The sequence below is a fragment of the Macrotis lagotis genome, chromosome 1 (assembly GCF_037893015.1).
Source record: "Macrotis lagotis isolate mMagLag1 chromosome 1, bilby.v1.9.chrom.fasta, whole genome shotgun sequence".
In the NCBI taxonomy this organism is placed as follows: Eukaryota; Metazoa; Chordata; class Mammalia; order Peramelemorphia; family Peramelidae; genus Macrotis; species Macrotis lagotis.
The window spans coordinates 219,743,437-219,815,525 of record NC_133658.1 but is presented as its reverse complement, the minus strand read 5'-3'; the positions used below and the strand labels follow the sequence as shown (position 1 = coordinate 219,815,525).

The 72,089-nt window shown below is 36.3% G+C and overlaps 1 protein-coding gene across 4 annotated transcripts; it reads left to right on the top strand.

The window, feature by feature from the left end:
- The first annotated feature begins 11,746 nt into the window (after positions 1-11,746).
- On the top strand, positions 11,747-70,159 carry CAPN14 (calpain 14). 4 transcript variants are annotated; one of them, XR_012473420.1, is made up of 21 exons: positions 11,747-11,873; positions 24,298-24,604; positions 26,352-26,421; positions 28,829-28,947; positions 29,122-29,258; positions 34,656-34,830; positions 35,991-36,056; positions 36,804-36,889; positions 38,438-38,512; positions 43,242-43,405; positions 44,880-45,043; positions 51,324-51,532; positions 52,247-52,283; positions 53,630-53,686; positions 55,687-55,744; positions 57,430-57,494; positions 58,897-58,965; positions 60,787-60,865; positions 64,294-64,410; positions 66,421-66,585; positions 69,353-70,159. XR_012473420.1 is itself a non-coding variant. In XM_074209661.1 (20 exons), exons 2-20 carry the CDS (start codon positions 24,365-24,367, stop codon positions 66,429-66,431), a joined length of 1,998 nt encoding a protein of 665 aa, XP_074065762.1. In that variant the 5' UTR covers positions 11,747-11,873; positions 24,298-24,364; the 3' UTR covers positions 66,432-70,159. The 4 variants fall into 4 exon arrangements, 2 of the variants coding, with proteins under 2 accessions (XP_074065762.1, XP_074065761.1); XR_012473419.1 differs by having other exon boundaries at positions 66,421-67,236; XM_074209661.1 differs by having other exon boundaries at positions 66,421-70,159.
- The last annotated feature ends 1,930 nt before the right edge of the window (positions 70,160-72,089 follow it).

The window sequence follows — 72,089 nt, the reverse complement described above, 5'->3', positions numbered from 1 at the left end:
GGGAGAAGAAGATTACACATAAAATGAAATTCATTTGTATTGTTCTGTATTTATCTTTTATCCATTGTATTTTTACTTCTCTATAAACATGTTATAGTCTGCCAATAAAATATAAGCTTCTGATGAGCAGATTGTCTTAGTTTCACATGAGTGTAGCAGGAAGTGATTGAGGGAGCCCTTGATTTTTTGGACTGGAATATCTCTTAGGGAGGTAGAGTGCACATACAGTAACATGAGGGTATTTCAGTTCAGTAAATCGGGAATCTCCTTGATCATCCCTGCTATTATTACATTTCCAGTGTCTTCTACAGTGATGGGGAAAGAAAGGGATATGGAGTACATTTCCAACTTGGGGCATCCAAAAATGGGGCAATTACTACAAAAATCTCTACCTGAAAAGGCTCCAATGCAAGGTAAGACACCCCTCCCCCCGATTTTTTAAATTAAAAGTGAGCTTTATTCATTTTGACACTAACTTGTCTAGGGGATTAGAGATGGATAAAGGTCAAATGATTCAAAAGGTCTTTTGCTTCTGAGCCATTTGTTCATTTTTTAATATCAGAGAAGAATGACCTAGAGTCCTTATTTATTAATATTTTTAATCCCTGCTGCCCATGATCATGGCATAAAAGCATCCAATATTCCAGAAATATATTCCTACTTCAAAAAGAGTTTCATCACATGATGATTTTTTTATAGGTAAACATCCCAAAAGGATACATGCCCTTCTCTTGATAACAAATGGCACCATAAGGAAGATCAATCTGTCATTCAATTAAACAACATACATTAAATACTTAATGGGTCTATTGGGGCCTAGGAATGAGGAGCTTATATAATACTAAGAATAATGATACCTTTCATTTATATAATACTTTTAACTTTTGCTAAGTGCTTTACATATTATTTCATTTTATCTTTACAACAACCCTGTGAGGCAGGTTCTATTATTATATGCATTTTATAGATGCAGAAACAGGATAAAAGAGGTTAAGTGACTTATCCAGGTCATACAGGTAGTAAGCATCTGAAGTAGGATTTGAATACAACTCCAGGTTTAGCATTATCCATTTTATTAGCTATAGAACTATTTGAAGATATTGTTTGGTTGCCATTCTGCTATTCTCATCTTTCTTTTGTTTTTCTTGTATGTTAAAAAAAAATCTTCAGTGACTTTCTATGCATGATTTTCTTTTCTTTTGGGAGTTATTTCCCCCTGTTCTATACTAGTCCTCTCATCTCTTTACTCCAAATAAAATTCTTGTGAATTTTAAATTCTATCTTTGTAAATTCTATTTTTTCTTTGTAAATCCTCATAGTCAAGTTAAACAAATTAAATATTGGCATGTTCAAAAATGTATGCCTTATTGTGCCTCGTGGATTCAACTCTTTTAGAAGGAAGTTAGTATGCTTTTTCTTCAGCTCTCTGAAATTGTTTGCTCTTTATTTTGTTCTGTATTCATCTTTTATCCATTGTATTTTTACTTCTTTATAAACATGCTATAGTCTGCCAATAAAATATAAATTTCTGATGAGCAGATTGTCTTAGTTTCACATGAGTATAGCAGGAAGTGATTGAGGGAACCCTTGATTTTTTGAACTGGAGTATCTCTCTTAGGGAGGTAGAGTGTACATACAGTAGCATGAGGGTATTTCAGTTTAGTAAATCAGGAATTTCCTTGATCATCCCTGCTATCAGTGTCTTCTACAGTTCCTGGAACATATTAGGCACCTCAACAATGTATGTTAATTAAGTGATTTGCCTTAATTATAATTTCACACTTCAACAAGTGAAGGAAGAAACAAATGAAGAAAACTACTTTGGATTTGATTCTCATACATGCCAAAAAGAGAAATTATTTGGTGAGGTGGAAAAAAAATGAGAACTCTCTGGAAAAAGTGATCCCATCACTTTAGAATTTTAAATAGAGAAGAAAACTAAGTATTATTTGACATGTATTAGATTCTGAGAGCAGATTTCAAAAGAGTCTGAGAAAGGATTGATAGCAACCTATGGTATAGAGAAAATAAATTAGAAGACATGAGAAGCCTTTATGAATAAAACTCTGAATATATAAAAGGAAATATTTCTAAATGAAGAAAAAAAGGAGTTTTCCAGAGAGACAAATGTAGATGCACAAGGACTCAATGAACAATTTATATTTTTAAAATATGTTTATAGAAGATGAAAGCAAGGACAATTAACAATGGATGAAAATAAAACCTGACATGTTCTGTAAGAATTATGAGTATCAAAGTTCAAAATGAACTAAGACTAGATAAAAATATGAAGGATCACCCAAAAGATTAATTTTATTTAATTAAAATAATTTTATGAATTTTTAAAAATCATTTTCCATTTACAGAATATCTGTCCTATCTCTTCCAAAGTACTACACCATAGAATAAAAATTTTTCAGCAAAAGTGACCATATTAATAAAATCTGAAAATATATGCTGTTTCATTAATTCTTATATCTTTATATGTTAGATCCAATCATCACTATTATAAATTATAGCCTTCAATTTTGGTTTTGCTATCATTGTTGACTCTATTTTATTATTGTTGAATCATTTCATTTATATCTGATACTTGTGACTTCATCTGAGATTTTCTTGGCAAAGATACTAGAGTATTTGCAATTTTCTTCCACAGTTCTTTTACAGATGAGGAAACTGAGACATACAGGTTTAAATGACTTGCCCAGAGTCCTATAGTTGGCAAGTATTTGAGATCAGATTTGAATTCAAGGTGGAATCTTCCTGATTTCAAACCCAGTGCTCTATCCATTATGCCACCTAGCTGCCCTGATTCTATTTATTTTAATCATTGTGTATATGATTTTCCTGGTTGTGCTTACTTTATTTTGCATCATGTCATATAAATCTTCCTCACATTCATGATTTTGTATTGTTCAGTAATACCCCAATTTGCATAGCCATTCCCTATTCAATGATAATGTATTTTGTTTTGAGATCTTGCTATCTCAAGAAATGCTATTGTAAATCTTTTAACATAAATTAGACTTTTCCTTCTGATTTTATTTTAACTTTCTGGAGTCTACAAGGGGGATATCTGAGACAAAGGGTTATTAACAGTTTTATTACTTTTAACTAAATACCAGATTTGCTTTCAAGAATGTTAAGCAAATTCGTAGCTTTGCCTATATATTAGCATTTCAGTCTTTCTATAGTTCCTTCCTCAATGACAATTCCTACTTCTTGTCCCTTTTGTTAAGTAGCTCAGTGTAAGTAGCTTTGAGTAACTTATAGTTTTTTCTTTGATTTCCATTTCTTTTACTATTGAGTGATTAGTTGTAATCTTTTATATGGTTTTCAAATTGAGGAGTTTAAACATATATATATACACACACACACACACACACACACACACACACACATATATATGGGAAAAAGGAAAACCAAAGATTTGATAAGAAAATCACTTTGGGTGTCAGAAAATCAGAAGAGTTACATAGCTCTTATTTTGTTTTTCATTAGATTGTTATGGAGAACTCAACAGGTGGAACAAAACTGGACAATTCAGAGTTGAAACCCAAGGTAAGTAGGAAAATGGTAAGAGAGGACCTAGCTACCATCTGTGAGTTCAGGCTATTGGGATCACATAGGAATTATGAGAAAAATAGTAAACTGCTCATAACCTAATCTAGGCTGCTGACTCAATGGCATCAGTATTGAATGTACATTCAAAAGTAATCAGTGATAGAAAAACAGGTGCTATGGATACCAAAATTTTCCTAAAAGTGGTTTTTTTTTTTGGATAGCAAAACAAAAGCAGGTAACCATCATTTGGGGAAAAGATAAACAAACTGTGCCATAGAGATCTAAGAGAATATGCTAGAGACATTAAAAAAAACTAATTTAGAGATTCAAGGGAAGGTAGGAATGAAAGCACAGCAAAGTTAATAGAACTAGGAGAACAATATATACAACTACAATAATATAAATGAAAATAATACTAAATGAAAGGTGAACTTTGTTTGGTTATGATGACTGATCTTGATCCAGGAAATAAGATTAAGAAATACAATTACTATCCCAGGCTGCAGATGAAACATGTTACTGGGTTGTTTTTCCCGTATTGTCTTTACTGAATAGTTATTTTTTGTTACAAGGGAGAATTCAATGTATGTCTATCTGTGGGAGGAGTATAAAAATCAGGAAATGACTGATAAAAAAAAACAAACTTGTGGTTGACTTAAAAACAACAAGATGAAGAGGTCATGCTAGGCTTTTCTAAATGAATTTACTTTTTAGGCAGGGCCATTGGGCATGTTGGTCAAGTCAAGACAAGCTAAATAAAATACTTTTTAAGCACCTATATCAACCCAGCATTATGCTAAGTTGTTGGGGGAACAAAGAAAGGCAAGTGATGGTCCTTGTCCTCAAGGATCTCATAATCTAATGGCGGAGGCAACCAGTAAATAATTATGCTAAAACAAGATAGAAACAGGATGGAAATAATCAACAGAAGCAAACATTAGCATGAAGGAAGTCAGAAGAGACTTTTTAGTGAGGTGGGACTTTTAACTGAGACTTGAAGGAAACCAGAAAAGCCAGGAAGCAGAGATTAAGGAAAAAAACATTTCAAGAGTGGGGAATAGTTTATGAAATTTCCAGAGAGAGGAGATGAGTGCCTTGTGCTGGAAGGCCAGTTTATTTAGATGTTGCTTTCATTTTAGCAATTCTTTGAACAAAATTTTTCTTTCTTTTTTCTTTTTTAGATTTTTCAAGGCAATGGGGTTAAGGGCTTGCCCAAGGTCACACGTGCTAGGTAATTACTAAGTGTATGAGGCCGGATTTGAACCCAGTTATTCCTGACTCCAAGGCCGGTGCTCCATCCACTATGCCACCTAGCTGCCCCAAGACAAAATTTTTCATGCTGTCCTTGTAGAGAAGATAGAGAAATGGGACTAGAGGATGTGCAGTTTGATAGATTTGGAATTGTTTGAATGACCAAATGCAAATAAAGAGTAGCTATAAATTGACTGATGCCAACTAGGGATTTGTTGCATGTTTATTTGTTTAAAAGCAAGAAACACACATTTGGGATGGATAGCTAACAATTTGATCAATCAACCAAACAATAAACATCTTTTAAACACTTTCTATATTCCAGGAACTCTGTTGGATATACTAAGACAAAAATGAAACAGCCTTTGTGGGGAAGAGTAAGTATATTTAAGTATATATATATAATATGCATGTATATATATATATATATATATATATATAATACATATTCATATATGTGTGTCTGTGGGGTGTGTGTGTGTGTGTGTGTGTGTGTGTGTGTGTGTGTGTGTGTGTAAAATGTGGTACAATGAATAGAATGCTGGGCCCAGAATCAGAAAACCCTGAGTTCAAATCCAGCCTTAGGCACTTCCCAGCTGTATGATTTTGAGCAAGTCATATAACCTTTTTCAACTTTTGTTTCCTCAAATATAAAATGGGAATTATAATGCTACTTACCTCTCAGAATTGTTATGAGCATTAAATGAGATAATATTTGCAAAGTACTTAACATAGTTCTAGGCATGGTAAGTTTGTAATAAGTCCATCCTTCCTTCCTTCTTTCCTTCCTTCTTACATTCCTTCCTTCTTTCCTTCCTTCTTTCCTTCATTCCTTTCTTCCTTCCTTCCTTCTTTCCTTCCCTCCTTCCCCTTCCCTCCTTCCCCTTCCCTCCTTTCTTCCTTCCCTCCTTCCCTCCATCCCTCCTTCCTTCCCTCCTCCTTCCTTCCTTCCTTCCTTCCTTCCTTCCTTCCATCCCTCCCTCTTTCCCTCTTTCCCTCCTTCCTTCCTTTGTTCCTTCCTTCCTTCTTCTTTCCTTCCCATGTAAATGAGTATGCAAATATTTGTATGAAATATATATATATATATATATTTATATGAGTATCTAGATCTAGCTAGAGAGAGAATTGGAAGATGGAGTGTCTTCATTTGGGACCTTTGAGTATCAATGGATTTCTAAGTTCAGTCTTTATTCTGGATGAAAAAATTCTAACAGCTTAAACAATTTATCTGCAACTTATAGTTTTTGGGAATTGTCCAGAGCATTGAAAGATTAAATGGATAGTCCCAAATCACATAGCCAACATGTATCAGAAGCAAGACCTGAAACCAGAGGTTCCTGATTCCCCTAGACCTGCTCCTTCTCCACTACATCATGTTGTCTCTATAAAGAAAGAGATAAAGAAAAATACAATATTTCATGCTGACCTCTCATACCTGTAATTCTCTTTCCCTCATCTCTAATCAGAGATGGGCTGGATCAACTTTTTAACTTGATCTGATTGTCAAAGTTTCAATGTAAGAATTTATGCTAAAAAAAGTAAACACTACAAATCATCATGGCTTGATTTATTGTTTAGTTGATTGTCTAGACTTAAGAAAGCGATGAAGAAAATAATAATAATGCAAATTAAACTTAAAAGTTGGTTTATATTTTTTGTAGGAGAAGAGAAGAATTGATTGCTAAATATTTTCTAGCACTTTCCTACCACCACCTCTTGGAATACCTTACTGCTTTCAAAATTCAGTTTATGTACCATGGATGCAGTCTATCCACTTCCCCCAGATGCTAGTGTCCTTCCTTTTCAATACTTTGTAGTCTATCTGTCTTTATATATTTATGTCATCTTCTTCATAATGTGAGAAAAGGGACTTGTTTCATTTTACTTTTATTTTAACTCTTCATTTTTCCACTTACAAATTTTAACATTCACTTAAAAAAATGATTTCCAAATTTTCTTCCTCTATGCTTTCTCATCTTAAAAAAGATGAGAATTTTAAATAGATTATATAGGTGCAATGCAGTCATGTAAAACATATTTCCAAATTTGTCCTTGTTGTGAAAGAAGAAATAGAGCAAAAAGAAAAAAAAACACACAAAATAATAAAGGTAAAAATAGTGTGCTGTGGTCTACATTCAGATCCCATCAGTTTTTCACTCAATATGGATAACATTTCCCATCATTAGTCCTTTGGAATTGTCTTGAATCTTTTTATTGCTGAGAAGAGCTAAATTATTGATAGTTGATCATTGCATAATGTTATTGTTACTGTGTATAATGTTCTTCTAGTTTTACTCACTTCACTTTGCATCAGTTCATGTAAGCCTTTCTAGGTTTTTCTGAAATTCTTCTGCTCATCATTTCTTTTTTTTCACTTTCATATTCATTTTATTTTTTCACATTTCTACAATAGGAATATTGTAAAAGTAAACATAATCCCCTCCCCCCCGAAAGAGAAACTTCAAGAAATATAAAGTGAGAGGACACAAAGTATGCTTCAGTCTGTATTCAGATACCATCAGCTCTGTCTTTGGGATGAATATTCTCCTTTATAATAAGTCCATCAGAATTGTTCCTTCAATATTTTCCCATAGTAGCTATTGCTAGCTGTATTTACCTCCATCCTATCCCCCCATTTATTCTATTCTCTTTTTCCTTTCACCCTATCCCTCCTAAAAATTGTATTTCATCTAACTACTCTCTCCCACTCTTCTATCACACACACCCTCCTTCCCCTTCCCCCTGTCCCTTTTCTCCCATCCCTTTTCTCTCCTATTTTCCTTTAGGGTAAGATAGATTTCTATGCCAATTAATTCCCCCTAATACCTAGTTATTCCCTCTCTGAGCCACTTCTGATAAGACTCACTCACTCCCCCCCCCACCTTCCCTTTCTTCCACTCCACTTCAAAAGCTTTTTATTGTCTTTTTATGTAAAATAACTTATCCCATTCTGCCTCTCCTTTTCCTCTCCATTCCTTTTTCTCCCATTAACTCCATCTTTATAATATATTATACCTCTCTCCCATGCCTTGTCTATATATGCTTCTTCTAAGTGCCCTAATAAATAAAAAGGTTCATATGAGTTATCAATATCATCTTCCCATGCAGGAATATGAGCACTTCAGTATCACTAAATCCTTCATCATTTTCCCTTTCTGTCCACCCATCCTAGGCTTCATCTGAGTTCTTTATTTGAAGATCAAACTTTCTGTTTGACTCTGGTCATTTCAGCAACAGTGTTTGAAAATTCTCTATTTCATTGAATTTCCATCTTTTTACCTGAAAGAAGATGTTCAGTTTTGCTGGGTAATTGATTCTCAGTTATAATTCAAGCTCCTTTGCCTTCTGGAATATCATATCCCAAGCCCTTTGAGCCCTTAAATATAGATGCTGCTAAAGCCTGTGTAATCTTGCCTACATGTAACTCCATGATATTTGAATTGTTTCTTTCTGGCTGTTTATAATATTTTCTCCTTGGCTTGGGAGTTCTGGAATTTGGCTTTTTATTTTCAGAGTTTTTATTTAGGGATTTCTTTTAGGAAGTGATAGGTAAATTCCCTCAATTTCTATTTTAGCCTCAATTTCTAGGATATCAGGGCAATTTTCCTGGAATTTTTATTAAAAAATGAAGTCTAGGTATTTTTCCTTGTCATGACTTTCAGGTAGCCCAATAATTTTTAAATTATCTCATCTGGATCTGTTTTTTCAGGTCAAGTTGTTTTTTTTCTAGTTTTTCATTCTTTTGGTTTTGTTTTATTCTTTCTAGATTTCTCACAAAATCATCCACTTCCCTTACCTATTCTACATTTGAAGGAATTATTTTCTTCAGAGAAATTTTGTATTTCATTTTCCATTTGACCAATTTTTCTTTTTAAGGTTTTCTTCTCCTCATTGGCCTTTTGGACTGCTTTTTTTCCATTTGACTCAAACTGGCTTTTACGATAATCTTTTCTTCACTATTTTTTGTATCTCCTTCACCAAACTGCTGAATGGGTTTTCATGATTTTTCCCTCATTGCTCCCATTTCTTTTTTACCTCCCTTACTTCAAAATCTTGTTAGAGCTCTTCTGTAGGCTGAGACCCATTCATAATTTTTGATTTTGTTATCTTCTGAGTCTGTATTTTGATTCTCCATAGGACCAAAATAATTGTCTATGTTTGGATTTTTTTTCTTCTCTAAGTTGCTCATTTCCACAGCCCACGACTTGTTTTAACTCTTTGATGAGACTGTTTCCAGGGTGGAAGATGCACTGTCTCAAGCTTTTGAAGGTTTTTGTAAGTTGTTTTCAGGGATACCCCCAGGGAATTCAATTCCTCCAAGCTCATATGAGAGGACTGCTTTCCTGGTCTGTGCTCTGGGCTGTGGATAACCAGAACACTCCCTTCTGCCCTGGAACCGTGAGAAGGGTCCCTGATTTAGTATGACAGTAAAGTTCCTTTTTCCTGAGACTGGGGCCCAGACTGCAACCTGGATCTGATTATGTCAAAGCAATAGAATCTTCCTTCAGGGTTAGCAAAGAGACTTTTACAGTCTCCCCTGCCCCCCTTACCATCCTGGAACTGAGCACTGTGGAAGCAGCTGCTGGGTGACTCTCCCAGACCTGTTCTTAGTTCCTTGGCTGGGTCTGCACTGCAATGGACTTCATGCTCACTCTGTTGTGGCAGGATTTTCCTGCTGACCTTCCAAGTTGTCTTTTGTAATCCCTGTGAGGTCTGATGACCATCTACCATAGACCCAGAGACCCCAGGGACCCAGATACCTTGTGGGTTATTCCTGGAAAGCTAGAGCTTGTTTACTCTGGCAGGGCCAGGCTACGCTGTGACTCTTTCTAACCCTGATGTAACAAACTTTTCCTGCAGATCTTGAGCCAGAAAATTGTTTCACTCAGTCTTTCTGAGTGAATCTTTCTGGAATTTGGCAAGGGTTGTTATTTAAAGCAATTTGGAGTGGTCTGGATTTCCCCCGCCATCTTGAGTTTCATTTTTGTCTTTTATTCTCAATCCTTATTTAACACAGTCCCAGTAATATTATATATATATATATATATATATACATATATATATATATACACACATATATGATATTATATACATTATTTATTACATATATTATATAATATATATTATGCATATTATAGTATATTATACTATAGTATTATATATTTATATACAGTAGTCACTCAAAAACTACTTGGATTTATTTGCTTAATTGACATATCATTTTGATTCAGTTTCCTACTAAAATTATTATTCTTGTTTTTAAAGCTAAATTTGATTCTGTGAACAATGATGAGGATTTTTTGAGAAACTTGATATAGACAGTTTTCACCTCATTTCATTAAGTCAACAGGGACCATTTGCTGTTTCCTCTCTACTTCTCACAACCCCTTGATTATCATTCACAATTCTCTTTTTTACTCCAATTTATAGTAAAGACATGGTCCTTTACCTTTTTAAACATGTAGTTTTGATTTTGTCCCTTCCTAGTTTTTCCAAAATATCATGCCTCCCTCCACCACCACCCCAATAATTCTTTCCTTTCTCTTTAGTCTCAGTCTCTCCCTAACTATGGGTATTTTCCTGGCTGAAAATGCCCAAGTTTCTCTCACTTTTAAAAAAAAAAGACTCATTATTATGTCATCAAATATCATCATACCTTTCCTTATATGCTTAGCCAAACATCTGGTAAAATTTTACTGTTTCCATTCTCTTTCCTCTCAGTCCTCAGCCCTTTACAATCCAGCTTTAAACCCAAATGAAACTACTATAATTAAAGTTTTCAGAGATCTCTTATTTGCCAAATCTGATAGTTTTCTATCAATATTTATGTCTTAAGCTAACACTTAGCACTATGCTTGTAACATAGTATCCCTTAATAAATGTTGATCAATTGACCTCTCTCTGTAGTCTTTGACACTTTTTGACCATGTTCTCTTCCAGGAATCTCTTGTCTGAGATTTCCTGCCTGCATTCTCTTTTGGTTATCCTACCTATCTAATTACTCTTTCTTAGTCTCTATTGCTTGATCACCATTCAGATCATTCCCAATCAATGTGGGTGTACTCCCAAACTTTGTCATGAACTCTGTTCCCTTTACTATCTTTCTTTAACTTAATTCAACTCAAATCCAATCTTTTACTAGAAGCATTTTCTGACTTCCTCTTGTTTTATAATAATATTTTATTTTCCCTCCAATTATATGTAAATGTATTTTTGCACATTTTTTAAAATTTGAGTTCCAAATTCCATCCCTCCCTTCTCCAGGTTCTGCTTACTTCACTTTGTGTCAGTTAATATAAACCTTTTCAGGCTTTTCTGAAATCATCCTGCTTCTCGTTTCTTAGAGCACAATAATATTCCATTACATTTATATAGTACAACTTGCTCAGCCATGTTTCACTTAAATCCATTTCGTTTGCAAGTCAATTTATCAAGTTCCTGATGTCATTGGCCCTCTTCTAGAATGAAGGACAAAAATCAAACATAAATTCTTTAAAAAAAACAAAACCAAAAACATTTGAAGCTCTTCAGAATCTGGTTCCAACCTACCTTTCTTGTTTTCTTATACATCATACACCTTTATGGTCCAGTCAAACTGACTTTCTTATTTTTTCCTCATACATAGAATTCCATTTGCTATTTCCATGACTCTGCTGTCTATTATTTCTATGATGCCCTGCCTTTTTTTTTTTGCCCCTTAGAAGACTTGCATCCTTCCCCAGGAAGTCAAAGAAAGACCCATTTTGGAGTGAAGTGATAGAATGACTCAACCTGTCTCAACCATCCTGACTGTTATTCATGAGATACGTCATACTTGCATGATGTATTAAGAAAATGTTTTCCTCGATGCCAGCAGCAAAGCCTCATCTTTGTCACTCCCTTCCACAGAATTGGATGGGTGGAGCCAAAGAACTCAGTTTGTTCACCCACTCAGGAGGTTGATACTTATGGACTCAAAGCCAGATGCACATTGGTAAGTAAGGACACACATATATCTGGAGTCCACAGGAACCAGTGACTTTAAACAGCACCTGGATTAGAGCCTGTGTCTGCAGAAGGTAAGCCTACTGAGTTCAAATATGATTAAGAGAATAACTTAGGTTTAACTGGGTTCCCTACCTATAAATGGGGATAAGAGAGGACAGAAGTTCTGGATTTATGTTGCCTGATCTTGGAAGGTAGAAATGAAGAGCTCTGTTGAAATTCAGTGGCATTGTTTGTATATGATACATTTGCTAGGATTCAGTCCCATTGTGTATTCTCAACCTTGTCAATGAGAGAAGGTGTCATCCAAAGGAATGAACACTGAACCTTGAAAGAGGAGATGAAAGCTCAAGTGTGATCTTTAATAATTATGTGACCTCAGGCAAAGTCTTTCTGGGCATCGGTTTTCTCATCTGTGAAATGGGAGTAATAATAATTGTATTGCCTATCTCATAGGAATACTAAAAAGACATACCAATGTGGTGCAATTGAAAGAATATTGGTTCTGGTGTCAGAGGATCTGAGTTCAAATGCTACCTCTGATATTTCCTAACTGTTAACTTAAACATATCATTTAATCTCCAAGAGCCTCAGTTTCCTCAGCAGTAATATGAAGGAGTTGAACTAGATGGTCCTTTTGCAAAAGTACTATTAAATGTGAAACATTATTACTTCATAAGGGCAGAGAGAAGCCAGGAAAAGTATCACAAGTGACACTCTTGAGGGTGGCCTCAGGAGGCTAAGTTTTTGAATTTTGATCTTGGACATTGATGGGTTATTGAGCTAGAATTGACTCCCTCTGTGAAAAACTGCTTCAGAGTTCATGGCAAGGGAGAAGGAACAGATGAGGTTTCTTGCAAAAGACTTGCTCTTGTACATGAGGAATATAAATGGCATATGATGCTGGCAAGTGACCTATTACTTAAAAATCAGTAGGACTTACTTAATCATTCTAAATTTATACATTGAGCTATTCAAGGTATAGGGATTGTAGAAAAGAGGAAAGGACACCACTTCTGGAGTTGGACTTTGGTTTAAACTTGGAACTACTATCTATCACCCATGTGTCATTGGACGAGAAATTTAACCTTTTTTACTTTAGCTTCCTCATCTCTAAAATACAGAATTTGGAGTAGATGACCTCCCTCCAGCTTAGCATAGTACATGACGCATGCTAAACCTTTAATTAATGCTTTATTGTCATCATCTTCAATCATCACTATCACTGTCATCATCCTCATTCCAAAACATCTCTGATTCTCTCAACAAAGATGAGGTCTAGGCAAACTAGAATAGAAATTATCTTGTCTGCCTCTATCATGAATGCATTTTATATTAGTCCCATTGTCTCGCAGTTGAATTTGTCATTGTTTTCTGTGGTACACTGGTTGAATTATGATTATCAGGGTTTAATACTATTTGGAAGTAAGTTAAGATTTTAGTCAGATCAGAATTATTGCTTGGTTTGATGTTTATGACTATGGTCTAGAAGTTGGAATGGTTCAGTCATTAGTCATCTAGATGGTGTGGATATAGTAATTTATACTCAAAGTGAGGCTAGACCTGCATTCAAATCTTGGTTCAGAGATTTAATTAGATATCTGACCTGAGCAAGTCACCCAACCTCTGTCTGCCTTAAATGGCCCATATCTCAGGGTGTTGGACTAAAGGAAATATCATAACTTTAAGTGTTATATAAATTAAAACTATCATTAGGATTATTCCTGAATGATTAGAGTATTTCACTTAGGCTTGAAATTGTTACACTTTTCATCTTTAAAAGTCATTTTTTATTACCCACTCAGAGCTATAACTAGAATAACTAGTTTCTCCCACCTAGAAGTATAAGTAGAATACTTTTTTTTAAACTTGGGGTAAAATCAGATGCTTTGTGGGAGGGAATGAAGATTGGCCACAGGTATAGTCTGACCAGAAGAAGGGACAATCCAGCTCTAGTCTCTTCAGGGATGATGCAAACAATTGATCTAGAGATAGGATCCCGAAGGTAGCAAATGCACTATGCATTGATGGGAACTGGTGGTATATCAGGAGTGCAAAGTTGATAGCCACTGGGAAAAGGAAGCATATGCTCCTAAGGAGAAACCTTAGATGCACCCAGAATATAGAGTCCTGTATTTCTTATAAGAGTTGCGACCCTACCTTTTATTGCTTATCCCTTGGAAGTTCAACTGAGGTGATTTTTGACATGCAGGAAAAAGGTACTTTACAATTTAAAAAAATAAAAACTTAAAGGGATTGAATTAGGAAAATGTCATCTAATAGAGGAAGAATGGAATGGGAGTTATTAGACCTGGAGTGTGTTTTCATAATTACCATTAATCTGCTCAATAATTTTAGGGTAAGGTTAAGCTGCCCTGAACCTCAATTTCCTCATTTACCTGTCAGGGACTGTCCTGGAGTTCTGGAGATACAAACAATTCTTGCCTTTGAGGAGTTCATAAACTAAGGAGTGAGACAAAATGCCAACAGCTATGGACAAGCAAACTCCCTTCAGGTTAAGTAAGAAATAATCCATAGGGGGCAGCTAGGTGGCGTAGTGGATTAAGCACCGGCCCAGAGTCAGGAGTACCTGGGTTCAAATCTGGTCTCAGACATTTAATAATTACCTAGCTATGTGGCCTTGGGCAAGCCATTTAACTCCGTTTGCCTTGCAAAAACCTAAAAAAAAAAAAAAAAAAGAAAGAATCCATAGGTCAAAGACACTAGAATTAAGAGGAACTTGAAAAAGCTTCCTGTAAAAGATGGGAACTTAGTTGACTAATGATGGAAGTGAGGGAAATCAGGAGGTGGAGATAAGGAAGGAGAGTGTTTCATATGTGAGAAACAGTCAGGAGAAATGCCTGGAGCCAAGTGATGGAGTGTTGTATAAGTTTTGAATATACCTGTGCCTGTGCATAACAGCAAATTGGGACATGTATAGAATATTTAATTTTTATCTTTGTTACTGTGGTGCCTAATGTCTTGGCAGAAAGGTGACAATGGATAGAGTACTTAGCCTAAAATCAGGATGGCTTACTATTCTGAATTGAAAGCTGGTTTTAAATACTTATTAACTTTGGGACCCTGGACAAGTCACTTAACTTTCTCATCTGTAAAAGGAGCAAATCCTATTTCTACCTCCACATCATGCCTTGTACCTGTCTCCTCCTCTCTGCCCATGGTGAACCATCTTTGTAGTTTAGATCCTCATCTCCTTTGACCCAGACTATGAGTCTCCTCATTAGTCTTCCTACCTGAATGAAGGTTCTTCCCATTTCAATTCATCCTCCATCCAACTACCAAAATGGTAGCTTAACCATGTTCCTCCCCTACTCAATAAAACTCTAGTCACTGCCTATTGTATCTAGTATCAAATCTAAACTCCTCTCTTGTTAAATATAAAGCCCCTCCTGCCTTGAACTCAATCTGACCTAATTCTATAGACTATAATTCTATAGACTATAATTCTATAGACTATAGACTATACATCACTGTCTTTCATACAACACACACACACACACACACACACATACACACATACCTTGTGCATTTTTCTTTTTTAAAAGATTTTATTTATTTTGAGTTTTACAATTTTCCCCCTAATCTTACTTCTCTCCCCTCACCCTCACCCCACAGAAGGCAATTTGTCAGCCTTTACATTGTTTCCATGGTATACACTGACCCAAATTGAATGTGATGAGAGAGAAATCATATCCTTAAGGAAGAAACATAAAGTATAAGAGATAGCAAGATCAGACAATAAGATATAAGTTCTTGTGCATTTTTTCTGACTTCTCAAGTCTAAGCTTCTCTGATAATCTCAGCCTCTCTGACTGGAGTCATAACCTGGAAAACCAAAGAAAACTTTGAATCCCATTTATCAAATATGCCATCTCACTTTGGATTAAAGTGATAGGATGACTCACTCCATTTCAGTCATTTAGGGAGCAAGTCATGCTTGCATGTTGTGTTAAGAAGAAGTCTGGTTTTATGTAATGCCATCGACAAAGCCTTGTGTTTGCATGACCCTCCCTTCCAGAAAAGAATTATCCAGTGCCAAAGTAATCAAGTTTGTCTACTCACTCAAGAGGTTGAAAGACCCTCCTTACCTTTGCCTATTAGGATCCTTAATCTTCTTCAAGATGCACTCTCATATCCTCCTTCAAAACAAATCTCTCTCCAAACTGAAGTGGCTGTCTTTATGAGATTTTCCCCTGATCTATCCCAGTTTGCTTCCCTACCAAAATGGTCTTATTTCTACTTTATATATGTGTATATTGCTTCTCTCATTTGGATGCAAACTCCTTGAGAGAGAAAGCGTCACTTCTATATTTTCATTCCCTAACACTTAGGCTATAGGAATCAACTTGGGATTTGTGCATTTTAAAATATATATGAATGTATTTGTATACATATATTATTTTAGTATAATTGGTTTCCTTTGTAATCCTATGTATTTTATTTTATACATCTAAAATGTTATTCTGATAAGGGATTTGCCAGACTACCAGAGGAATTCATAATAGCAACAACAAAATAATAATAATTCCTAACCTGGCAAATATTTAGCAAATCCTAAATTCTCCCTAAATGCGTATTGATTGGTTAAATAAGCAACTAATTACAGTACATTTACTATGTGCTAGGCATTGTGAGTGAAGAAGTCTAGTCCCTTCCCTCAAAGAACTCATGTTGAGGAAGAGTGTTGACACAGAAAATGATGACTCAAAATGAAACTGTATGTAATAATGAATGTATGAGTGAATGTTCAGAGGAGGGGGAGCTCAGTACTGCTAGATTCATCTGGGGCTGTTTTATGGACTCATTTATAGACTTTATAGACTGGGGATATTTTATAGGTTTTGGAGAGAGAAGGAACCTCAGAGATTATCTAATTCAACCTTCCTCATTTTATGGAAGAAGAAACTGAGGCACAGAGAAGTGATTAGCTCAAAGATACACTGCTGGAAAGTGGCAATGCCAAAATGTCAACTCAGGAGTGGTGAGACTAGATGATAGGTTTGCAAATCAGTGCAGTCAAAATTAATTGATATCAATTTTACTGATATTGATTTTGCATATCATCACTTGCCTTCTTGTTTAATATAGGTAACAGTTCCCAAACATATTTAGAAGAATGTTGATTCCATTATTGAGTTGTCTGGTACCTGGATACAAGGCTGTATCTGTATTTATAATCAGAGAAGGTTCTAGAACTGATATTAGGTGGTGGGGGTCACATCAAGGCAACTCAGCTCAGATCGTATAGTCAATGAAGAAGGAAATAACCAAGGCCATTTGGAGGCCTGTGATCTGATGTTCCTCTTCTTTCTCAGTGGAGCGAAAACAAAATGCCTCTCAAAGCCTAGTGATTAACAATGGCCCTGGTTGTTTGGTTTTCTCTATGATGGAGTGAAGGGGAAAATCTCTAAGACCAACTCATTTTGGTTGGCTATAAAACCTAGCATTAAATTGCCACCTTGAGGGCATATTTGTGCCCTCATATTCTATTTCTCTGTCCATGATGGACAGGATGGCTTTAGATTTAAACCTCAATGATGGGATTCTGAGACAGTAAAAATGTCTCTAAATCTGACTGTAAAATAGGAATGCTGTCTACCTCAAAGTGTTGTATTGAATAAGTCTTCTGTCCCTGGCTAAACTTCAGAGGTTGGGCAGAGGAAATGTTTAGGGTTGCATCAAAGAAGAGTCTCTCTCTCTGGGAACCTATTTGAGGGCAAACTGTTGCCCTATTTGGTACCTTCCCAGAGTTTGCCCTGACAATTTGGGGAAGTCTACCAGGCATCCTGAATATTTGTGTCATCTCTTCTGGGGATTTTTTAAAAATTATCTTTGCCTTGAAAAATTTCTTCATAATTGGCTCCTTTCAAACTCCACTGTGGCTCTTTCTATGGGACAACAGTAGCAATAACCACAAAAATGAAATAAATATTGTTATAAGTACTTCAAGGTGCTCATGCAAACACATGTATGTATATATAATTCAGATATATGCACATATCTAATAGCGATATAATGCACATACACACAGAAACTCATTTTAATTTTACAATAACCCTAGGAGGTAGGTAATATTATTATCCCCAGTATATATCACAGATAACAACCCTGAGGCTAAGAGATTAAGTGACTTGCTCAGAGTCACACACCTAGCAGAGGCTAAGGCATGATTTAACCTTTTTGACATTTTTTTTATCTGATTTACTAACTGTCATTTTGATTGAATGACCCATATACTTTCATGATGCAAAACTACAACCTACGAGTTTAAATTTCAAAAATCTTACCTCATCAAATCCCAGGGAGGGTGAGGTTCTTGTGGAAGTCAGCAAAATATCCTCATTCTTAGATCAATTTTTTTCAACAGTCTAGCTCAGGTGAAACTGCTGATATTAAAACATATTCAAAATATTAGTTCCTGAAGTCCTTTTACAGGAGTCCCCAGAAAGTTTAGGAAGAATTAGGAAGAAATTTTCTTTCACTAGCCCTGAGAGCTTTTGGGGTGGGAGGAAACTTGAGTTTGAAGGATTAGCAAAGTGAGAGGGAAAAAATATCAAAAGGATGGTACCAGTTGCTTCAAAGTAACACCTCCCAAATTTAACCAGTGGGGAAATAAGGAGAATAAGCTTGTAAATAAATACTATTTTTTTTCTGGCTATCTTTATCTCTCTGTCTCTCTGTCTCTATGTATCTACCTACTTATCTATCTATCTATCTATCTATCTATCTATCTATCTATCTTTCCATCTAGCTATATTTTCTATTGGAAATTCAGGCCATGAAGTTCTGTTCAGTAAGACAGAGTTGAGTAAAGTTATCTCCACTTGGGGCAAAATATCAGCTACTAGTATAATATTATTGGAATATAAAGAGTCATAAAGCTTAGAGAACTGACAGTGAGGTCAGAGCAACAGTATTCAAGTTCTGCCTCAGAAATTTATTAGCTATGAGATCTGAGCATGTGTTTGAGATAACCCTCCAAGAGAATAAGTTGCAAATGATTTCCCAAACTACATTGAGGAGGAAATCTCCATATAGGAAGACTCCACCAATGCAATTAGAGTTCAAAATCATTATTGTTATATGTTTGGCCACAAAATATGTTTGCTGCCATTACAGAGAAAGAAAGATTCCACAGAGATAGGAAGATCCTCCAGATTCTCTTGTTTGAGGATGACCCTGATCTGATGACATCACACTCTGGGACATTTCTGGCCCCATGGATGAGGTCTATAATCACTAAAAAGAGTATTGATTGACCATCTAAAAAGGAAAAGTAAAATGAATGAATAATGTCTATTGCCCTAGACCACGATATGCAGTTGGATGAAAAAGCTATAGTGCCTTAATAAAGGTGGCATAGAGGTCATCTAGGACTCTCAAAGGTTATGGTGGTGGGGCCCACATTATGGTATGTCCAGTTATGATGCAAAGGTTTAGAGGGCAGACATGGCAATAGACAGTCTATCTGTTGTCCAAGAATCAGCCTAACCAAGTTTATTGCAGAGTAGTGAATTTTTCAGCTATAGCAACATGTTAAGACCATCTGCTAACTTAGGGAGATGATGTACTTGCATCAATGGGAGGAGTATTCAAACAAGCATTTGTTAAGTGTCCAGTTGGCAACCTTGTTGTTGTTCCTTTATTCTGAAAGAAGACCAATGACATTGGAAGGATAATGTTTTGATTTGAAAGTGAATTATATTTAAGTCATCAGCCTCAATCTCTCCTCCAGAGCCATCTGGGTCCAGTGGCAAGACATAGGTCAAAATGACTAGAGATGGACCCGGATGCAATGGGAGACTTTGACCTTTTTAAGCGAAGATCTTTCCCAGGTCTCAATTTGTATGATGTAACATCCATTCAATAGTTAAAGGCTAGGTAAGAACTGAGTCAAAAGGTAGTCTAATTTGCCTTCATAAAAAAAAATCAGTCTGGGAGGGAAGACCCTCAAGTCAGAACAGAAATAATTGCTATTTGCACTCACTGAGCCATCAAAACCCAAACAAAGACAATGAGAGGCTTGCCTAGAACTTATTATTGGCCAATCAGTGAACCAGAATGAACCAGACCTTTAACAAAATCTGTTTTTTAGAGTTATATTTCAAGACATTATTAATGAAAACTACATGAGGCAAGAGTTAATTGTACTAGTTTTTAACCTGGAGATGATTCAGAGAAGATAAGTCAGTAATAATGAATGGTCTGGGAACGTTTAGCCTGAAGAAGCAGTGACATGATAGATTGAATAGCTATCTTCAAGAAACTGAAGGGCTGTCATGGATGAGGGATCAAACTAGTTCTGTTTGACCCCATGATCCCATCTGTTGACCCCATAGGACATTACTAGGGGTCCTGCATGGAAGCCAGAAAGAGACTAGTTTAGAAAAACTTTCTAAAATTAAAGCAGGTCTGAAATTGAATCAGCTGTTTTTAGTGGGATTCCTCTGTGAACCCTAAAACTATAAACTTTTAAAAGTAGGGTTAAAATAAAATGGCAGAAAGAATAGGTTAGACATGAAGTTTTATTCTCTGGGATTTATCATTAACCTATAAGAGCTCATTTGTCCAAGATGATCACCCCAAATTGAGAGGGAGGAATATTTATCCAAGAACAAAGGATAGAGGAAATCATTAACCTCCTTGGTGATCTGACAATGAAGGTTGTTAATTAAGTTGTTCAATTGTTCCTCAAAACCTATCATTCTTTAAAAATAGCTCTTCCTGAACTTAAAGCATCATGAGGACAGAACCAGTTTTCCAGCATCCTGATCATTGTCTTCCAGAATTCATAATTAACATAGGGGGTGAATACCCACAGGTCTTGACTTCTCACCTAATGGCAAAGATGACAGAGATGGAAAGGCTGAGTACTGGTAAAAGAAATCAGCCTTTGTATCAGGAATATAGTTGTAAAGACTTCTTCTTCTTCTTCTTCTTCTTCTTCTTATTATTATTATTGTTATTATTATTTTACTTTGATACCTCCTTGGAGATTTTCAGGCAAAATTGGGGAGACATTTGTTAATCATGTCATCTTGGTGGTTCAGGATGGACTGAATGACCCCTGAGGTTCTTTCCATGTCTGTGAATTCTGTGCAAAGGATATCCTTGTATTGAAGAATTTCATAGAGAGAATGTTCACACCCCGGTGGTGACTCAGAACCATGGAAGGAGGAGGTGAATCTGTATTTAATGTTGAACCCCAAAGACTTTGCATATTTGGTCACCACACTGAGCCTCAGAAATTTTTGTTCATGCTTTTAAGGCACAAGGAAAGACACTTTGTATTTTTGGTGTATGACTTTTAAAACAATAGAGAAAGAGAGAGAGAGAGAGAGGGAGAGAGAGAGAGAGAGAGAGAGAGAGAGAGAGAGAGAGAGAGACTGACAGAAAGACAGAGAGGAAGAGATGAAGAGGAGGATGGAGAGAGTAAGAGAGGAAAGAAGGGGAGGCAAAGACAGATAGAGGTAAAAGAAGGAGAAACAGAGACAGAGTCAGTGAGGGAGAGATGAAGAGGGGAAGAGAAGAGAGAGAGAGAGAGAGAGAGAGAGAGAGAGAGAGAGAGAGAGAGAGAGAGAGAGAGGCAGAGAGGCTGAAAGTGATGAGTGAAAGTGAGAGACAGAGGGAGAAAGACAGAGGGAGAGAAGAACAGAGAGATAAAAGGGCTACAAAGAGAGGAAGAGAAAAAGAAGGAGAGGGAGGTAGAAAGAGAGAAAGAGAATGTGACAGAGAGAGAGAGAGAACAGGTAGAAGAAGGGAGGAAGGGTGAAAAAATGGAACCAATTTGGAACAAGTTCAATTAAAGCACCCATAGTAAGAACAGAAACTTGGGGAAATTTAAAAATCCTACAGGAAACAATACATTTATTATCTAGATTATGTGTTTTCCCAATATTGGTGGGAGGGGTACGGGAAGGATATGGGTTACACAGGTTCTTCCCTTCCTGAGTAATCTGGGACTTTCCAGAGCACGAGGGGATTAGTCTAACCTATGCTTTAGGAGAGAGATATTGAGGAACAAGAGAAAAATGGCAAGCATTATTTGAGTCATTTCATTTCAATTCAATTCATAAAACCAGACAGCTTTAACTAGAAGAAATCTCTGAAATTATCCAGTGCAAAAACTATCTTACAGATCAGGAAACTGAGGACTGGGGAATTGACTTCTGCAAGGTAACTCCAGTAATCCAACTCAGAATATGGCATTCTTTGCAGCGCCCCAGACTGTTCCCTCATCACTTTGCAAAGGTTTTATTTTTTTGGTTTATTAGGTTTCCCTATTAGGGAGACGTCATGGGGTAGTGACTGAAGAATTAATCCTGAAGTCAGAAAGACTTTTGTTTTAATTAACTTCAAACACTGTGGGACCATAGGCAAGTCACAACCTATCTGACTAGTAAAACATCAGGTTACTCATCTCTAAAAAAAAAGAATACTTCACAGGGACGTATGATAGTATATAGATCAAATGCTTGGCAAATCTTAAAGCACCACATAGATGGGAGAAGTAATCTGATTATTAACTATTATATCAAAGGCAGATCTGTTATACTTAGGTAGATGGATTATTATGTTTATGAAGAAGTATCCAATATAGACTATCTAGACAAATTACAATTGAATGCCAAAATTTCACCTAGCAATAAGTATGATCAGAAGTCAGAAAGAAGTTAAGCATGAATCAATATAACCAGGAGGGCAGCTCTGTGGTGCAATAGATACCTGGAGTCAGGAAGAGCTCTCTTCCTGAGTTCAAATCTGGTCTCAGATACTTACTGTGTGACCCTGGGCAAGTCATGTAATCCTGTTTACTTATCTTTAAAATGAACTGGAGAAGAAAATGGTAAACTACTCCAAGTAGTTTGCCACAAAAAGATCCCAAAGGGGGCTACAAAGAGTCAGATATAACTTAAAAATGACTCAAAAACATCAAAATAGGAAAAGTTTCTTGAAGGAGGTGGGATTTGTTATGAACCTAAGAGAATAGGTTAGGCACGGCAGCTGGTCAATTTGATTTTAAGTAATAGAAAGGTGGAAGGTGAGAGGAATAGGGAAGTCCTGAGAACCTTTCTCCCACTGCAATCACAATCTCCTATGTACTCCACTCTTTTTTATCTTCATTGGGGTGAAAGGATATGAAAAACAGGATGCTAGACTTAGGAGTTAGAAAGATGTAGGTTAAAATTCTCTCTCGCTCACTATTAATGCCGAGCAAATCCCTTCACACTCTCTGGGCTTCAGGTTTCTCTTCTGGAAATGAGTAAACTGGCCTTGATGACCTCCAATTTCCCTTCTTTTAATTCTCTGATTCTATGAATGATTCCACTTAAAAAAATAAACAACTATTGGGAGACAGCATAGCTACAATTAGCTGGGCTGAGTGTATGTAACTTAGTCAATCATAATAAATTAAAAGTTGGGGATGGCTACTGGCTTGAATGATTTTTTCCAGTTAATCATCCCAAATATAGTAATTGATGCCAGTGTGGTCATATTTGAACTCTATATTTATAAAAGAAAAAGAAATCAATTACATTGAAATCCATAATCAAATTATTTTTGAACCTATACTAAGAACTACTGTACTTAACAATCTTTACGGTCCCTTCTATATTCAGTGAAGCCAGATATGTAATATTTTAATACCAATGATCAATGAAAATATAACTGCAAATTATTTTACCTATACAAAGTTATCTTGGATGTTCTAAAAGATTTAGTGCAGTTTGAAGCTATCATAGTTTAGATAGCTTCAAACTGCACTAAGACTATTGGTATATAACATATACTTAGTATCATTAAAGGGGTATCAGACGTTTGATATGCAAGAAGCTAATAGGTCAGTTAGGGAAGGTGTGGGAGCTCCTCAGTCCAGTCAAACTGCCTTCATATAGACACCAGCTCCCATCTATGATCCTGTATGTAAGAGGGCCTAGCTTGGCAATCCTTTGACACTCCTCAACCCTTTAGCTTGAGAGCTTTCTCTGTTCTTACTGACTTGATCTATGATTATATTGGCCATCTGATAGAAACTTCATTAGGTCTAATAAAATCAAAGATCCTATCATTCCATCAAGATGTGAAATCAAGACTTTTTGACTGATAAGATGTGAAGTCGGTCAGTCAGTTCCTTTTAAAATAGCTTTTCTGTCCTCAAACCATCATTCTCTATTTCTCCTTCATATCAATTATAAAAAAGTTATTTGTGAGAGTAAGGATCTGAATCTGTGATTTCATCAGAATAGGGAACTTCTAGTATGGTAGCTTGTGAAACTAGTGCTGGTTGAGAGACTAGTTAACTTAGAGTCTTAGGTTAAATGACTTACCTATGGCCTCACAATCAGAATTTGTAAGAGGCTAGACTTTAATCCAGGTCTTCTTGAACAAAGACATGTCTTCAATTTACTCTCTCAGAATAAAAAATTGTAATTGTGGAAAAAAAACCCAAACTGACCTTTTTACAATTCATTTCAGGTACTTTGAGAACAGACAACAAATTTCCTTCTGGATTATCACTGGTTAGAAACAACCCTCGCCAGCCATGTCTTTCTGTTTGTTCCTGAAGGGGAAAAGTCTGAACCACAATAATGACCTTTTCAGGAGAGATTCTTTTGGAAGATCCCATCAGCAGACATGTCAAGACTATCAGACCTTGCTTGAAACATGCCTGAAGAACAATCGCCTCTTTGAGGATAACAACTTTCCAGCTGACCTGAGCTCCATAGGCAGGGGGTCCCTGCTGCAGAAGCTGCCCCCAAACCTTCAGTGGAAGAGACCCACTGTAAGTGATTGGCTAGCTCTGGAAGAAGGCTGTATCTTTTCAAATGGAACTGCATCTATGCAGGACTAGTCTTTGGAGAAGCTTAGGGAATTTCCCTTTCCAGTGTTCAATAGAGACAGCATTAGAAATGAAAAAAAAAAAAAAACAACTTGCTTTGGTGCCAGATAACTTGGGGCCAAGTTCTGTTTCAGGAAAGTCATTTAATTTTTTGGAGCTTCAGTTTCCTCATTAATAACTAGGGAGATAATATGCATGTTACTTCACATGGCTTGGAAAAATAGATTCATTAATCTTAACATTCTATAAGTTACAATAGCAACTGGCATCTGGGATCACTTTAAATTTTAATAATTAACAATTTATATAATTTATTAAGTTTGTTATTTAAATAATAGTTAGCAATTATATAATGGATACTATCTCATTTCACCCTCATGACAATGCTGTGATTTATTATCCTCATTTTATAGATGAGGAAACTGAAGGTGAGAAAGTTTAAATGACTTGTCTAGGGTTGTATAGCTACTAAGTCCCAAAGGTAGGGTTTGAACTCAGGTATTCCTAAATCCAAATCCAATAAAAGCCATTACACCAAATTTCCTCTTCTTTAACAAATGTGTTATATTTATTATTGGAGCATGCTATCTCTAATATTCCCCTTTCACAGATAAGAGGACTGAGGTTGAAAAAGGTTAATTAACTTGCCTGTGGTCATGTAGATAGTAAATGTCACAGACTAGTGACCAAATTTCTGCTTGAAGACATCCAATGGAAGGAAGCCTACTCCTTTCTGGGGTAACCCTACCACCTGGCTGTAGCTCTATCCATCAGAAATTTTTTTCCCCATATTTCCACCTGACATATGTATCTTGGCAACTTTTATTCATTGTTTCCGGGGGACCAAGCAGAACAAGTCTAATAATATCCTCTTATCTCACAGTCCTTCAAATTCTTGAAAATCATTTGGTCCTTAAAATTTGTTTTTAAAAGAAAGAAAATAGTTTGATCCACGAATAAGAATTGAATATCACCTTGATGCCTTCCCATCTCAGAATCACAGAATTTGAGGTCATTTAGTCCAATCCTTGCACAAAAGGCTCACCTCATAATCCAGCACTTGCTGAAAAAGTCAGGGAGGAAGGGGCAGTTAGGTGGTACAGTGAACAAAGCACTGGCCCTGGAATCAGAAGGACCTGAGTTCAAATTTGACCTCAGACATTTGATACTTATTAGCAGTGTGACCTTGGGCAAGTCACTTAATCCCATTGCCTTGCAAAAAGTAAAGCAAAACTTAAAAAACTCCAAAAAACAAAAAGTCAAGGAGGAGGAAGAAGACTATAGATCATTCAGAACAAGGAGAAATAACCCATATGGTTCAGAAATGCTTCTATTGTCAAAATTTCCAAGGAAATGAATCTCCAGAGTCAATAATCTTCCCTTTCATCAGTATGAGAAAATTATAGCATCACAGAATGTTAGAACTAGAACTGATTTTAGAGTTCTTTCATTTTACAGAAGAGAAAACTGAGGCTAGAAAAGAAGGGTATCAGGTCTGCTCTGGTAATAAGTGGCAAAGGAAGGATTGAACCCAAATCATCTGACTCCCAGTACCGAGGGCTTTCCATAACAGTATTTTGCTTCCAGAGCTCCTGAGTCAAAAACCTCTTGTCAGGCTTCTCACTTCTACTGGTTATAAGAAGTTAAAATGGGACTTCTGCCATGTGTCCTTTTCTGTCTATTCTCCCAGGAGCTATATGATAATCCTGTATTCTATTCAGCCAAAGCAGGAAGGCTGGGCCTGTGCCAGGGGGTCCTAGGTGAGTCTGTTCCTCTTCCCCTTCCCACCAATCCTAATCTCTCCATCCTTTTCTTCCCAATGAACCAACAAGAAGTATTGGGAAATTTGGGAGCTAGGCAGAAGCAAGGGAGGTTAAGGAGAAGATGGGAGGTTAAGGAGAAGATTTGTTTGCCTCCTCCTGCCCCACCTAAATGTCTGCACACCTTACCAGTCAAGTCTCTCTCTTCATCCATTGCTCTTGAGTCCTCATTCCCTTAGACATCCCTTATACACTCCCGAACTACAGCAGCAGGACTGCCCAACCTGCATCTCTGACTCTGATCTGTCCTTCAGCTTCAGTCCTGCTGGATATTGCCATCTGGATGGTCTTCAAACTCAACATGCTGAAATATATATACATATATATATATATATATATATATATATATATATATCATATAAATCCATTTTTGCCTGTCATGATACTCTCTAAGCTCCCAAGACTTGAGATTTGGGGATCACTTAAGATTTTTCTCCCACTCTTCCCCTCCCAAACTCGTCAGTTGCCAAGTCCTTTCAATTCTTCTGCAATATTTTTATATCAATTTTATTGTATTATATATTTTTTCATTGTATACATTTATTTACACAGCAATTTCCTTTAAAGTCTGCAAAATCCTCTCCTTATCAGAATACAAAGAAGTAGGTAGGACAAACATTGTTATCCCCTTTTTAAAAAAAAGGAAGAAATTGAGACTCAGAGAAATTACGTGACATGTATGTTTAGATTTTTTTTGAAGGCAACTAGGTTTAAGTGACTTGCTCAGGATCACATATTCAAATTTGAACTCAGATCCTCCTGACTTCAGGGCTAGTGCTCCATCCACTACACCCCCTTCACTGCCCTAAATGAGTTCCTTTAAATGAATTTTAGATCTCATTATCTGTATAACAACAGACCTTTACAAAGCACTCTTGAATTTGCAAACATTAACTGATTTGAGTTTTATAAACATTTTAAGAGGGTTATTACAAGTACCTGCAGACATCTCAGAGACAGTAGGTGACCTGCTTATGATCACAGAGCTGCTACCTATCAGAAATGGGATCTGAACATGTATTCCTGTCTTCATAACTGGAACTGCATCCTCTTCATTGGGCTGCCATGAAATTCTAGGGTGCTTTTTTGTGTGATTTCCTTAATGTGGTGAACTCCAAGTAAGAAAACTACCTCTACCCACACAGTCTGGCACCTGTACTGCAATTTATAATCTGTTTATATTTTGCTTTTACATGACAAACATTCATGGATCACTCCCACTCAGTTTCTGGTCTCTTGTAGGAGACCACAAAAGAATTCCAACTATATCATTTAATTTGAACTTCACATTAACCCTCTGAGTGGAAAACAATTAAAACAACCTCAACTCCCCTCAATTCCCTTCTGATGTTCTATAGCAGGTATTGTCTAAATCATTTGTGCTGTTATATTTAATTAAGTATATATTTTATTTAGAGAGTCAACAGAGGGGAAGTGAATGAGCTGACCTCAGAACTAGCAAGACTTTGGTCTCATTCTGAATGACCCAGGAAACCTAGGGTGCAGCTAGGTGGCATAGTGGATAGAATGCCTGCCCTGGAGGCAGGAGATCTGAGTTCAAATTCGACCTCAGACACTTAATTGCCTAGCTGTGTTACCATTGCTGCAAATAAATTTAAAAAAAAGAAAAAAGAAAATTCAGTACCTGGGACTATAAATTGGAGAATAGGTACTTCCCTGCATTTGTAGAAGGAGCTTCCTCACTTGTTGTCCCTTAAATTAATGAAATCATTTCTTCAGTTAAAAAACAAAAAGCAAACCCCCAAAATGTAGCATGCACTGTTTTAGAATATCAGTATAATTTTCCTGTTTGCAAGTTGCTCTTGGAAAGCAAGGCTTTGTCATACAGTTGTCTTGAATCTAGGTGGAGAATAAGAAGGAATATAAAGAAGGAAGAGGAGCTCAAACCCAACCTCAAACCCAGCCACTAACTTATCACTTAATCCCCACCTCCTTCAATTTACTCATTTGTAAAATGGGAGTATAATTGCACCCGTCTCCCAGGATTGAACATGAGGATAACTCATATTTGTAAAATGCTTTGCAAAACTTAAAAGCATTGTATAAATACTAGTTAATATTATTGCTGTTGTTATGGCTAATTACTATTAATGCTGAACTTCAAGTCTGAAAGACAACCTACATCCCAGGATAACTGTGAAGATTAAATGGGATAATAATTGTAAAATACTTAGTACAGCATCCATCTAAAAGCAAGTGGAATATAAATATTTGTAATTATTATTATTATTCTTTTCCCCTATGTTACATTCCTTTGCACAAAACAGACATTGAACAAATATTTGTTAAAGTGAAGAAAAGTAAATTGTATGTTGGTTTGGTTCAGAAAATTGCTGGTTCTTGGCTGCACTGGAAGCCCTCACATTCCATAGGGACATCTTGAACTGGGTAGTGCCTCTCAACCAGAGTTTTACCAAGAAATATGCTGGCATCTTCCTCTTTCAGGTAAGTCTTTTTCCTGAGCTCACCTGTAAGAATGTGACAGGTGGCACTTTCTCCTGCAGAGCTTGCAGTGTACCAACTAGATGGGTCTTGGATGGAAAACTTATTTAATATGAGCAGATGCTCCTTTTATCCCAAAGTCATATTATAATCAAATGTGTCCAACTCTCTTTCTAGTTCTGGCATTTTGGTGAATGGGTTCCTGTAGTAGTTGATGACCGTCTACCTGTGAATGAAGCTGGTCAACTGGTCTTTGTCTCTTCCACCTACAAGAATATGTTCTGGGCAGCTTTACTGGAAAAGGCCTATGCAAAGTAAGAGAATCATTAAAATCCAGAGAGAGAGGGAGAGGGAGAAGAGAGAAGAGAGGAGAGAGGAGAGAGGAGAGGAGAGAGAGAGAGAGAGAGAGAGAGAGAGAGAGAGAGAGAGAGAGAGAGGGAGAGAGAGAGAGAGAGAGAGAGAGAGAGAGAGAGAGAGAGAGAGAGAAGAGAGAGAGAGAGAGAGAGAGAGAGAAGAGAGAGAGAGAGAGAGAGATGAGGAAAAATGATAAAAAAGATGGATGAGCAGTTAGCTAGATCATCCATCATTAGATGGATAGATAGATGGATATTGATAGTATATTTATTAAGCTCCTGCTATCAGGTCCATGACTGTGGACAGGGCATAATTCAAGCCAAGTAAGGCAATAATTGCTTCCACCCTTTGTGACAGTCTTACCAGAGCCATAAAAGAGATTTGGGAAGGGAGGATAAGTGGGATATGGGAGGGACAGAAGAAGGGCACCTGCAAAGGAGGAAGATTTCAGAAAGAATCCAAGGATGAATGAGGAGAAATATGAACAGGGTTCTTCCCAAAATGGTGGTCCTTGGGAGGGAGAGAGCAGTGAGGAATGGGGCACTGCCAGACAGAGGTCTCACAGGGTAAAAGCGTGGCAAAGTAGGGAGGATTCTGGAAGTCTGGTTGTGAGTGAACTCTTCTTCCCTTCTCTGTGTTACTTTGTGTATATCTATTTTTGAGTGTGTCTCTCTTTGTCTCTCTCTCTCTCTCTCTCTCTCTCTCTCTCTCTCTCTCTCTCTCTCTCTCTCTCTTGGGTCAAAAGATGTAGATTAAAATCCTGTTCTTCTCTATGTAGCCTTGGTTAAGTCACTCAGCTTCCTCAAGCCCCTTACCTGTAAAATAAGAAGTTTGAGTTAAGTAATTTCTGAGGTCTCTTCCAGCTTTGGATCTAGGCTTTGTTATGATCTATGATCATATGAACTCTCTCTGTCTTTCTGCCCCCTGCCTGCAATTCTCCAAACTCTGCTTTAGAAGCATGGAGGAAAACTTTATAGGGTGGAAAACTGGGTCAGTGAGCAGAGAAGTGACTTAAACAAGCAATTCATCAGGGTGATGAGACCCTGGATGAGAATTCCTGGATTCTGATTCATAGTTACTAGATTTATTTTAGTCACAGATGGAGGTTATTTATTTTAAAGGTGACCTGTATTTTTTTCAAAATAAATTTACTTTGTTTGATGAAAGACCTCCATATTAAGACAGAAAAGGAAAAAAAGCTCTGCTACAAACATGTATTAAAAAACCAAACCATGCATTTGTCAAGTTCAACATTTATTCCTCAGTTTTGGATTCTGAATTCATCATTTCTTTACTGGAGGTGGTTAACATGCTTCACCATGAGCTTTCTGGAACTGTCATTGATCATTATTTTGACTAATGTTCCTAAATCTTTCAAAGTTGTTTGTCTTTACAATACTATTATTATTATTATTATTATTATTATTATTATTATTGTTATGTAACTGATTGTGCTCACTTCACTCTTTAGCTGTTCAAACAAGTCTTCCCAGGTTTCTCTGAAACTATCTCTTTCATAATTTCTTATAGTCAGGAAGACTCATCTCCATGAGTTCAAATCTGACTTCAGATACTTATCAGCTTTGTGACTCTGGCAAGTCTCTTTGTCTAAGTTACTCATCTGCCAAATGGCAAACCACTCCGATATCTTTGCCAAGAAAACCTTATGAAGAGTCAGACATGATTGAAAATGACTAAACATATAAGTGATATACATGTATTGGCCAAGGGCACATAGCTAATGAGAGTGAAGTGTCTGAGACTGGATTCAAACTCCTATCCTCTTGACTCCAAGGCCAGTGCTCTATCCACTGCACAACCTAGTTGTCCTTGCATCCACGGCCATCTCCAGTCATCCTGATTCATATCTGCCCACTGGACCCAGATGGCACTGGAGGAGAAAGTGAGGCTGGTGACTTAGCACAGCAACCTCTCTCTCAAATCCAATTGACGTATTTGTCATGGCATCACCTCCATGATGTTGTGGTCTTCTTTGAAAATGAAATACAAACATTATATGTGTATGTAATATATGTATGTATCTCTGTATACATATATACAATTATACAAATATGCATCACCTTCCTTTTTTATTTTAATCTGTATGGAATATAGACCTGGAAGTAGTATTACTACTGGGTCAAAGAGTATACACAGTTTAATAACATTTTTGTGATAGTTCCAAATTGTTTTCCAAAATGACTGACTGGAAAAATTCATAGCTCTACCAGCAAGTAGTACATCAGTGTACTTGTTTTTCCAGGGAACCTTTTTTTTTGTCAACTTTGCCATTCTGATGGGTGTGAAATGAAACCTGATTCAGAGCTTCGAAATTTGCATTTCTCTAATTCTTAGTGATTTAGAGCATTTTTTTTTTCATAGGGCTATTGATAGCTTGGATTTCTTCTTCTGAAAATTGACTGATATTATCCTTTGACTATATAAAATTGGGAACTAACTCTTGTTCTTATAAATTTAAATCAGGTTCTTATATGTCTTAGAAATTGGATTTTTTTAATCAGAGAAATTTACCACATTTTTTTTCCCACTAAACAGACTCTACGGGATTTTTAAATTTTATGTATTCAAAATAGTTCATTTAACATTCCTTTTCTATCTTATTATTCTCTCTCTAGCTCTTTATGGTCATGAATTTCCCCTTATCCATAGATCTGACTGGCAATTTCTTTCCTCAAATTTGTTTATGATGTCATTCTGTGTCTAAGTCTAGTTCCTATTTGAAGCTTATATTGACGTAGTGTGAGATGTTGACCTATACCTAGTTTCTGACAGATTGCTTTTCAAGTTTCTCCAAAAGTTTTGTTGAATAGTAAGTACTTTCCTCAGTAGCTGGGATCTTTGGATTTATCAAACAAAAGGCTGCTGTGCTTTTTAATTCTATATAATATGTCACTAATTCGTTGTGTAATTAATTCCTTAGATGGATGTCTTTATTGTTTAACCAATAGCAAATTGATTGATGATTATTGTTTTGTAGTGTAGTGGTAATATTAGGTTTTTCATATTTTTTAAAAACTATTTCTCTTGAGATTCTTGAACTTTAAGCCCTTCACAAAAATATTATTATTTTTCTAGTTTTATAAAGTACTTCTCTGGTAATTTGGTTGATATAGTATCAAATAAATAAATAAATAAATTTAGGTAGCATTGTTATTTTTATGATATTGGCTTGACCTGCCTATGATTATTTCTCCAATTATATAGATCTGTTTATATATAAAGTGTTTAGTAATTATATTCACAGAACTTCTATGTGTCCTGGAAAACAGATTCTGAAGTATTTATATTTTGTCTAGTTGTTTTAATTGAAATTTCTCTTTCTAGATCTTCCTGCAAAATTTTTTGATAACATACAGAACTACTGATGATTTATGTAGGTTTCATTTAAATCTTCCAACTTTGAAGAAGTTGCTAAGTGTTTCAATTAATTTTATAGTGGAGTCAGAAGGACTCTCTAAACAAACCAATATTTCAACTCTAAACTTAATAACTTTTCTTCCTCATTGACTATGTTTATTCCCTGAATTTCTTTTTCTTTTCATCACTCTAGCACTATATTGAAAAAGTGATGGTAGCCATGACCCTCTTTGCTTTATCTTTGTTCTTATTGGAAAGGTCTTTAGCTTTACATTACAGTAATGCTGGCTCTTAGTTTTAAGTATTTAGCAATTATTGTTTTAGGGGGAAAAATTATCCATATGCTTTAGAGTGTTTTTTTAAACAAGAATGGGTATAATTTGTCAAAATCTTTTTCTGCATCTATTGATATAATCGTGTAATTTTTGTTGTTGCTATGGTCAATTATGTTTATAGTTTTTCTGCTATAAAACCATTTCTAGAATAAATCTAGCCCAGTCATAGCATATAATCATTGTGATATGTTTCTGCTGTCTCCTTGCTAATAATTTATTTATAAAATTTTGCCTCTCTATTCATTAGAGATATTGGTCTATATTTTTCTTTCTTTAGTTTGACATTCCTGGGTTTATACATCAAGAGTATATTTAAATCAAAGAATAAATTTGACGAACTCCTTTATTTTTCTATTTTTCCAAGTAATTTAGATAATACTGGAATCACTTGTTCTTTATATGATTGATATGATAGTATTGCTTTTAAATTCAGCTGGTTCTGAATGATTATTTTTCCTTTTGGGGGAGTTCATTTGTTGCTTGTTCAATTTCTTTTTCAAAGATTGAGTTAGGCACTTTATTTCTTGCTCTGTTCATCTGAATATTTCATATTTTTGTAAATATTTATGTTTAATATAGATATTTTTATTATCATATAATTAGGTAAAATAGTTTCTAATGATTTTGTTCACTTTTTCTTTATTGGTTGTTTGCCTCCACCTCCCCCTCCCCCCTCCCCCTCCCCTTTTTTATACTGGAAATTTGGTCCTTTTTTTCTTTTTAAAAATCAAATTAGTTAATAATTTTTACAGCTCACAAAGTATATCTTTTATAGACCACACTGCAATAAAATGGACAGCTAGGTGGCACAGTGGATAGAGCACTGACCTTGAAGTCAGGAAGATAAGAGTTCAAATCCAGAGACTTGATACTTACAAGCTATGTGACTTTGGGCAAGTCATTTAACCCCATTTACTTCTCATCCAGGGCCACCTCCAGTCCTCCTGATCCATCTGGCCACTGGACCCAGGTGGCTCCAGAGGAGAATGGTTGGTGACTCAGGATTGCAGCCTCTCATTGAAATCTAATTCATGTGCCTGTCATGGCATCATCTTCCTGGTGTCAAGGTCTTCTTTGAGAATGAAGGACAATCTCATCATCATTAAATTAAGGGATGGAGTAAAACAAATACAAGTGGAGTGGGTCTCAAGTAGGGGTTTAAGGGGAAAATAAGAAAGGATAAGAAAGGAAAAGAAGCAGATAGTATCAAATCTAAAGTACAGTTGCTGAGCACACTCATTTTCTCTATAATTGTCTATTCTTATTCCCTTCTACATTTCTCCCCTTTCCTCCTGTTTTCCTGTTGAGTGAAATGTTTTCCAATACCCAATTTAAATTAGTGAAATCCAAGTATTATCCATACCAACCACCCCTTCCTTCTTGTTTATGTTATCTACTTGCATAACCTGATCATGTGAAATAGTTTCTCTAACACTTCCTCTACCTTAAAAGGGGGGTTCATTCTCTGAGAATGTTTTCCCCTCAGTTTCTTGGTAAGAGAGAGTCAAACACATATACCTAGAGAATAAAAAATAGATTGTAGAATGTGATCATAAGAAAACAAAGCTAGAAGAACTCTCTGGAGAGCACCCAAATAAGGGCACTTTTTACAAATTATGCTTCCCCATTCTGCTCTTTTGACAGGCTTTCAGGTTCCTATGAAGACCTGCAGATTGGGCATGTTTCTGAAGCCTTCCTGGACTTCACCGGAGGCGTGACGACTACAATTCAGCTAGCAAAGTCACCACCTGACCTCTGGGACATCCTCACCAGTGTAGCTTCGAAGAAATCCCTCATTGGCTGTCAGACCCACTCAGGAGTGAGACTTGGGACTTGGATGTCTTCTGACACTACCCTCCCTAGCAATGTCACTGTTAATACTCTGTTCTCCCCAATCACTTCCCTTCTGTTCTCAGACCTATACCTTGAATCCCATTTCCATGGGATAATGATAATAATAATAATAAACATTTTTAGAGCACTTTAAGGTTTATGCCACACTTTACTAATATGTTCTCACTCTATTCTCACTCAACAACCCTGGGAGGAAGCTGCTAATGAGGTAAAGCGACTTGCCAAAGGTCACATAGCTATTAAGTACCCAACATTTGAACTCAGGTCTTCCTGACTCCAGATCCAGAGCTGCCACCCAACTGCTATATCCCTGGAAAAAAGCTCCTATTCTAAGTTGCATATTAATCCACCCCAACCTACTCTTGTGATGCAGAAGATAAAGCATCAACTCTGGACCCAGGAGGACCAGAGTTCAAATCCAACCTCAGACACTTACTAGCTATGTGACGCTGGCTAAGTCACTTCACCTTGTTTGCCTCAGTTTCTTCATATGTACAATGAAGTGGAGAAGGGAGTGGCAAATAACTTTAGTAGCTTGCAAAGATAACCTACAAAGGGTTATGGAGAATTGGACATGACTGAAAAATGACTCATAACAACAACAAAAACCTCCTAACATTGCAGACTGCTACAAGTTTTGGTGCTCAGGTCCAGCAAATACACATTTATTGAGCATCTCTGATGAATGAGAGAGTATGTGATGGGCAACACCAATACAAACACAGTGTCTGCCTGTAGCGAGCTTATACTCCAGGGATAGGATGGAAGAGAACACTATGTATACATTTGGAATTGAGGCAGCACATCAATGATTTTTTCAGAAGAGAAAATTTCAGGTGAGGAAACTCCAGCTACCAGGGCAACTAGCTGCCCATTCTGCAACTTAGTTTTTAGGGATGTTCAACATTTGAAAATGATGTGATTTTAAAAGTGAATATGACATTTCTTATTTCCTCCCTCCCTCCTTTCCTTCTTTCCTTTATTCCTTACCTCCTTTCTTCCCCTCCTTCCTTTCTTCCCTACTTCCTTCCTTTTTTCATTCCTTCAGGGAAGTTTATCAAGTTTATCAGATCATTCCTAATACATGTCCTGTACTGGATAACTGACGTTTTTTTGGCTTTGCAGAAGGAAAAGGTTATGACTAATGGACTGGTGAATGGTCATGCCTATACTCTCACCGGAATCAGGAAGGTAAAAATTATTTTCTCTTCTTCTGCCCCCCCATGGGTTCAGTCCCCAAATTAGCTCCCCTTTAATAAAAACCTCTTTGCTGAATGAGGGAGATTTTCCCAAACAGGAATGTAAGAGACCTGACAGGCAACTTCCATGACAGACCATTTCCTCCTCTCAGCTATTTTCTTCTGTTCTAAGATAAGAAAATCTTCTGCTCTAGACAGAGAACAACACTGTAGATGAGAAAGATAGCACTATTCTCAGCACCTTCATGATACTCTATGGAGGTAACAATTGCCTAAAGAGCTCTTTCTAAATATACTATATGCTGAGAAGAGCTAAGTAGTTCATATCTGAGCACCAACCCTGGAGTCAGGATTATTTGAGTTCAAATTTGACTTCAGAGACTATATATACTTACTTACATGGTCTTGGCCAAGTCACTTAACTCCAATTGCCTCACTAGTTATAATAATAATAGTAATAGTAATGATAATAGTAATACCTCTCCCATCTCCTCCAATCATCCATCAAAACAGAGTTTTACTGGCAGCAAGTCAATTAATTTTAATCTTCTGGGTACCCATCTCTTGAGGATGAGTTCATCTTTATAACTCTTTCTCCTAATTTGGTTCCTGATCACACCTATTTCCCAAGGCTATAAGTACAAATTAAATGATCTAATATATGTGAAAATGCTTTATAAACTTCCAAGTGCTACATAATTGCAATATTATTAAGTCATTTTTTCCTTATTTTGTACAGGTAACTTGCCATTATACACCTGAATACCTAGTAAGACTGAGAAACCCTTGGGGAAAGGTTGAGTGGAAAGGAGACTGGAGTGACAGGTGAGCTTCATGCAATTACAAAAGAGATTGAGGTACAGGTGGTCATGGAGGGAAAGGCAAAATACCAGATGCTGTCCCTGACAGACAAGAGTCAAAAAATGGCACCTTGGCATGAGCACAAACCATCTAGACTCCAAGAAATGATTCCCTTAGAACTTTAGTGGGCAGAAAAACGATGAGCTGGAGGAACTTGGACTAAGATACATTCTTACAGTATAACTCCTGCTGCTGAGGACTGAGCCCTGGAGTTGGTTTCTGTATGAATGAGAATGACACAATTAGAGGTCAGCGGCTCTCTTTATTGGATCACTTGCAAAAAGCCATATAATTTTACCTGTATATATGGAGACACATATTATATATGTATGGGTACACTTTTGTAATGAGTGTATTAATTGAATTGGACATGTAGACACATATGCATATATACATATGAAGAGGCATGTGTATATATGTGCATAGGCACAAATATTCATTATGTTTGTTGCATAGTTTATCTATAGACACAAACATATGTACATACGTCCATATGTGTATGTATAGTACATGAGTACATGCATGTGGTACAATATAAATATATATGCATATTTATACACATTGTGATAAGCATATTTATTTGTAGGAGAATGTATATGCCCATGTGAGTATATGTGTATATATGCACATGTGTATTGTCCATGTATGTATCTGCCTACAATTTAACTTTCCAATTCTAGAACATTAACCTTTTTATTCTGGATTCCAGAATCCCAGAATCTCAGAGTTGCAAGGGACCTTAGAGACCATCTAGTCCAATCCTTATCTGAAAATTAATTCCTTTAATATATTGGATAGAGTGCCTAGTCTGAAATCAGGAAGATCTGGGTTAATAGCATTGGGACCTTGGGCAAGTCACTTACCTTCTGTCTGCTTTAGTTTGCTCATCTGTAAAATGAGGATAATAATAGCTCTATCCACTGTGCCACCTAGCTGCTTTTGAACAATTACTGTGGACCTTCCCAGAAAGTGACTTAGAACCCCATAGCACCTAATATTCTCATTTTACAGATGACGAAACTGAGCCTTTAAAGAGATCACATCACCGAAGGTCACAAAGGAAATAAATGACAGAACTAAGATAGGAACTCTGATTTTGTGACTATAAGTTCATCTTTCATTATACCATATAGATTCAGTGAACCATTTTCCATTAGTTTTTGTAATTTTTAATTTTTTATTATTTTACTTTTCTAAATACATGTTATGAAAAATTTTTAACACTCATATATCTATGCATATTTCTAAATTACAAAATTTCCTTCCACCCTCCCTTCCCATCCCCCCAGTGATGAATAGTCAGGTTAATATTGTATTTATACACTGGTGTTAAGTATGTTTATAGGTCAGCCATTTTCAGTATAAGGAATTAGGATTAAGGGAAAGAAATACATGAGATATTTTTTTAAAAGTGAATTCAGTGTTCTTCAGATTCTTCCCATAATTTTTTTAATGAGTATATTACTCATAGTAGTTCATTCATCCCCCTTCCCCATTTGTCATCCTCTTTAGGTCAAAAAAATGGAACCTCCTGAGTCCAAAGGAGAAGATTCTGCTTCTGCGGGAGGATGAAGATGGAGAGTTTTGGTAAGAGGACTGAGCATGAAGGATTTCATGTAGCCCAAATCCTGTTTTTTTTTTCTCCTCATTTCTAGGTGCTTCTCTTCTCCTTTCTGTTACTTAATGGACTAACTCACTTTTACTCAATATATTCCTGTCTTCTTAATGGAACTCTGCCTTCTTAATATCTTTAAGTAGTTCCATGGGTGGTTAGGGCTGTGAAAGCAAATGTTAAAATTTAAAAAGCCCTAACAGGACCTATATTCCTTTAGGGTCTCACAATGCTGAATTTAGGTCACAGAGAGCAAGAATAATTAGTTAATGCTTTCTTTCTTCCATTTGGATATAATTCTTCTCTCACAACATGATCAATATGGATCTGTGTTTAGCATGGTTATAAGCATAGAACCTGTATCAGATTGCTTACTGTTAGGGGTGGGGGGAGGGAAGGAAGGGAGGGAGAGAGAAAAAATGTAAAAATCAAAATCTTGCAAAAAATGATTGGTAAAAACTACTGTTGCACATAACTGGAAAAACAAATATTTTTTAATAAGAATAATTAGCTAAAAATAGGAAACTTCAGTTAGCTATTCTTGCTCTTTCCTTTCCAACCATATCATTAATAAGTCACCCATTATTCCTCCATTCCTTCCTTTACCGGTAGCCTTGTTGTATCCTGGGGACCCTGCCCATGTTGAACTAGTACCCCAGGTTTTTTGTCTTAGCAACCTCTAATCCCACAATTGAATATGCTTTTTAAAAGTTGTTTGAAGGGGTTTTTTTCAAGGTCTTTTGTCAAGCTGGTGGAGAGAGGGATGAGAACAATGCTGAGAAGGAGCAAGGAAAGATGTGAGAATAATCATTGGCCCCCAACTTTGCCAAATTTGACAATATGCCAACATATGAATAGGTAGGGTGGTAGATAGGTAGATAGATAGATAGATAGATAGATAGATAGATAGATAGATAGATACTTATTAATATGTATATGTGAAAGTTGTACTGACTTCTTCTGCCCCAACCCAAAGTCCAAAAGCCCTTTTCTTTCCAGACAGGAGTCTGTATAGTTGACCTTGATTAACACTGACAGCAGATGCCTTATGTTCAGAACTGCTCCTATTTCTCTTTTTCACTGTGCACAGTCACAAGAAATCAATTAAAAAGCATTTACCATATGAATGATGTGAGACAAGCACTGGGATAAGCTGTGAGGATACAAAGAAGGTCAAATATATGGTTCCTGTCCTACAGAAACTCACATAATTCTAATAAGGAAGACAATACTGTAGAGGATTTTTTTTTTGTATTTTCCCAATCCTGCCCATGGGGGCAGCAAGTTTGACACCTCTGAATGAAAGACAGAACTGAGGCAAGAAGATTCAAGCAGGTGGTAAATATAACTTGTACTAAGGGCATGGCCAACAAGATTAGTGAAGAAAAGATACAAGTGAAAAATATCTCAGAGGTAAAGTGAACAGCAAATATTTGGTTGATTATGAGAGATCAAGAAGAAGAAGGAACTTTCAAAGAGAATATGCATTGACTGGAACACTGAACCTGGAGTCTTAGACCTTTTACTATATGTGTGATCCTGGGAAAGTCATTTAATCTTTTTTTTTGCCTTAGTTTCCTCAAAAATGAAGTCAAGATAATAATAGTACCTACTTCCTAAGGCTTTTAAGAGAAATATATAATATATGTATTTTGCAAACTTTAAAGCAATATATAAACATGAGCTACTTATATTAACATCCTTATTAAATGAGATTAACAAGGGAGAGATTTAGGGGAACAAAAGATCAAGGATGACCCTGAGAAATACCCATATTAAGGAACTATGAAGATGAACCTTCTAAAAGGGATGATTAGAGAGGTGGGAGAAGAACTAGGAGAGTATCATGTGATAAGATCCTCAATCTAGGACTGAAAGGGATTTTGAAGGCCAGCTAATTAAACACTCTCTATTATTAAGAAAACTAGGGGCGGCTGGTGGCGTAGTAGATAAAGCACCAGCCCTGGAGTCAGGAGTACCTGGGTTCAAATCTGGTCTCAGACACTTAATAATCACCTAGCTGTGTGGCCTTGGGCAAGCCACTTAACCCCATTTGCCTTGCAAAAAAACCCCTAAAAACAAACAAACAAGAAAACTGACAGATGATTGGAGATGGGAGATGCCAGAAATGGGTTGTAACTTGTAGAGGCAGCTATGACCCTGAGACTGCTGCCTGCAGACCCAGTCTTCTCTTCTGTCCTCACAAACAGGGTCAAGGGACTTGTGCAAGGTCAGCTAGGAAGTGTCTGAGGCCAGATATGAACTCAGCAAGATGAGTCTTCCTGATTCCAGAGCCAGTGCTCTGTCTAGTCTTCAGTTATCCTGTCCCCTATCTGGTCGCTGGCCCAAGATGACTCCAGAAGAGAAAATGAGGCTAGTGACTTAGAACGGTACCGCTTCATTTAAATCCAATTCACTTGCATGCCATAGTAACACCTCCCTGATGTCATGGTCTTCTAGATCAAAGGACAAATAATAAGAACAGCTGTGTCCTCATATTCTTTCCAAGGAAGGAGATGGTGCCCAGAAGGAAGGGGGTAGTGACCTACATTGTCAAGTGCTGCTGAGAACTCATAGAAGAAAAGAACTGAATTTTAAAAAAAATCATTGGTATTGGTGATCAGATCACAGAAGGCTTTTGATAGATTTTTCAAGATTTTCATAAGTCCTCAAGCTGATAAGGTTATGAGTATTTTATCATCATCATCATCATCATCATCATCATCATCATCATCATTATTATTATTAGGTAATTAAATGGCTGCAGGACTAGGACTAAAGAATATATGAATTCAATCTTACCTCAGATCCTTGTTAGCTGTGTGACCAGGCAGATCACCTCTCTGTGCCTCAATTTCTTCTTTTATAAAAAATACAGATAAAACTAGCACCAACTTTCCAGAGTTATTGTAAGAATCAAATGAGTCAAGATATGTAAAACACTTTGAAAACCTTAAAGCATTATATAAATGCTAGCTATTACTGTTATTATCATTACTTTTCCTGTCATCTTTTCATATATAGAAAAGTTGTCTCTGCCAATCCATGGGAAGTTGGTGAAAAGCAAATTATGCATCTCTTTATATTCCTCATAGCATTTAGCCTAGGGTATAGTACAGAGGAGATGCTCCATAAATATTCTTTGCCTGATAGATTACAAAATCTTCATCTCCTCTCAAGGTCACCCTACAGGAGAAGGAGAGATATATTGCCTAGGAGCAATGCACATATATTAAACAGCTCATTTAACTCAAAGGGCACTAATTCTTAGCATAATTTACCAAATGTTGAAGTCTCTCTAGATTCTCTTAGATTTTCCCTTGCAAGCCCCAAAGACCTCTGTGGATGGGGAAGTTTAGTGGATGTTACAGTTTGGGGAAAAAAAAAGAATTGTATTATGTGTATAATAGTAGTTAGAGTTTTGGGCTCAGAGTCAGAAAAACCTCATTTGTGGCCTGCCTCTGATACATAAACTGTAAGTATTTACTCTCTTAGTTCCCCAGTCAGTTCTTTAAGACTAAAAGGTATAGAGCAACTGGCAGGCTTCATTGGTAGAAGGATTGTCCTCACTGGGAGTCCCCTAAATAAAAAGTAGATAGGTGACTCAATAAATAAAGTTCTGGACCTGGACTTGGCAATACCTGAGTTGAAATCCAACCTCAGATACTTACTAACCACATGACCACAGGACAAGTCACTTAACTTCTCTCCACCTTAGTTTCTTCATTTGTAAAATGGAAATAATAATAGTACCTATCTCCTAGGGTTGTTGTAGGGATAAAATAAGATAATAATTGTAAAGCCTTTTGCAAATCTTAAAAGTTCTATGTAAATGTTATTGTTGTTGTTATACAAATGAAATCACAGGTCCAAACTGACCCCTTCCCCAACTCCATCCCCCAAAATGATTACACCAGACTTTAGGATTACAAAACCCCTTTTTCATTTGTATTATCCCATTCATTTCTCACAACCAGAATCATAACTAGGAATGGTTCAAGCATCTTAGAAATGTGACCTGGGTAAGCATCATGACAGACCTTCAGATAAACTTTCTAAGACAAATTCAATTGAATAGGATAAGAAGAAGAGACTCTGGACATCATTCCCCATGAGAAGAGATCATATGACACTACAAGGCTATTGTAATTTTCTTTTCCTTTTTTCTTTTTTAAAATTTTTAAAATTTATTTATGACAATGGGGTTAAGTGACTTGTCCAAAGTCACACAGCTAGGCAATTATTAAGTGTCTGAAGTCAGATTTGAACTCAGGTCCTCCTGACTCCTGGGCTGGTGCTCTATCCACTGTACCATCTAGCTGCCCCATAATTTCCTTTTTCAACAAATAATTCTTATTACATTCAATTGTGCTATTACTGCTTCCTAAAATTTAATGTTTGGGGATAGCACCTTCTTTGTCTCACCCTAGCTACATTTATGCCCACAATCACCACTGGGGTCACATTGTGCAAATATCTACATTTTACCATGAGATTACTGAAAGGTTGTGTAACTTGTCTATGAAAGTAAGTAGTGAGTGACAGAGATGAAACTGGAGTTTTTTGACTCTACATCTTTCAACTCCATGTCCAGTATTCACTATTTCAAAGGCCAGGATCTAGTTTAAATTAGAGTTTACCTTTCTCCAACAAGTCTCAAAGTCTTGCCTCATCACAGTTTGGACTTTGTATCTATTTTCTCAGGATGTCCCTCCATGACTTTAAATTCCATTTTGTGTCTCTGGTCATCTGTCAACTGACACCAGACCTGATGAGTCAGGAAGTGGGAAAGAAGTGGATGTGTTCTCTGAGTCCTGGGAGATGGGTGAAGGGCAGTACAGCTGGTGGCAGGCTAAGGCATCAGAGTGGTAAGTCATTCCACAGGTTAGGTCAGGAGTTTGTACATGGTGGCAGCTGAGCTAAGAGTCCTGAGCAAAAGGGAAAGGACAGCAGCCTGAAGCAGGGATTTCAACTCATTTACCTTTTCCTTGGGTTGTGTAATATATTCAACAGTACATAGTCAATGCACTCCCAGAATCAAATGTCTTATGTTATGATTATTCTTCCAAACATTTGAAATCCTTGAGATGAATGATCATGGACAGATCAGTTCTTCTGCCCCTAAAAGTAGCATTCTATTGAGTGCAACAGGGCTCTTTCCAATACCCAATTTAAGAAATCTAAGAAGGACTTTAATCTGTCTTCCCTCACCTGTCAACTTTCCTACTCAGTGATTGAAACTTAAAATTTTACTTCATCTCTTTAGATTTTGATTCCAGTTAAAATGGAGGAGGGAGGGAAAGAGAAAGCAAAGAGCTGGGGTCCCTAAAGATAAACTTGGCTGATTCCAGAAAGACAGAGCTCAGTTGAGATCTGTCTTAGGATCAAATCAAGAAATATTGTTCAGTTCTTTTTTTTTAGTATTATAATGGTAGGATATAGAGACTGCAGGAAGATCAGACAGATCCTCATATGTGTTCAGTTCTGACGAAGGATAGTGACAGGCTAGGTTGTGACCCAGATAACAAGGGAACTAGAGACCCTGTTCCAGGAGGATTGACTGAAAAGAATTTGGATATTTAGCCTAGCAGGGGTTCTTAACCTGGGTATATGATTAAAATAAATTTCTAATAACTGTATTTCAGTATAATTTATTTCCTTTGAAACTTGAATATTGTATTTTACGCATTTAAAACTATAATAAGAAAAGGGGTTCATAAGTTTCACTAGACTGTCAGGGGGCCTATAATATGTATCTAAGACAAAGAAAATAAATAAAGATGAATAGGAGATAGTTAAATATAAGGTATTATGGGAGAAAGAGAGAGCATTAGAATTTAAGGTAATCAGAAAAAGTACAATGTAGGAATTTATATTCTAATGGAGGAAACTGCACACCTTGGGAATTAATGGTCAGGGAAGAGAGCTTTGATCTGGAAATTTGCAGGGACATTGTGTGTGGGATCGTAGGGGAGCAAATTAATACAACTTAAGAAGGAACAATGGCAGAGAGTTTAGATCATGATTTGTGGTTCTAGAAGGGGAGATGGGGTAAGGAAGAAGACAGGAGAAAAGGGTACACTAGAGGTGGTAGAAGAGTTGATAAGGAGGAGATGAAGGAGGTGGATAGCAATTTTTCTAAAATATCTTTCTGTGTGGTCATTCTGTGATCACTGATCAGGAAAGAAGGGTCCCAAGGCATTTTTATTAGTTTCTAGATGCATTAGCTCTCCACTGAGATGCTTTCTAATGGGGATATTCCAAAGTTCAAGGATTCTAGAGAAATTCAGAATTCTTTCTTTATTATTAAATTTCTGGTGGACTTTACCCCTTTTTCTCCAGACACATTTTGGATGAACCCACAATTTCAACTTACTGTCCTAAGTGCTGATGAAGGCAAGAAATCCTCCAAACCCTGCAGTGTCTTGGTTTCACTTATGCAAAAATCTAAGAGTCATCATCGAAAAGAAGTGTCACATTTCCCCATTGGCATCTTTCTTTTCAGGGTAGGTAGAAATATTTGGATTAATTAAACTGAGTAATGCTCAGTATGAGATCAGAAATACATTGACTTCACCATCCTATAGATTCTCTAATTCTCTTCTGGATAATGACCAAATATGTATGTAGCTTATTTATTATCCCTTTTTCTTTTCTTATCCCTTTTCTATCTCTTCTACAACATTCTACTTTTGAGTAGCACTAACAAATATCACAGTAGATAGAGAACTGGCCCTGGAGTCAGAAGGATCTGAGTTCAAATTCAGACTCAGACACTTAATAATTACCTAAACTATGAGACCTTGGGCAAGTAACTTAACCACATTGTCTTACCAAAAATAGGAAAGAAATACATAAGAAAGTTTTTTTTTAGTATTATAATGGTAGGATATAGAGACTGCAGGAAGATCAGTCAGATCCTCAATGAGATTTTTGATTTATATTTGTGGAAGAATTTCTTGACTAATCTATTCTCTCTCTCTTCTTGTCCTCCAAGTGAAAGATGAGTCTCTGAGGTCAGTCATTTTTTATGGTCTATATCTATGATATGCTACCAAATGTGAAAACCATTTAAATGTGTAAACCAAATCTGGTTTAACTCTAGCATACTCCTTCTATAGCAAAGTTTGTAGAATTAAAAGAATCCCTGTTTTTCTTTTTTAAATTGATTTTAACATTCTTTTTTTTTAAATTTTGAGTTCCAAAATCTCTCCCTTCCTCCCTCCTACTCTTTTCATCACCCACAGAAAAGGTAAGCATTGTGATATCCATTATACATGTGAAATTGTGCAAAAACATATTTCCTTATTAGTCATATTTCTTAAAAAGCAAGATAAAGTGAGAAAATTATAATTCAGTTTGCAACTGAGTTCATCAGTTCTTTCCCTGAGGTATAGCATCTTGGTTTAAGAGTCATCACTGAAAAGAAGTACAGCATTTTTCATCATGAGTTCTTTGGAATTGTCTTGTATTGATCAGAGTAGTCAAGTCTTTCACAGTTGATTATCTTTACATCATTGCTGTTACTATGCACAATGATATCCTGGTTTTTCTCACTTCAATTTATATCAGTTTATATAAATCTTAACATATTTTTCTAAAATCACACCTTCATCATTTCTTGTAGTACAATAGTACTCCATCAAAATCACAACTTATTAAACTAACTGATAAGAATTCCTCTGATTTCCAATTCTTTGCCACTGTAAAAAGAGCTGCAATAAATATTTTTTATGAAATAGTATCTAGGAGTTGCTTGATTTGCCCATCTCTAATCAATAGTGATTTAGAGGGAGTATAGAGAATTCAGGGAGAACTAGCATCTCTGGTGTGAGAACCTATTGAGGCCCTTGCAAGACTACTTTTGTGCTGTCCACCACCAACTCTTTGGCTCCAACTTTTGCTCCAAGAAGTTATAGCTTGAACAGCAGTCAAATCCTGGTAAAACTATCTCAGCAGATGGGCTCAACTAGGTTGAGCAAGTCACAAGCCTCAAAATCATTGGTGAGTTGGGGGGGATGTATACCCCAAGCTTGTGAAGACTCTCCCCCCCCCCCCCCGACCAGTGAAAAGGGTGAATGAGAACAATTTGAAGATATCTTAAAGTAGGTATTGTGGAATAATTAGAGCTTGGTCCAAATTGAAGACACCACAGTCATCCATTACATCTCAAGCCATTGTCAATCAGCTTGATTTCTTGTTATTGAACTTCAGTGACTCTAAAAGAAAGTGTATGGCTGACAACTTTGTGCAACTCTGTCTCTCTTAAATTCAATTCACATGCTAGTCAAGATGTCACCTTATGATATCATTGATCCTCTTTGAAAATAAAGGACAAATAAATGATTTAAAGCTTTTTTCATATGATTATGAATAGTTCTGATATTTTTCTGAAAATTGTGTGTTTATCTTTTGACCATTTATGAATTTGGAATGGTTCTTATTTCTGTAAATTTGACTCAGTTCTATTTGAGAAATGAGGCCTTTATCAGAGAAACTAGCTGTAAATTTTTTGATAATATTTTATTTCATGTGGTACCTTTTAGTGAAGTATATTTTCCCTGATTTTCCCTTTTGTTTAGTTATACTTTTGTTTTTGCTTTGTCTGAGATTATGATTGCTACCTCTGTCCTTTTTATTTTAGCTGAACCATATTAGATTCTGCTTCAGCCCCTTCTTTTAACTCTGGGTTGTCTTGCTTTTCACTAGTGCCTCTTGTAAACAATATATTGTTGGAAGCTGATTTTTAATCCATTCTTCTAACAACTCCCATTCATATTCACAATTATGTTTTTCCCTTTATCCCATTTTCTTTTGTTTCCTTTTCTATCTTTCTTTTATCCTCTCTCCTCAAAAATCTATTTTTCTTCTAACCACTGCTTCTTTTATTCTGCCTTCTCTTTTATCTCCCCCTTTCCATATCTCTTCTCCCTTTCCCCTGCTATTTACCTATTTAGTAAATTACATTTCTGTTCATAATTGAATATACATACATATATATATGTATATATATATATATATATATACATATATATGTATGTATTTATTTATTTGAACCAATTCTATGAGAGTGAATTTTAAGCATTGTCCTCCACTGTAAAAGTTCTTCCTTGCATGGCTCTTTTATATGAGAAAAAATTTCCCCATTCTACTTCTCCTTTGTGCTTCCTCACAGTGTATACTCTATCTCATCTCTTCCCTTTTTTTTTGAGATTATTCCAACATAATCAACTCACATCCATGCTCTCTATCTATGTAAACTTCTTTTAACTGCCCTAATAATAATAACAAAGTTTTTAGGAGTGACTTTTTTGAGACTCTTTCGTATTTCCATTTTAGACTTCACTTTAGTCTTGTGTTTGAATATCAAATTTTCTATTCTTTTCATTAAATATTAATTTCCACCTGAAATGATTATATTCAATTTCTCAGGAAGATTATTTTTTGATTGTAATCCTAGCTCCTTTGCCTTCCAGCTATTCCAAGTTCCCTTACTTTAGAGGAAGACACTAAATCTTGTGGGATTCTCTCTGTGATTTTACAATATTTAAATTATTTCTTTTTGACTGCTTACAGTATTTTCTCTCTGATCTGAGAGCTCTAAAATTTGGTTATAATATTCCTGGAAATTTTCATTTTGTGATCTCAGGAGGTAACTGGTAGTTTCTTTCAATTTCTATTTTACCATTTGTATCTAAAATATCAAGGTAATTTTCCTTGATAATTTCTTGAGATATAATGTTTAGGATCTTTCAGGTAGTCCAATGAGTCTGAAAATATCTCTCAATCAGTTCAGTTTTTTTTCTGATGAGCCATTTCACATTTTCTTCCACTTTTTTTCATTTCTGATTTTATTTTATTTTTCCTGACAACTCATGGAGTCCTTAGCTTCCATTTGCCCAATTTTAATTTTTAAGAAATAATTTTCTTCAGGAAGCTTTTGAACAACTTTTTTTTTCATTCAGCCAATTCTATTTTATTGAAGAGTTCTTTTCTCCAGTGAATTTTTGTATTTTCTTTTCTGATTGACCTATTCTGCTTTTTAAGGAGTTCTTTTCTTCAGTATTTTTGGTGCCTTTTTTATCCAACTGTTAATTCTAATTTCATAATTTTCTTGTTTTGCTCTCATTTCTTTTCCCATTTTCCCCCCTCTATTCTTATCTGTTTCTTTCACTCTTCCAGAAATTCTTGTTGGAGTTAGGTCCAATTAGCATTTCTTTGAGGCTTTGTTTCTGTTTTCATACTATTGTCTTCTGGGTTTATTTTGAGCTTACCTGCTATTGTAGTTTCTTTTTATGGTCTAATTCTTTTCTTGTTGTTTGCTTATTTTTCCAATCTATTTCTTGACTTTGAACTTTATGTTAAAGTTGGGCTCATCTGGGGTTGAGGCTTTATCATGCTGCTGTTTTCAGAGCTAAATTCTGGGGTTCTTGGTACTTTCAAGATGGTGCCATCCTCGGAGAAATTGCTTTCCTGGTCAGTGCTCTGTTCTTTCCCCAAGAAGACTCCCTTGGTCCCTTGAGACCAACTCCCAGCCTTTTTCTTGACCCTGGAACTGCAACCCAGAACTTCATATGGACAATAAAGTTGCCAACTGATTCCAGTTGTACCCAGTGTAATCTCTTTCTGACCAGTTGTCTGACTCTTCCTGTCTGGATTGAGAACTTCTAAAGCTGCTGGTGCTGTTACTGTATGTGTGGGTTTCTGGATAGGCTTCTGCCCCAGTGTCACAAACCTCTGACAACCTCTTAAGTTTTCTTAGGCTGAAAAATATATTTATTGACTCTGCCACTCCAAAATTTAATTTGAGGAGTTATTTTAAAGTTTTTGAAGGGGAATATTGAGAGAGCTCATCTGAGTTATCTCTGATCAACTCTCTTTAATTCCTATTAATCCTAACAAATCACCTATCAGCACCACGGCTCATACCCCTAGGAGGGCATTTGCCTCTTTCCTATTCTAAGGCTGCCTGTAAGCAGAATATAAGAATAAAGAGAAGTTTGGTCAAGGGACTTATTTTAGGATAGAACTCAATCCACTGAGGTAGGTGGATTATGTGTCTTGGAAGTGGGGGAGAGTAAGAGAGAGAGAGAGAGAGAGAGAGAGAGAGAGAGAGAGAGAGAGAGAGAGAGAGAGAGATGAGATCTCTCAATGACAGAACCAGTAAACTTGGGCTGTTGAATTATCTGGGATGTTTTTTCCATGTTTTTGTGTTCTCCTAAGCTATATTTTTTCCCTGAGGAACAGCTGATGCATTGATGCATTAAAAACAGCTTAAGATCTGAAGCCCAGGCTATAATAAAAGCTAGGTAAAAATGACTCCATGCCATAAAAGGGCATAGCATTCTGGAAGTCAAGGGATCACAGAACTATGTCCTCAGGAACTTTCTTCCCTAAACTGTTTAAGGTGAAATCATAGCCCAACTTATGCCAAAGCCAGTAGCTTCAAGATCCATTTCAGAATTTATTAAACACTTAGATGAATACCAAGTTATAGTATTGAAGACTGTCACAACATAGGGAGAAAGATAAATCACATTATTGACTGCATTATAAAACCTATAAAACCTGGGTCTGTGATATATGGGCATGTCAAAAAGCCTTGAAGCATGCCTCTTTAAGGGAGAGATGGATTGTGGCATAAACAAGAAGGAATGAGACAACAGAGACAGAGATGCAAGGCAGAGACAGACAGACAGACAGACAGAGAAAATTTCTATGATGCAGTTAGAATAGTAATAGTGAATGGTAAGAATAAATTAAGAAGGTTGGTTGTCTCTAAGCTAAAAAAAATGCCAGAATTCATCCTCTGGGAACATTTACAGATAAATACAAACCAGGACTGAGTAATAGTAGGACTGCTGCTACTGCTATTACTACTACTATTGTGCCTATTGCTGCTACTAGTACTACTTCTACTTCTACTACTACTACTACTACTACTACTCCCTTTCTTTCTCTTTCTCATACATACACACACACACATATATGTCATGTAAATGATATAAACACATTTTACACATTTAAAGTTTACTTTAAAGATCCCTTTCCTCATAATAATTCATGAGATAAAGAAAACTTCATTTCCCCTATTTTACAGATGTGTAAACCAAAGCTGAGAAAGGTAAAGTGATTTGCCCAGAATCATATACCTAGTAATTATTAAAACTAGGACATGAAGTCAGGTATAATACACTTACACCATTCTATCTGCTATTGCTTGGACTTTTTTAGATTGGATTTAGGACCAAGTGTTTGAGTATAGAACTATCTTGCATCAATTTTTAGAAGTTTTCAGAATCATTTTTCTACAGAAGCACAAATCACTTCAGAGAACTCATACTGATTACCTTAAAAATTCTACCATTTTGGGGTGGCTAGGTGGTGCAGTGGATAAAGCACCAGCCCTGGAGTGAGGGGTACCTGGGTTCAAATCCGGTCTCAGATACTTAATAATTACCTAGCTGTGTGGCCTTGGGCAAGCTACTTAACCCCATTTGCCTTGCAAAAAAACCCCTAAAAAAAACCCTAAAAAAATTCTACCATTTTATAGAATGCCAATTTAGGGAATTGAGTAACTGAGATCACGGAGCAAATCACTGGAAAAAGCAAAACTCTAATCCAAATCTTAGGCTGGCTAGCATTGTAACCATATAACTTGTTTAATCTGAGATGCTAATCATAATTTATCTAACAATTAGCCATAACCTTTGGAATGGGGGGATGATACATGGGGATGGAGGATTTCTATAATTGCTTTACCTAAATTGTTCCTCTTTCATTCAGCTGTTTTGGAAGGGCAACCATCGGCTCCCACAGGAGTTCTTCCAGAGAACCACCCCATTGTTTGTACCCAGAGACTTTCAGACACAGAGAGAAGTGAGCTATGGCTTCTCCCTGGAGCCAGGCACTTACCTCATTGTTCCCTGTACCTCTGAACCCAAGCAGGAATGTGAATTCATCCTAAGAGTCTTTTCCAGGAAGCATGCCTTATAGTAAGGAATCAGTTAACTGCTCTCTCTCTCTCTCTCTCTCTCTCTCTCTCTCTTTCTCTCTCTCTCTCTCTTTCTGTCTCTGTCTCTGTCTCTGTCTCTCTCTCTCTCTCTCTTTCTCTCTCTCTGTCTCTCTCTCTCTCTCTTTCTGTCTCTGTCTCTCTCTGTCTCTGTCTCTCTGTCTCTGCCTCTCTCTCTCTCTTTCTGTCTCTGTCTCTCTCTGTCTCTGTCTCTCTCTCTCACACACACACACACACACACATACACACAGGTTTTCTCTAGTGATGGGGATAATGGAAGGGGAAATAGAATAGATAGGACAAGCAAGATGAAGAAGTTAGTAATTGCAAAGGCATGAGATGACTTTTGTGGTTTTATCACTTTCCTATATGGGTCCCTTGATTATAGCAAGCCTTCAGTAAATACTTTATGATTCTTTGATTGAAATTAAGATTCTAAAAACTTTATATAAGTTACAAGCACTTCACCATAGATCCTAGAGATACACCAAAGAGTTCTCAGACTAGGAAAGAATGGGAAAAGGAATTTGTTAACTAAGTCAAAAGCAATTGAAAAAGAAATGGAAGAAAAATTAGAGAGAGGGAGAAGGCAGAGGAAGGAAGAACAAATAGGAGAAGGGAGATGATGGATCAAAATATTCTCTATAGCTTTTCCTTTCCCACAATGTCTCTGAATATCTTTTTTTTCTATTCTCAGTGAAATGGGAAGCAATTGCAGCTTTGTCTTCCCCAAGGTGAGTTGATAGGAGGAATTTGATCAACTTTGAGTCTCTTTTCCTGTTTTTATATTTGGATGGGTAAGCTTCCTCACTTTGCTATATATTACACAGCAAGTGTGTCATATTGACTAATGACCATCTATCTCTGATCCGATAGACTGAGAAGGATGCTTCTGGGCTGTGTACCTCAGGAGACATATATCTGGTTTATTACCTTATTGAACCAACTCAGTCTTTGGTATCCAGGTGGCTCCTTAGGGATCTAACAACAGAAAGCACTACAGGGATCATATTTTACAGCTGAAGAAGCTGAGGTCCAAAGTGGTTAAGGGAATAACTCATAGTCACACAAACAGCTGGCATCATAATCTGTATCACTTAAACTAATTCACCTAATTTTTACAGATGATCCAGAGAAGTGAAATAACAAGCTCAAAGTCATACAACAAATTACTGGTTGAACTAGAACTAGGAGCCTTGCTTCTTGACTTCTGGCTCAATGCACATCATTTATTTATTTGCTTCATTGCTATCTATTACCAAAGATAATAAAAATCCAAGGATACCAACATATTTTTCCCCTAAAAAATCAAAATGCCTTCTAAATTTTCTTTATAGTTATTTTCCTCACAATTCACCTCTAGGAAGTATTAATCCCCTCTATTCAGAAGGGAAAACTGAGGGTTAAAAAGTGATCAGCCTAGACAAGTCAGTGTTAGCTCCCAGATTCCTAGGCCAGAAATCATGTCCCATGGATCTATAGTTTTGGGGTCATCCTGAATAAACTTGTTGGCTCTCTGTGTGATTAGTGGAAAGAAAGGGGAATTTGAAGTAAAATAGTTCAAATTCCCATTTCCTATCTGGGTAAAGTAGGACAAGACACTCGACCTCTTGGAGTCACAGTTTCTTCATTTGAAAAATGATGGGGCAAGGTTGCATGAATTTAAATGTCTCTTCCATATATATTGTTCATGATGGCATAATTCTAGGGGAATCCTTAACAAAGCTGTCAGTTCAATGATGTGGTTCACAGGATTGGAGTCCTAGGTCAAATGTTAGTGCCTAGGGATACCAACTCTAACCAAAGGTTTTCGGTGAAAAGATTAACTCTAGGCTTTCACTAAAAAATAAAATAAAGACTAAGTAAAAGGATGAACAATTGAGGAACAGGTAAAGTGAAAAGTTAGAGAGAACTCCTTTTCTCTGGAGATGGTTGGCAAAAACAAAGCTTCTACCTCTCAGAATTTACACCCCTCACCCCAAAGCATTAAGTAGAGACAAAAGATGAGGAGTACCTGGGCCAGGTGAGGAAGTATATACACTGTAAATGAATGAGCACCTGTTCGCATTTCTTCCTACAGGAGATAGTTGACAAATATGAAGGGGAAGAGGAATTCTTCACTAAACTATTCAAAAAAGTAAGTGTACTCATCATGGATAGACATAGGAAATAGGGCTGAGATTAAAGGGGAACAGTTGCTCTTGCTAAGCTATATGCTTGTAAGGTAGACTCACTTGTCTTTCCTACTCTTTTGTCCCAGTAGGAAAGGGTTGTAAACTTAAGAGTACATGAACTTTTAAAAAATATACATAATTAAATACATATTAATACATACTTGTGTATATTTTAAATATAAACTTTTTAAAATCTATTTTCATATCTATATTTCAGTATAATTGGTTTCCTTCATAATCTCCTATTTTCCATGCATTTAAAAATATCATTCTGGGCAGGAGTCCAGAGGTGTCACCTTTTAATAATAACCCTCTGACTACTTATTTGATTAGATAACTAAAAATTTGTCCCCAAAAGGAATGAACTGTTATAGGGAATTCTCGATGGAGAACAACATTAATTCAGCCCTACTATGTGCTAGACACCACGTTAAATATTGAAGATATACATACAAAAATGAGACCACCACTGAAACTTACATACAATCACTAAACAGTGAAGAAGCTTACACTCTTCTAGGATGGGGGTTATAGTGATGACAGGTCTTGGGGAATCAGGGGTACACAGCATTTGGATTGGCACTAAAAACAATCTTAGCTCACTTGGTCATTTGTATGATACAATGGGCAACCTGGAAAAGGAAATAGCTATGAAAGTCTAATAGATCACTAACTACAGAGAAGTTAAATTTGATTAGGAGAAGGATAGCTAAGAATTCTGCAAGATTGTGAGCTGATATTTAAGGATTGTCATCCTAACTGAAAGGTTCATGAATCTCTTCTTTATGTTATTAACACAATAGGTTCCTTATAACCAGAGGGTCTTAGATTCAAATGTACAACTTATTTGTCTCCTATTCAGATATTGACTTGCCTTTGGCATTTCACTAAATTAATCCTGAGGAACTAGACCTGAAGCTTCACCTTTTATTTACAGTGAATTTTCTTTCTCCCTTGCAGCTTTCCTTCTCTAGCCTGTCTGCACTTGATTTATAATAAAACCTCTTGGGGTTTTTTAATGTAATTTTATTTTTTTCATTAAAATCTATTTTCTGTCTCACAAACTTCTCTCTCCCCATTCTTCTCTCTTCTCTCAAAATGAAGGAAAAAGGAAAACAAAACCCTTGTAACAAATAAGTATAGTCAAGCAAAACAGATTCCCACATTGGTTATGTCCTAAATACAATGTCTCATTTTATACTTTGCTTCTGTTACCTCTAATGGGGCGAGGGGGTAGGGAACATACTTCATCACTGGGAGTGGGACTTCTTTGTAAATGTCCTAATTCCAGATTTCATTATCAGTCAAACCCCTACTTCTTTCACTGTTACAAGAAAGCCTAACTAAAATAGTGCTGCTCTTGTCCAGTGGTTGAGGAGCTCCTTATTCAGAAAAGATTTTGAAACTGTGCACATAGAGACTGAAGGAGGAAAATTCCAGATGTCAAGAGTTTCTATCTTCTATCTCATAGTGAGCTCCTGGTAATCAAATCTGATGCAACTAAGCATTTATTAAGAAATTTTTACTTGCAAAGCTATATCAGAAACTAAAAAAAGAAGGGGTAAAAAGGAAAATAATCCTTGCTTCAGGGAGTTTACATTATATTGGAGGAAAAAAATTGTACACAATTAAGTAAACATGCGATACTTTTCAAAGAAAAAAAATGAATGCTAACAACCAAAGGGATTGATCAAGAAAGACTTCCCATTATAGATGATACATGAATAGAATCTTGCAAGAAGACTCAGATATTAAGAGGTAGTTGTGAGGAGGGAATATACAGAGGTGAGAGACAAAGAGTGTTTTTTAACAGACAGCAAGTAGGTTATTATGTCTGGAACATAGGGTTCATAATAGGGAATACAATAAACCAGGCAAGGTAGACTGGTGTCACTTAGTTTTTTGTTGCTTTATGTTCTATATAGACTAACAATATCCTCTCACCTTTTGTCCCTCCTTTTAGTATCCAGAAATAAATGCAATCCAATTGCAGAAGATTCTGAATAACATGAACTGGACATGTAAGTGTTCCATACTCTTTCTGTGTGAAAACAGAGGAATTCTCTCTTCCATGAATTTCTAATTTGGAATTTTCTTCTTTCTTGGTAGAATGTCATCCTTTGACTTCAATATATTAACTTGATTACACACCAGACAGAGGCATAATGATGAAGGCTTTCTTATTATTGTAGAAGCTGAGAGATGGACATCTCTCAGGGCATCTCTAGTCCAGTCCATTAATATTTATTAATATTTATCATTCCAGTCACTCTGATAAGCCTTCTTGCTCTTCCAATGACCTCATCATAATAACTGAGATTTGTTCATGGTTTTAAAGTTTTCAAAATTCTGTATATATATATATATATATATATATATATATATATATATATACATATGTATATATAATGTCTTTTCACACTCATTACCTTGGACATATAGGGAAAATTTCACCCAAGCGATCAAAAAAGAAACTGAGTCAGAGCTCAGAGACACTTTATTAAAGGGGCCTAGTCCCTTTAATGAAGTGGACCATGGATCTTCCTCATGATCTAAGGCTACAATTCTTTTCCCTGGGCCTTGTTTTTAGGGTCCTGATATCTCAAACATGATACAATTTAATTGGTTGATGTATGATACATTTACTAGCATAACCTAGAATAAGCAAAAATAAATGTCAGCAGGATCACAAGTTAGGGAAGGTTAAAATACTTCCATTGACTAGGTGGTCATAAAATACTTCAATCTGGAGATGCTATGGCTAGACTACTCCTATGGCTGAGCAAGAAGTTATACATCTGTTCCAAGAACAAATGGGGGAATCTTTCCAAATCGGGTCATGAGGGGGGACTTTACCCTACCCCATACATTGTGTGAGCATGGAATCTGAGCAAAACAGAGTGGAGATACCTTGTGTCAGCTCTTGCAGTTAAAGTCTATTTTAGGTGTTTCTTGTTTGAATCTATATTCCTATATAACTTAAACAAAGTATGGGTTAGTATATATATATATATACATATATATATGTATATATAAACTTATTCTTTTACCTATTACTAGATATCTGATCAAATATGTTTTACTAAATGAGTAGGTATTCTTAATTACTGGAAATCATTCATCTTTATACAATTATAATGAATTGATTAGAAAACAATCAATTGACTAATTCTGATCAGATTTTAAGTAAGGTTCCTAGTTTATTGAATCAACTGTAAGTCATTTTTTCTCCTAAGGTAAGTCCTACAGGGATTATTCAATTCAATCCAAACAATACAACTTATAGAAAAATAAACAGAATTGCATGATTGTTAAATGACTTGCCTGCAATCACAGATTACCAGAGGTGAAATTTGAACCTAGGTTTTCTTGACACTTCCCCCCTCCCAACTTTTCCCATGACATTCTCAATGAAATACAGTACAATTCATAAGACTATCCCTCTATTGTCTGCTCTCTCCTGAGAATGATGAGATTGCTGGTCCTTTATCCATACTATCCATATGTCCACACAGGGGAGACCAGCATCCCTGGATACTGCCTTTTTCTGTTTACTAATAGAATTAATCCCTCTCATCTCAATTTTCTCCTTATATACCCCCATTTAAGTAAACAGGTCATAATTAACCTTACTAGAGGGAGTGATCTCTTCTTTAAAAAGATCTGGCACTTTGGAAACTAAACTATTCTTCCCATCTCTTTGCAGATCTAATCAATCCGAAGCCCACCTTCAGTATTGAGGCTTGCCTAGGGATTCTGGCACTGCTTGATGTATCTTTTCCATCTCTAAGAAATGGAGGAGGAAGTGGGAGGGAAAACAGTTCTGAAATTTCAAGGATTCTTCACTGCTCTAAGATAACCAGGAGGAATGAGGCATAGTCTATATATAGAGAGATATTAGGTGGAGAGGGCACAGAGAAGTTATCTATGACTTATTGATAGAGCCATTGGGATCACAGGATCTGAGGGCTTGAAAAGAACCTTAAAGATCATTTAATTTATTCTTCTTATGAGGAAATTAGCACAAACCTTCCCCAAGATTCTTTATCTGTGGATAAAATGTGGAGACCTACTTTAGAATTCTTGCCTCAGATGTTTACTAAAAGTATGATGTGATCAACTCACTTAACTTCTCAGTGCCTCAGTTTCCTCATCTTTAAAATGGAATCAATACCTGATATATCTACCTTACAGGGTTATTGTGAAGCTCAAATGCATTAACTTATGTATTATGCTTTGTAAATCCTAAAGTAAAATGTGAATTTCAGTTATTGTTATTAAGAAGAAAACTAGCACAAGGAATAGAGTCCCAGACTCTAGAATAAGGAAGACTAAATCCTACCTTTGGCACGGACTTTGTGGCACTTCATTTTGCTGAATGCAATATCTGTAAAAAAGGGATATTTATGGCTTTAATACCTAACAAATAAAGTCATTGTGGGGCTCTAATGAGAGGATGTGGTATAATATATATGTATAAATATGAAAATATTAAATATCACATATATATACAAAAATAATTTAAAATATCACATAAATGTCATTTCTATTATTTACTTTCAGTTGGAAGAAAAAAAATCAGAGGAGAAATCTAAATGTCACCAGATAATCCCACCAACCAATTAATTAGCAAGCATTTATTAAGTGCCCTCTCTGAGCCAGGTGGATGTATCTTAGGCACTGAAGTAAAAAATGGAATAGCGTCTGCCTCCAAGGAGTTTTCATTCTATTATAAAGAAACAACATGTATACATTTATACAAGCATAAAGTGTATATATATATATATATTTAAAGAAGCGTAAAGTATATATATATATTTTATATAGTAAAATAGATATATAATGAACATATGCAAAAAAGAGATAAAGTAAAATGTGTACAAGTGCATGTGTATGTATGTATGTATACTTGCAAACACACATATATACACATATATGCATGTGTTATCATATATATTCATACACAAGATAATTTGGGTGGGGAGGCACTAGAAGTTGGGGAAATCAAGAAAGGCAGGTGGAGTTTGGATAAAGCTTTGGAGGAAACTAGAATTTCCAATGCATAAAATGAATGATTATTACATGGATAGTTAAGGGTTGATTACAACACTATGTCTGGGAAGTTCCATTGGTCTTTTTGACTTGTATCTATTGACCTTGACTCTTAATGAAGCTTAATGCTACAGGCACTGTGAGCATTCAAGAATTCCGGTACCTGTGGAAGCGACTGTTGATCTATCAGGTAAAAACCAAATCTTAACCAAACTGAATTTTCTGATTTTATTTTTACTATGGTTGAAATGTTTTAACATTGACTGACTCTCTATAATATATGTTCCTGTCATTAAAAAAATTGTTCCCATTCTCAGAGGTTGTACCGAATTCTAAAACTAGCATTGGATTGCACATAGGAGACCTGGAATCCATCTAGACCTGACTCTTACCATTAGCTAATTCTGTGACTTCTAGTAAATTACTTGACTTCTCTGAGTCTTAAGTTCCTCATCTGGAAAAAAAGAGGGGAAGTGTCTAAATGACTCCTGAGAAAAGGCCCTTCCAGAATAAATCTTTTATAACAGGTCTATGATATTGAAGAATGAGGGTCAAAAGCAGGATTCTAGGAATGACCTTGCATTGTTCCTTTTTCCTAGGAAATGGGACCTCAGATAAACTGAACAGTTTGGTTTTCATGGGCTCTTTCTGGTCATTCTGGTAAATTTTAGCCATAACAGTTTCTGTGAAAAAGATAAGGATGCTAGGAGATTAAAACAGAAAGAAAAATCCTAGGCATATAAAAATATTTATAATGGAACATGTCTTCAATAGAAAAGAATGAAAAGGGGTGGCTAGGTGGCACAGTGGATAAAGCACCGGCCCTGGAGTCAGGAGTACCTGGGTTCAAATCCGGTCTCAGACACTTAATAATTACCTAGCTGTGTAGCCTTGGGCAAGCCACTTAACCCCATTTGCCTAGCAAAAAACCTAAAAAAAAAAGAATAAAAAGCAAAGTGGAAGCCCCTCATTTGAAGAATGGCTAAACAAATAGTGGTACATGGATAATAAAGTACTGTGTTTCACAGTATATTAAGTTTCACAGAATATGAAGAATACAGAAAAAAAATGGCAAGACTTATAGGAACTGATCAGCAAAGTAAAGTAAGCAGAATTAGGAAAGCAATATGTGTAAAAGCTACAGAAATGTGGAAAGAACAACAGCAATGAGATGAAACTGAATGCCATACAATTGTACAGATCAAACCTGGCCCTGAAAATGAGATAGGAAAATCAGCTCCTTCCCTTCTTTGTAGACATGGGGAACTATGGGTGTGGATCACTGCATATACTATTTTATTTGGTTGTTGTATTTTTGAGAACTGTTTTTTCCTCCTTTCTTTTTTTTTATTAAAATGTATAACTGCCTGAGAGGAGAGAAGTTTGGGATATATTTGGAAATTAAGATGATATGAAAACAAAAGTTATTAATAAAAAAAGATCAAGTTAAAGGACCAGAAACTATGTTCTATGAGGATTTGATGAAAGAATTGGGGCTATTTACCCTAAAGAATACTATAGAGGAAAATAATAACTGTCTTTAAATAAATGAAGGGGTAAGTGGAAGTAGATTTTTTCAGTATGGCTCTAGAGGAGGAAATGAGGCTAATAGAGGGGAAACCAGGAAGCAGATTTCTAGTCTCCCTAAGAAAAAGTTTTTCATAATGAATGTAGTCTCTAGATGAATCGGCCATGACATACTGATGAAGACTTAGAATGGAAAAAATTCATAAAGAATATCAAGTTTAATTTTATTTCATAGATGAGGAAATCACATGAACCTTAACTGGCAGTGTCAAGACTTAAACTCAGGTCCTTTAACCCCAAATTCAGCATTCTTTCCCCTGTATCTCATTGGTCAAAAAAGAGAACGTTGAAGCATTGATAAACATCTCTCCGTGGGGCCATAGAAGAAATTTCTGCTTGGGCTGGGAAGTTAGACTAGGGGACTTCCAGGACTCCTTCCAACCCTGAGGTCTAATGATCCTACTTTGGTTTTTGTTCTTCACAGGAAGTTTTCCACAAACAAGACAAGGACAAGTCAGGGTTCCTGGAATCAGGGCAACTGCGGGTAGCTGCTCAGGAAGCTGGTGAGTCCTAGTTTGGTTCATTTTTTTTAGATGTCATCAATTTCACAGCATCCAAGAAAGGTTCAGCAGGAGCAGTTTGTAGACCAATAGATGCAATGCTCTTATTGTCAAGACTGTTCCATAAATCCAGAGGACTCAGGAAAAGCAGATATATTCAGTAAGAAAGATTCCTGCTACCAGAATTCAGCACATAAAATAAAATGTTGTTTTTCCTATTGGTTCTGTTAAACCTAGAGCAAGAAACTTATTAGGGAAAGATTTGAAACAAGAAATATTTATTAAGAACCTATTAAATATAAGGTATATAAGGTAACCTATTAGTCTCCTTGCCATCAATTAGCAGCTTGGGATGAGGGGTATAATGGATCAAGTTAAATAAATAAAAGATCATTTGAGTATCAACAACTTTGGAGGACCAGGAAGGGTATCTTATAAGAAGTTGTGCCTGACATATGTCTCAGAGGAAGATAAGCACTGAGATAAACCTGAGGAAAGAGTCTATCTCAGACATGGGGTGTAGGCTCTGTGAAGACACAGAAATGAGGGGTAGAGTGCTGGGTTCTCATAGAATTTGGCTGAAATGAAGAGAGTATCTAAATGAAACTAGGAAGTTTTGTAGGACTGAGATTCTGGATGACTATAGCCTTTCCTTTATTCTACATTAGGTGAAGCAGTGAATAGAGCTCTAGGTCTAGAGTAGAAAGATTCATGTTCCTGAGTTCAAATACATCCTCATATACTTGTTAGCAGTGTGACTCTGGGCAAGTCACTTAACCCTGTTTACTTCAGCTCCTCATCTATAAAAATGAGAAGGAAATAGCAAAATTCTCCAATATCTCTGCCAAGAAAACCCCCAAATGGGACCATAAAGAATCAGAAGCAATTTATTAAAAATTTTACTCTAGAGACAATAAAGAGCCCCTGACAGTGGAGTGATGTGTTAAAAACTGTGCTTTAGTAACATTAATTTGATATCTTGTATGCAGGAGAGATTAGAAAGAGGGAGAGACTATAAGGAAGAAAGACACCATGAAAGTTGTAAGAGTATGGGTGAGATGTGATTTAGACCCTGTCATGGACTCTTTTCCTCTCTGCATTTCAGTGATCTCAACAATTCATACAGATTTAATTATTTTCTATATGTATATGCCTCCTAGATCTATCGAGTCCTAGTCTCTCTCTTGGATTCCATTCCAGCTTCAATCCAGAATCCAACTGGATATTCCTCAGGCATCTCAAACTCAATTTGTCTAAAGCATAACTCATTTCTCACCCCTACCTACACCTTCATCCTAATTTCCCCATTTTTAGTTAGTGAATCATTATTCTTCCAGGCAACCAAATGCAAATCTTGGAGCCATTCTTGATCCTTCCCACTCCTATATAATTTAAGTGTTGTTGATTCCGCCCACACAATATCTTCCATCTCATTCTTTTTCCTATTTTTACTAAAACTTCCTAGTTCATTATTTTATTACTACTCAATGGGAATATGATTGCTATTGTTTCCTAATTGGTCTTATTGTCTCAAGTCTCTTGCCTTTCCGATCCTTCACACAGCTGCCAGACATCTCCTGAGAGCCTTAGTCTGAAAGTTCTAGTGGCTCCCTATGGCTTCTATAATAAAAAATAATAATTCAAAGTAATGATGATAGCTAACATTTATAGAGTTCTTACTTTATGCTGGTACAAAGTCCTCTGATTGGTTTTTCAAGCCCTTTTGAAGTGATTCTACCCACCAGTTCCAGGATTATCACCCTCTACTCCCCTTCCCATACTCTGGGTTCTAGTAACTACACTGGCTTATTTGATGTTCTACTTGCTAGGTGGTGCAATGGACAGAGGAAAAACCTGAGTTCACATGCAGTGTCAGACACTTTGGGAAGTCATAACCTCTGTTTACCTCAGTAAAATGGGGGTCATGACAACGCCTGCCTCCTAGGGTTATTGTGAGGGTAAAATGAAATAATACTTGTAAAGAATTCATGTAGAGCCTGGTACTCTGTAGGGGATGTATCAGTGTTTGCTTTCTTCCAATTCCTTGCACAGATTCTTCCATTTCCATGTGTGGAATACTCTCTTTACTTCACCTGAACCCCTGCTGCTGTTGTTTTTGTTTAGTCATTCAGTCATTTTGTGACCCCATGGGCTGTACCACACCAGGCCCTTCTATCCTCCATTAACTCCCAAAGTCTTTCCAAGCTCATGTTCAGAGCTTCCATGGCACTACCCATCCTTCTCATCTTCTACCATCCCCTTTTCCTTTTGCCTTATTCTTTCCCAAAATCAGGGTCTTTTCCCATGAGTCCAGTCTTCTCATTAAATGGTCAAAATATTTAACTTCAGCTTTTCTTAGAATCCAGACTTTCTTCCAACACTGAGTCAAGAACCATCTCCTGTATGAGATCCTTTCTAGTTCCAATAACAACCAGGGCCTTGTATACCATACCTGAAACTATTTTACATTTACTTTGTGTGTATTTTGCATTTTTCAGTGCATCTATTAGGTCCCCCAATAGAATGTTGGGAAATGGGAATGTTTAAAAAGGGAACAATATGAAATGAGTCTGGAAAGGGAATGAGACTTGTTATTCACTTGTTTCTGATTCTTCGTGACTCTATGGACTGTTCATGGGGTTTTCTTGACAAGGATACTGGAGTGGTTTGCTATTTCCTTCTCTAGGGGATTAAGACAAACAGAGGTTAATTGACTTTACTCAAGGTGACACAGCTAGTAAGTACTTGAGATCAGATTTGAACTCAGGTCTCCCTGATTACTGACCCAATGCTCTATCCATTGAGCCATATTGCTGCTTCTTGGTAATGAGAGTGCTGACTTTAGAATTATAAGCCCTGAATTCAAATGCTGGTTCTGGTATTGATCATTTATGTGATCCTGAGTGATCCACTTTAATCTCTCTGGTATCAGTTTACTCAGCTGTAAAATGAGAGAGTTGAAATAAATCACCATACAGCTCAAGATCTCAGAAATCAGAGTTCTACTTTTTTTTGACCTTCTATTTCCAATATCCTTTCTAGTAGCACAGTTTCAGACTAGACCAAGATCTTAATAAATAATTGTCCACTGATGGATGGAGGCAGGAAATGGTATATAGATAGACTCAAGTTTCTCAGCATCTGAGGCAACTAATTCATCAGTGCATGGGTAGAGGACAGGACTACCTTCAAGTGGATCTGAGTTTGACTCACTCCCTAGATGAGTGACCTTGGATAAATCTCTTAATTTCTTTGTCACTCAATTTTCTCATCTCTAAAATGGGGTAATAATAGTACATGCTTCACAGGGTGATTGCCAAGATCAAGGGAGTTAACATCCTTAAACCACAATGTAACCCTTAAAGGGTTATATAAATGCTATTTCTATCATCATCATCATGAGTGTGCTTTTCAATGTTTCTTTCCAAAAGAAATTTTACTCAGTGATGAGGTGTGCAACCTGATGGCAATTCGATATGGCAACTCCAAAGGGAAGATTGGCTTTGAAAACTTTGTCTACTTCATGCTTCGCGTGGAGAACATGGAAGGTAAGGCACCAGTAGGAGAGAAGGAAGGGAAAGGAGCTTCATTTTGATCCTTTAGATAACTAGCTCAAAGTATTATGTTGTTGTAAGTGAGATGCATTAGGATGTAAGATACAATAGAAAGAATAATTTTGAACAATGGGAGTACTTACTCAGGATATCCAAATGGCAACTTATTTCTTGAATGGTTGTATATATTTGAATAATGACATGATCATTGGGGCAGGAACCATGTAGTGTAGAGAAGTGTAGTCTAGTGAAGATAGACCTGATTCTATAGTCAGTATAGTCAGTTCAGTCATTTTCAATTGTGTCTGAATCTTCATTTGGGATTTTCTTGCAAAAATATTGAAGTGGTTTGCCATTTCCTTTTCCAACAGAGGAGGAAACTGAGGCAAACAGGGTTAAGTGACTTCTCCAAAGTCATATACCTAGTAAGTGTTTAAAATTAGATTTGAATTTAGGAAAATTATTCTTTCAGATTCCAGGTCCCACCTAGCTACCCTGTTGTCAACAAGACCTTGGCTCAAATTGGGTTTCAGACATTTACTAAATGAAGAATAAAAATAATAACTTCCTTAAAGAATTATGAGACAATTCATACATAGAGTTTTGCAAACTTGAAAATGTTCTATAGAAGTCAACATTATGGTTGGACTTCACTTCTGTTTTTAACACTAAGGTTGATATAATAACAAAGTACATGAAAGGGGAGGTGTAGATGAATTTAAGGTGGTATAAAACAGGGACTCATAATCTTGGATTCTTTTGTACTTTTTTAAAAAAGATATTGATAATTATATTTTAATATAATTAGTTTCCTTTAAAATATGTCTTTTATTTTATGCACTCAAAATTATTCTGGGGCATCCATGGATTTCCCCAGATTATCAAAGAAGTCAATGACACAAAAAATGTTGAGAATCCTTTGGAGGAGGATTAAAGAACTCTATAAGAATAGTCAAAGGATCTTTCTCAGTTCCTGGGAATGAACAGTATTAACAACTAGCTTTCACTGACATTTTAGCTCCTCATGCACATTTATGCTTTGAGTAGAACATTTCATATTCCTCAAGAGATATCTTAATGGGAACTATGATTTTTCTGTGCTTGATGATGTTTGTCCTTTGTTCTCAAAGAAGAGAGGTGGTCAGGAAGGTGATGCCATGACAAACACATGAGTTGTATTTGAGTGAGGAGATACTGTGTGAAGTCACCAACCTAACTTTCTTCTCCAGAGTTATCTGGATCCAGTGACTAAATATGAGTCAGGATGACTGGAGATGGCCTTGAATGTGAGGCAATCAGGGTTAAGAAACTTGCCCAAGGTCACACAGCTAGTCAGGATTAAATGTCTGAGGCCCCATTCGAACTCCAGTCTTCCTGACTCCAAGGCCAGTGCTTTATCCATTGTGCCACCTACATGCCATGAGGTAGCTCAATGCATAGAACACTGGTATTGGAATCAGGAAGACTCATCTTCATGAGTTCAAATCTCGCCATATAAGCTGGACAGGCTACTCAAGTCTGTTTGTCTCAATTTCTATATCTGTAAAATGGGCTGAGGAAAAACATGGCAAATCATTCCAGTATCTCTGCAACAAAATCCCAAATGGAATCATAAAGAATTTACTATTTCCATCTATTATCTTCTTTTCAAGTTTAATAAGAGTGAGATGAAACCCCAGAGATGTCTGATTTGCATTTCCTTCAGTGGCTATTTGAAACAATCTTTAACAGGTTATTAATATTTCAGAATTTTTTTCTTCTGTGAACTCCTTGTTTATATTTCTTGACTAGTTACTAATTGGGGAAAGTCTTTTCTTCTCATATATTTGCATTATTTCCCTTTGAAGTTTGAGACTCAAGTAATTAACAGAGCTATTTAAAGTTTAACTTTTTTTCCAATCACATTCTTTTTTTTATCCTAATGAACATTCTTTATTTTTCTTTTTACCACTATGCAAGAGCAATCAATCAATCAAGATTTATTAAGCACCTATTTTATTTCAGACCCGTGTTAAATAATGGGGGATACAAAAAGAAGTCAAGGACAATACCTACACTCAAGCAGCTTATAATCGAATGCACTACATCTGTGCTTGTAACTCTCAAAAAAAAAGATGGAACTCCAAAAGGGAACATGGGCCAATGTCAAGATCAACTCTCCTGACATTGGTAAGAGTAATTAAATCAGTGTTCCCATTGATACTAGAAAACATGTGATAATCAATTACCTCATGGTTCCAGTCATCCTCCTTGTGGTTTCCCAAGCCAACATCTCCATTCCTCACCAACATTCTTTTATATGTTTCCCCTATTTTAGAATGTAAATTCCTTAAAGGTAGGGGTTGTATTACTTTCACATTTGTATCCCTAATACTTATCACAATGCTTGCAAAATAGAAAGCTCTTTATATGTGCTTTTTCATTTCATTCATTAATCTATCCATCCATCCATCCATCAATCCATCCATGTGGACTGAAACAGAACTGGCAGGGATAATTGGGATATTTTCCCAGGTATGGTGGTAAGAGACAAGGGACCTCATAGATCATGGAAAGAAGATGGAGAGTTTTCTTCTTTCCATCACATCCTGGAAGGAACATCCTTCTACAAGTTAAGGGAAAGAAAAGTGAAAGAAAATAATGGTAGAAGGAGATAGAATGATTAATCAAAGTGTACCTGATCTCTAATACTAGCTTTCCAAAGCAAATTTTAGTATCAAGAGTTCTAAGATTATTGAGCCTCCTTGTTTTTGCTTTTGCACAGAAGTCTTTAAAAACTTGACTCATGATCACAAAGGAATATATCTTTTGAAATCTGAGGTAAGATATTTCTTAATTTTTCTTAATTAATCTACTCCCACTCACCTAGATAAACATTAGTTTAGGCTCAGGTTGCTATGGGGAAAAGTATCTTCTTGTACCCTTAATTTTGAATTAGGAAAACTTGATGACTAATATCCAATGCTAACTCTACACCTTCCCATCAACCCTTGAACCTATTTAAAAAAGAGAAAATACACCTCATTTCTAGGGGTATTGCCTTAGTCCTTCCCCATAGAGATGTTGTTCTCATTGCCTGGGATGTTCAAAGACTATACTGCATAGTGAGGTTCACCATGGTTTTAATTATAATGATTTAATAAGGCCAGGAAGACTTCATGAAACACCACAATATGGAGGAATGTATGTAATGTTAGCACCTGAATTTTTTCCCTTTAAATAATTTAGCATTAGTTTAGTTTTTTGCTTGTTTTTAAATAAGGAAGCAACAAAACCTTCTCAAACTAAATGCTGGGATTTCTCTTCCCACCTGTCACATGAAGACTGACTTAGAGAGTTGAAAGGACTAGACTTTTGTCCCAGTGTCCAAGCTTCTCCAATTTCTGAACGTTTTATAACTACTAAAGACTATAATGGTCTGGGACAGTTGCTGAATTTATTTATCATTAGTCCTTCATTTCCTGTTCTCATCCCTATAGTTCTTAGTACCTCTTCCTATTTTCCATCTTCATTTTTCCATTCATATCTTATATAGGTAGGAAGAGAAATGCAGGGTTCTGGAGATTAGGCAGACAGAAACTACTTACCTGCTAAGAGAAACAGAATCAGACAGGGTAGCTTAGTGGCTAGATAGTCTCAGCTTTAGATAGCCCCAACTTAGGAAGAACTGAATTAAAGTTTTGTCTCTGATAGATGCTGATAATTTGCTTCTGGATACCTCACTTCATGTCTTGGTATTTCAAATAACTCTCTGAGACTATAAATTTGTTCTTCATTTATGGGGGGGGGGTCTCTGTCAGAAGTTGACTCTACAAATGAAATAATAGAGCAGGACAAAAATAAATGCACACTTTATGCTGAATATTACTTTGGTCCTATTATTGTTTCATTATTAATAGTAACAAGAATAAATACAACCATATTTCACGAGGATGAGGGAAATGCATTTCTTGGATATTGCTCTTTTCTATTCCTGTCATAAAGGAATCATAATTCATATATGTAAACCAATCAACTGAATGCATCCCATAACCAAATAATTTTGATGTACAGTCTTTGATTTCTGCCTTAGTCTGTATATCAAATTGAATTAATGAAAAAAATTACATTGTGAATGAAGTGCAAAATCAACCTATATCTTAGTTGCCATTATTCATAGGTACCATGTGGGTTGACGTTATTTTGGGTTGATTTATCTTTAGTATCATGTGAGACTTCTTATGGGACTAATATGAAGATACTCAGAAAAAAACCACAGTGCCAAAACTAAGAGTAACTGGTTGGTTCAGTGCTGAAGCAGCAGAAAGCAGCAAAGTCCCCCCACTCCCAAAGACTAGGTTCATTGACACTGCAGGGGCATTTCCTGAGGCAGTATTCCCTCCTTAAGGGAAGAAGAAGGGCAATTACCAGAACTGTTACATTTAATTAAACTGGATGGCTTTCTGTGCCTTTAGGCAATTAAATTATTCACAAAGAAATAACTGGGAGATAGTGTGAGTGGAAAACCTATTCACTTAAGAGTCAAAAGACTATCTGTGTGACTTTGTATTTACTTAATCTCCATGAGCCTTAATTTCCTACAAATGTAAAATGGGGAGATGATTGGACTTGAGAAATTCTCAGGTTCTTTATAGCTCTAGACTGATGACCCTAAGGTTTGATGAATCTCTGAGGCAAGGGAAGGACACCACTACACAATATGAGTCCTTCATCATATAGCCGCAGTCCCAGAGAAGTTAATTGATTTACCCAATGTCATCCAGGTCATAAGTAGCAGAACCAGGATCTGACCTGAAATCCTCCATCTCCAAATTCAGTGCTCTTAGAGGATCCCTTGCATCACTGAGGCAGTGTTGCACCATGTTGTATGTAGGAAATGTATGAGTAACCACTGTTCTTCTAAATCATAACCTTTACATTTTCTATTATTTTCCAGTGGTTGATGATGACTCTATATTGCTGAGGAATCTGGAGTCCAGTCTGACTGTACTTATCTATGCCATGGAGTCTACAGATATTCTTAGATATACTTATCTATAGATATTCTACAGATGTTCTACAAATGTAGCAGAACCTACATTTAACTTATCTGACATTTGGAAATGTCTAAGATTTTGTCAGCCAGTGTGGCTACTTGCAGATCATAGCCCTTCCATGCTCCATGAGCTGCTTTTGCTGAAAACATGATTACCTAATGGTCTATCTGATCACAAATCTCTTTGCACTTAGCCAGGTTGACACCTTGTATAACAGTCATTGTTGGACTTATTTCAGGATGGATGCGCTCTATGGTGCTTGCATGGTGCAAGGGTGCAAACCCTACATGATCCATGCTTCCAGGCTCATCATACCTCCCATCCCCAACTCTTCATTCTAACCAAACCAATCTATCCTTCACCTTCTCATATCCTGCTTTTGTGTAGGTTGTCCTCCTTGCTTGAAATGATCTAACTAATCTCTGCTGCTTGGAACACCTGGCCCCCTTTGATTTGTTCAGTTATAGACTTTTCCTAATTCTACTCTTAGTGGATACTCTACTCTTAAAATTGTTTTCTATTTACTTTGTAATATTTTATAAATATATTGTTCTCACGAGTCAAATGTGAGCTTTGTGAAAGCAAGGATTATTGCATTTTTTATCTTTGTAACTTCATTACCTTTTATAGTGACTATCATATAATAGGTTCTTAATAAATGCTCATTAAGTCAAATGGAGAATTCTGGTATGCTGCATGCCCTTAGAGTAGGTCATTAATGTGGGTTGACTTATTTACCACTTTTGATTTCAGTTCAACATCTCAATACACTTACTTTTGTGCTCAGAAGAAATCTGTATAAGATCTCACCTTTGGAGTAGAAATAAAGGGAAGAAAGGGTGGAAAGACCCCCTAGTTTGAAGCTAGAGAGAAATGAGTTGAAATTATCTCTATCACATAATAATTGTGAGATTGCTGGCAAATCACTTAGCTTTTCTGAGCCTCAGTTTCCTCATTTTAATTTAACTATTAGTAATGAAATGTTATATAATTAATAATATAATAATAAACCTGTAGTATAGGTTCACTTTAGATTCAAATAAGCTAATGTGTACAAAATGCTTTGTAAAGCTTATATTGCTATTTGAATAGATTCTGAAAATAAACTTGACCATTATTTTAACTAATAATGTTACTTACAAAATATACTTTCTAGACCTTGTCAGTCTTTTTGAAAAAACGAAGTTTCTCATGAAGCCCATTTGTTCTTCCCAATGTTTTCTATTAGGTCATAAGTTGCTATGTAACACAACAAACTAACTAGTTACCTTGCAGACATCTAGAGACAACAAATGCAGACTGACATACCTGAGAATGAGTTTTCAGAAGGAAGTTAAATGGTCCAGTTGAGGTTTTGCAACAATGTTTGACTACAAGAGCTCATTTTATCACTTTTCTTTGAGAGTTAAATATCTTTTCTGCTTTCTTGAAGAAGTGTCAGGGACATGCTTAAAATCCCAAGGCAGAAGTTGATTTACTTCTAAATCACAGATGGCACTCTGAAGCTTGGCCAGGTATCTTGTAAACTTTTGGTTCCAAGGGATATTTAACTGGAAAAGCTACTCAGAGCTGCCCTTTTGATATTGAGTTAGAATTATCATTTCTCTTTGAGGGGCTAGGTGGTGCAGTGTATAGGGCACCGGCCCTGAAGTCAGGAAGGACCTGAGTTCAAATTTGGCCTCAGACACTTAATAATTACCTTGCTGTGTGACCTTGGACAAGTCACTCAACCCCCGTTGCCTTGCAAACAAAAAAGAATTATCATTTCTTTGTTGGACATAGGTCTTCGGACCATTTCACAACCTTATACAAAAACCTTCAGTACCTTTAAAAAAAACCTCCATTATCTGATTCCAACAACCTTTCCAACCTTATTTCACATTACTTACCTTCAAATACTCTTGTCAAATTAAATTAAATTACAAGTTGTTTTCCAAACAACATATTTTATCTTAACCTTCACAATTTTTTTTGTGAGTACCTGAAATATTTTCCCCTTCCTGCTTCTCCTCAATTTCAGAATCCCTTTTTTCTAAGGCTCAGCTTGGAGTTACCTCCTTCAAGAAACCTTTCCTGACACCTTAACTAAGAGTGCTCTCTTCCTCCTCAAATTTTCCTATGATATTTTGCCAATACTTTCCTTGATAAGGATAACATCTACTTGATATTTGTGTACACATTGTATACAATTATTTGTGTGCATGTTGAATCCTCAGCTCCTAGAATAAAACCTCCTCAAGAGTAGAAACTGTCATTTTTCTATTCTATTTTCCATTCATAATTCCTGCACAATTTCAGAGAAATAAATGCTTTTTATTTCTCATTCTTTGAGTATAGTTGGTACTTATGTAACAGTTATAAACTTATCTTGATATTATAGTAATATATATCATATATTCATAAAGTAAAAGCTAGGATTCTAACATGTACATATGTGTGTAAATATTTGTGAGTGCTTATGTGTACGTTAGCTAAATGGTACAATGAATGGAGGACTGGACTTGGAATCAAAGAGATTCATCTGCATAAGTTTAAATCCAACCTCAGAAACTTAGCAGTTTTGTGACCCTGGACAAGTCACTTAACCCTGTTTGCCTCAGTTCCTTTTATGTAAAATGAGCTAGAAAGAAACACATG

Bases quoted from the DNA above. Each gene is read 5' to 3' on its own strand.
- CAPN14 (XM_074209660.1), top strand. From the start codon at position 24,365: ATGTCTTTCTGTTTGTTCCTGAAGGGGAAAAGTCTGAACCACAATAAT. The intron at 43,406-44,879 runs GTAAGTCATTCC...CTTTTTCTCCAG, and splicing joins CAGGCTAAGGCATCAGAGTG to ACACATTTTGGATGAACCCA. The intron at 53,687-55,686 runs GTAAGTGTACTC...CCCTCCTTTTAG, and splicing joins TCACTAAACTATTCAAAAAA to TATCCAGAAATAAATGCAAT.